Below are 70,106 nucleotides of genomic sequence, written 5' to 3'. Positions count from 1 at the left end.
GCACTTGAGTTTATGTAACAAAAGATTGCAGAAATGAGGCAGGAGTACGTTCAGTGTATTGGGCAGTAAACAAGGCTATTGGACAAGGGTTGGCAAATGACAGCCCGAGGGTCCAATCTGCTGGCCACCTATTGTTGTAAATAAAGTTTTATTGAACACAGCCACAGCCACTTGTTTGCGTGTTGCCTACGCTACAAGGGCAGAGCTGAGCATCCTTCAGCGAGATCATCAGGCCCACAGAGCCTGAAATATTTACTCCTGCTGTGCGTGGTGTAAGGAATCAGGGGCGCCGCCGAATAAAACAGAGAAGGGACTGGAGAGCCAATCAGCCGAATAAACAGGGATCAGGCTTTATTGGGTACACTCCGGGCCGGTTCACAGACTCTGGGGGTCGAGTCCTAGAAGCCTTGCTCAATGTAGGGGCTTGTGTCTTTTATGTCTGCCTGTTGCAGCTGGAATTTGTCCCTTAGGGTTTGGCCCTGCGGGGGCTATGCATGGAGCCTCTGGAATGTGAATCGATAAGAGCAAGATGGGAGTTAATCTACAAGCTCGAGGCAGGCCGGTCAGGGTGGGAGGCCAGGCTGAGCAAGCGAGACAATGGTCGAGCACTTTGCCTGGCACCAGTCCCCAGGCCATCGGACATTCCCGACTCTGTGATAATGACAAAGGGGCACAGGTATCTTTCTGGCTACTTCATGCTGGACAGGGGCGGAGTTAGGGGAGGGGGCCCATGTCAGCATGATCCAGGCCTGAGGATCTGGTGAGAGGTTGATAATGGCTTAGCATCATGATCTCGTGCACCGTCTGGCTGGTGAAGGCCTTCAGTCGGTTTTGTAGTAGGGAGGAGAACAGTCGCAGGAGACAGGGTCCGAAGGCTAGGGCTAGAAAAAGGAGAGTTAGGGGACCCATAAGCGGCAAAATCCAGTGTGCCCAGTTGGAATTGAACCAGGTGCTCCAAGATTGATCTCGCCTTTCCTGAATGCGTTGTGCTCTTTCTTTTAAGTTATTGGCAGCAGTTCGGACGAGGCCTGACTGGTTAAGATAGAAGCAGCATTGCTCTTCTAGGAAAACACATATACCTCCCTTTTTTGCAGTGAGGATATCTAGGCCCCTTCGATTTTTTTTATTTTTATCCTCACCTGAGGACATTTTTTCATTTTTTGTTCAGATAGAGTGGGAGGAAGAGAGAGAGAGAGAAACACTGATGTGAAAGGGACACATAGAGTGGCTGCCACCCACACGACCCAATCAGGGCGGGGGACAAACTGCAACCGAGGTACATGCCTTTAGCAGGAACCGAACCCGGGTCTCTCTGGACTGCAGGCCGATGCTCTAACTGCTGAGCCAAACCGGCCAGGTAGGCCCCTTCGATTTTGAAGGGTGACTGCTGCTAAGGAGTCTATTTGATCTTGGATGCTGAGAAGGGTGGAGGCTATTTCTTCTAAAGAATTTTGTAGGTCTTCAGATAGGATGTGGAAATATGATAGGTTCCTAACCCACGTGCCCTGAGTCCCAAAGCTCCTGTAATGCTTAGGGCAGTGAGGAGGGGTACCAGCTGTATAGCCCGTTTGTGTCTGCTTGTATTAATCAGGGTGATGTCGGGAACAGGCTGGGAGGCGTCCTGGGGGACTGTATTGATGTTGGGGGTGAGATATACCAAGGTGCAGGTGCCAGTCCAGTTAGTGGGGAGACACATATAGGTGGTGGACCCACACATGTGGCAGAGTAGGCTGAGGACAACAGGGATAGGCATACCCAACAGTCAGGCGCAAATGTGGAGTTGGCCTTATAGAGGAGGCGTTGGGTCAAATTCAGGCTACGGAACAGATGGGAGGATTCCAGAAGCGAAGGAGAGAAGGCGGCAAGAATGAGTGGGCAACCCGGGGCGAGGTCCAGAGTCAGAAAGATGTATAGCAGAATCATAATGACTTATCGTGGATGATCCAATTAGGGCATCTTGTATATTTTGATTTTCGTCGGCCCTAATGGAGTGCAGGTGAAGCGAGGCTCCAGGACTGGTTGCTCTTCTGGAATCGGGGCTTTCTTTATTCTAGAGAGATGGATCCAGGCAGAGATCCCCAACACCTCAACTGCAGAGGGAGTAGTCAGAACCACGGTGTACGGTCCCTCCCGGTCCCTCCCATTTAGGGTGTAGGGGTCGGGGAGAGAGGGTCTTGATTAGTTCCCGGTCTCCGGGTGAAATGGGTTGGGAGAGCTCCGATCCCAGGTCAGGTCTAGGTACAGTTAGCGTGTTCTCGGAGGAGGGAACGAAGGAGGGAGAGGTAGGGCAGGTAGGAGGCCAGAGGGGGTGGGCAGTCTATAGATGAAGTAGGAAGGAAGAAGGGTCTTCCGTATAGAAGTTCAAAAGGACTGAGGTGAGAGGGTTCCCAAGGCATGGCTCGAAGATGGGTAAGGGCCAGGGGTAGCAGGTCAGGCCAGGACTGTTGGAGTTCCAGGTTGAGTTTGGTTAGATGTTCCTTGATGAGGCCGTTGGCCCGCTCAACCTTACCCGAGGACTGGGGGTGATGGGCCGCATGTTGTTTAAAGCTGGCCCGTTGGGAGGCGGTTGGGAGGGCCTCCATCCAACCTGAAAAAGTATCAACCATGGTTAGTTGTTTGTGTTTAGGCATATGAGTGAAGTCTATCTGCCAGTCTTGTCCTGGCAGGTGACCCCGCATTTGGTGTAGGGGCCTGCGCACATGGCCAGCTCCTTGGCTGTTGGACCTGGAACAGACAGAACATGAGGCATGTGCAGCCTGGATAGCTGGCTGGAGTTTGTCAGGGTGGAGAATTGGAGATAAGAATCGGTGAAGGGCGTCGGGGCCTATGTGGAGAGACTTGTGGATCTCCAACAGTATTTGTAGTCTGGGCGTCTGGAAGAATTAGGAGGTCGTCTTGAAAGGCCCATCCATCCTTAGAGTGGACCCCGGGAGAAGACTGGAGAGACTTTAATTCTGTGGCTGAGTATTGGGGAGTATAGGAGCCTGAAAGAAAACAGATAGCAGGAACCCGCCCCAGGCGAGCGGTGGATCGGGCCATTTAATCAGGGAAAGCATTTCCCTTAGCTACAGGAGAGTTCGAAGTCTGGTGGCCCCGGCAGTGAATAACAGCTACCTGCAGGGGGAGCTGGATGGCTCGGATGAGTTTTTCAATGAGTTTTCCATTTAGGACCGGGGTGCCTTTGGTGGTGAGGAAGCCTCGTTCCTTCCAGATCATACAGTGGGAATGTGCGATCAGAAAGGAATATTTGGAATCAGTGTAGATGTTGACTATTTTATCTTTAGCCCATATGAGAGCATGGGTTAAAGCAATCAGTTCAGCCTGTTGTGAGGTGGTCCCCGTGGGGAGCTGTTGGGCTTCAATGACGTTAGAGTCAGTAACTACAGCATAGGCCGCCTGTCTGGTCCCAGAGGGGTTCAGGATGGAGCTGCCATCAATTTAGAGAGTGTGGTGGGCGTTAGGCAAGGGATGGTCAGCCAGGTCAGGCTGGGGAGACTGATGATGTTCCAGGATTTCTAAGCAGGAGTGTGTGGCGACTTGCTGGTCTGAGGCAGGCAGAAGAGTTGCTGGGTTGAGGGAGCCACAGCTTGAAAGAGATTGAAGGGTTTTCTATAAAGAGGAGATGATATAATTGAAGTCTAGAGGGCCCAAGGTGGGCCAGGGCCTGATGCGAGAGGAGGTCGGTAAGGTGGTGGGGGGAGAAAATCTGAAGAGGCTGTCGTAGGTTGATCTTCAGTGCCTCCATGGTGAGTTCTGCCGCTGCTGCAAGGGCCCGGAGGCAAGGCTGCCATCCACGAACAGTGGGGTCCAGCTGCTTTGAGAGGTAAGCAACAGGGACCAGGGTGGGGCCGAGTGGCTGAACCAGGACCCCTATGGCTAAGTGATGTTTTTCGTCTGTATAGAGGAGAAAAGGTCGTTGGGGATTGGGGAGAGCAAGAGCTGAGGCAGAGCACAAAGCCTCAAGGAGGGTCTGGAAAGCCCGGCGGACCTCCTTAGGGGAGGTCAGGGGTCCCTCGGGGGTGTCTCTGGCTGCCTGGTAGAGTGGTCTGGCTAGGAGGGCAAAATTGGGGATCCAGTGCCTGTAGAACCCCATAAGCCCAAGAAAGGACTGAATTTCCATTGCCGAGGTTGTAAGTCCCTAAGGACCTGCAACCTGTCGGAGGTGATTGCCCGGTGTGTCGGAGTGACAAGGAGCCCTAGATAGGTCACCGAGGGAGTTGCGGCCTGGGCTTTCTGTGCAGACACCCGGTAACCCTTGGTGTAAAGAAAATTGAGGAGAGCGGTGGTGGTTGAGATATCATCTCCTTCAGAGGGGGAGCAGATGAGAAGATCGTCTACATATTGGAGAAGAGTGGATGGGGACAGATCACATTCCCTCAAGTCCTGAGCAAGAGCCTGACCAAAGAGGTGCGGACTGTCTCGGAATCCTTGAGGGAGGACAGTCCATGTTAACTTTTGGGAAATATTGGAGACCGGATCTTCCCAGGTGAAAGCAAAGAGAAAATAGGAATCAGGATGTAGCGGGATGGTAAAGAAAGCATCCTTTAGGTCAAGAACCGAGAAATGAGTAGTATGGGGGGGAATATGAGAGAGGAGGGTGTAGGGGTTTGGGACTACAGGGGAGATGGGTATGACCGCTGAATTAATTATGCGAAGGTCTTGGACAAGGCGGTACTGCCCCGAGGGTTTCTTAACAGGCAGAATGGGGGAGTTACAGGGGGAGTTGGTAGGAATGAGGAGGCCCTGGCTTCTGAGTTTAGATATAATAGGGTAGAGTCCTAGTTGGTGAGCCTGAGAGATGGGAAATTGGGGGCGATTGGGGTAAGATGATGGGTTTTTTAATTTGATAAGGATAGGGGCGTGATGTGAGGCAACCGAGGGGGTGTTTGTGTCCCAGACCCCAGGGTGGACTGCCGGTAAGAGCTGGACCGCGGAAGCTGAGGCAGTAGCCTGGGTAGGGCCAGAGAGTAAAGCTATTAGATGCGGCTGCTGGGGGAGAAAAGAGATGGTAGTATGGAGTTTAGATAAGATATCTCTCCCCAAGAGTGGAACTGGGCAGGCAGGCATTACTAAAAAGGAATGGGGGAATGGGTGGCCTTCAAAGATGCAGTTAAGTAGGGCCGTTCGTTTGGGGGTTGTAGGGAGCCCATCAATTCCCATAACCGAGACCTGGGAAGGAAAAGTGAGGCCCGAGTGGGAGGGGAGGACAGAGTAGGTAGGCCCCGTGTCTATTAAGAAGGAAATAGACTTACCCGCTACCTGGAGCGTGACCCTGGGCTCGGCGAGGGTGACAGGAGTCGCAGAACCAGGGCCGCCTCAGTCGTCCATGAGCCCTAGTAGCTCCAATGCTGGGAAATCCTGCGTCTCATTTCCCCGGCATTGAGGTGCTGAGGATTGAGCCACGGTCGGGCAGTCCGACTTCCAGTGTCCCATTTGTTTGCATTGGGGGCAGGGCTTGGTAGGTGGCCTGGGCTGTGGGCAGGCTCTGGCCCAGTGGCCTTCCTTGCCGCATTTGAAACAGGCACCTGGAGGCGAGCGAGGTCCCCCTTTTGGGGCCTGGTGTGTCTTTTCGGGTTCTCTGCCGGCCGGAGGGCAGCTGCCAGAGCCTGGGTTTGGAGGCTTACCTTCTGCTGGAGCCTCGCCTGGCGGGCTGCTTCAGCAGTCTCCTCTCGGGCATTAAAAACCTTAAAGGCCATTTTTACCAGGTCTTTGATGGGAGTTTCAGGGCCCTCTTCAGCCTTCTTGAGCTTCTTTCTGATATCAGGGGTGGACTGGGAGATGAAGTGGGAGGCAAGGACAGTGGCCCCGTGGGTGTGTGGGACCGGGTGTGGGCAGTGACAGGGGAACTGAGGGGATTATCTGGGGGTGGAGCGGAGTGTACCCAACAAAGCTGAATATAAGGGACTTCAGAATCTTTTCCAGTGCCTTGTGTAGACTCTGAGAATATCCCAATTTGGAAAAATTTTTGAGGAGACACCCGAGGGGGTCTTACGGTGGAGTCTGGATTCGGAATTGCCCATGGTGACAGATTAGAGGGGCTTTGAGTGTCGGGAGAGCGGACATCCGAAAGGCGTCCCTTTTGAATGCCCGTCCCCGGACGGATGTCTGTCCTGGATGGACAGGGTGATCGTGAGGAAGCCTCAGGCGTCCCTAGAAGCAGCTTCAGACCGGGAGTTCCTGGAATCGGGCGGAGAGGCAGGGGCGTCCCGACTTGGCCAAGGTTTGGACGGGAGACCCGAGCCCCGGACAACAGATCAAAACCCCAGAAAAAAGCGAAACGGTTTTGGAGCCTGGCTCCAATGGGTTTGGAGACTGGCTCCGAAAACCCCAGAGAAAGAGTGAAATGACTTACGGTTTTGGAACCTGGCTCCGAAGTCGGTGCTGGGTCGAGGGAGATTCCGAATCCAGAAGATGGATGGCGGTGCAGGGACAGGAGGGGGACTCTCGTCCCGACCAGAAAGGCCGGGCTGGGTCACAAAACCCTCCCCCTGGGTTTCGGCACCAGATGTAAGGAATCGGGGGCACCGCCGAATAAAACAGAGAAGGGACTGGAGAGCCAATCAGCCGAATAAACAGGGATCAGGCTTTATTGGGTGCACTCCGGGCGGGTTCACAGACTCCGGGGGTCGAGTCCTAGAAGCCGCGCTCAATGTAGGGGCTTGTGTCTTTTATATCTGCCTGTTGCAGCTGGAATTTGTCCCTTAGGGTTTGGCCCTGCGGGGGCTATGCATGGAGCCTCTGGAATGTGAATCGATATGAGCAAGATGGGAGTTAATCTACAAACTCGAGGCAGGCCGTTCAGGGTGGAAGACAAGGCTGAGCAAGCGAGACAATGGTCAAGCACTTTGCCTGGCGCCAGTCCCCAGGCTATCGGATACGTGGAAGAATGGCTCTTCCAGGGGATCGCAAGAAAAGCATTTCAAGGATCCATGCGTGGGAGATTGTGGTGTGGCAAGGTTTGTTCATGATGCAAACTCAAAGGAGTTGCCCTCTGATTTCCCAATGTCCCATCTCCCTCGGACCCACTGTGGAAAGGGCCCAGCCTCTTGTTCAGCAAGGCCACGGTAAAGGCCAGTGTCCAAAGCTTCTGCTTCATGTTCCTTTGGACCAAGCTCAACAGTGTCTGACTTCCCTTGCTCTCTTCCTTCTTATTGAAACGTAGCCCGGCCTTTCACAGGAAAAGTGACCACAGTGGGTGGGGAGGGGAGCTTGCTAGAAACGCGAACTGGCCTGCCCACCCCAGTCCTACTGAACCCCAATGTGCATTTCACAAGATCCACAGGTGATCTGAGTTGCTCCACACATTTTGGGGAGCACCGGCCTAGAAAAATCATTGCATCTAGGGGGCTTGCCAGGGAGAATCTAGATATGGAATAAGGCCCCTTGAATTTAATCTCTTTGTTTTAATTCTTTTTATGAACTTGTTTTTTTTTAATCCTCACCCGAGGACATTTTTCCAATTTTTGTACAGATAGAGTGGGAGGGAGAGAGAGAGGGAGAGAGAGAGAAACATCGATGTGAAAGGGACACATCGAGTGGCTGCCACCCGCATGACCAACCAGGGCCGGGGACAAACTGCAACCGAAGTACGTGCCCTTAGCGGGAACCGAACCCAGGTCTCTTCGGACCGCAGGCCGACGCTCTAACCGCTGAGCCAAACTGGCCAGGGCATGAACTTGTTAACCTTAGAGTTTTAAGAAGGGATTTTAGTGAGAAGAAAGGCAAGCAAGGTGGAGCCAAAGATCCTGGAAAGAGGAGGCACCTTTACTTTCTTCCTTAACAATTAGGAATTAATGTTCTTAACTTCTGTGCTTCAGAGTTTTCGAGCCAGTCTTTTTATGGCCAGATCAGTTAGAAATTCTTTTCATTTTTCATTCTGGTAAGTAAATGTCAACTTCTCAGTCATTTCTTACCCCCCTCCACTGCCTGCATTTTTGGATGAAATGGTCTCTTACTGTTAGAGTCTGGCAACTTTTTTTTTTTTCATCCAAAGTTTCTAAGTATGGGAAGATGTTCTCCTCTCTTCCTTCCCCTACTTTCTGGCTCCCTGCCCTCCTTCTCCTCCTCCCCCTGTGCATGCCCTTCCAAGTTTCTGAATCTTTGTTTTTCTTATTTGTAGGATGTCAGATGTCACACCCCCCTCCCCTGGTTTTTGTTTACTTAGGAAATCCAACAGCAACTTGTCTATTTGCACAACTCAGTCATGGTGGCAAAGCTGTATACATACAGATGGAAATGGATACCGGACAAAGTATGGGGTCCTTTTCCCCACTGGGCACTGCTGGGGGTGGACTTCTTACTATCCTGAGAAAGAATTTTCTGAGACTCACATGGGAGAATGAGTGATTTTTGCATGGAATTAAATTCCTGTGTTTCCAAAGTCCCATTTCCCTTAAGCCAGTCCTGGAAGACATGCAGCTGGGGATTCAGTAGAGCTAGAAGCAAAGCCAGTGTCCAGAGTTTCCTTCCACATTGCAGCCGGGTCTAGTTTGGCATCAGGCTAGTTGTAGTCCATTAGTCCACTGCATTTGGGGTCCACATGGTCATGGGCCATGTGGGCGAATGCAGGGAAGCAGGACCAAAAGAGCCCCACAAACCCAGAATCACACAAGTCCCAAGAGAGCCAGGAGCATGAGAGCCTCAACAGCATAAGAGAGTGAGTTTCTTTGTTCAGAGAATTAAGTATCCCAAATTTTCGAGGGCTTGCAGTGGCCACACCCATTCTGGCCAATGACCTCTGTTCCCAGGTGTGACTGACAGCAAGCACCTTCCTTATGTCACCCCAACTTTACTAGGCATGCGTCTGTCTTCCCTTTGTCTAGTCCCCTTCCCCCAGTGTTTTTCAGGGAACGTGCCTATAATGTCTTGCCTTCTCTTTGCTTTTATCCTATTATTAATAACTAGCTAATTGCAATGGTATCAAAAATGACTTCATGACTCGGACATGGGGTCAGCCGAATATTCCCAAATTTATGTATGTGTAGTATGCTTACTGAAGGCTTTAAAACCATTCAGAGTATAGACAGGAAATGGCTTTAGTTTTCTTTTCTCACCTGTGTTTTGCTTTGACCTGTGTTTGTCAACTCCTCAGTTTCCCATTGGATATTGGGTCCTTCACCATCAGGACTAGATTCCAGACTCCACCGCTCGGGCATTAAAATGGTCTCAGGATTGGTGTTCAAGACCGTCCTGTTCATTTTAAAAACTGCAGTCATCAGAGCTTGGCACCCCCTCCCAGAGCTGACCAGGCTGCTTGGGGAAGAAACTGTGTTCCTGGTGGTCATCGCACAGCCCCGCCCTCTCCCTTCCCCGCAGTGGCTGCAGAAGGCAGCAGTGTCCAGGCTTTCTTGGCTCCTTGGAGATCAGCTGATGCTGGAGGCCTTGGCTGATGTGGTGTGGGTGGTGCCTATTCTTTTTTAATTTTTTAAATCCTCACCAGAGGACATTTTTGCATTTATCTTCAGATAGAGTAGGAGGGAGAGAGGGAGGGAGAGAAAGAGAGGAACAAACATCAATGCGAGAGAGACACATCGAGTGGTTGCCACCCATACGACTCCATCTGGGGCCGGGGACTGCAACCAAGGTACGTGCCCTTAGCGGAAACCAAACCCAGGACTCTCTGGTCTGTGGGCCGATGCTCTAACCACTGAGCCAAACTGGCCAGGGCGGTGGTGCCTATTATTGCTCAGTCTGGGAGGCAGCTGGGAACTTCCCTGCTCTCTGCTTGGCAGCTGCCTGGATCAATCAGAAGCACTTTCTGGAAAAATATATCCAAAGGAGAGAACCCTGGAATGGCAGGAAGGGGCATTGTGGACTCTTTCTTGCCCCTGGAGCCTCAGGTCCCAAGATGTGCTCACAAAAAAATTTGCGATTGCGTTTAAAAAAACAAACAAACCCATCAACTTCTGAAGTGGGAAGGAGACATTCTAGTGCGGTGTCACCACTAGGTGCTGCGATGTACTTCTTCAGCACTTTTCGGTTTAGTTTAATTCCCCCCTTTCCCCCTCTTCAACTTTCCTGTTCCTCATGCAGGGAGATTTCTATTTTTTTAGTGGTTTCCCTTGAAATCATTTTGTTTGTTAATTCTCACCCTAGGATGTTATTCCACCGATTTTTAGAGAGAATGGAAGGGAGGGAGGGGGAAAGAGAGAGAGAAACATCGATGTGAAAGAGACACGTTGATTGGTTGCCTCCTGCAAGACCTCGACTGGGGTTGGGGATCAAACCTGCAACCCAGGGACGTGCCCTTGACTGGGGATCAAACCCAAGGACCGTTGGTCCTCTGGCAGTCACTATAACTGCTGAGCCAAACAAGCCAGGGCTTTAAATCATTTTAAAAAGCATGTGTGCAGCCCTGGCCAGTTTGGCTCAGCAGTTAGAGCGTTGGCCTGTGGTCCAGAGAGACCCGGGTTCGGTTTTCGCTAAGGGCACGTACCTCGGTTGCAGTTTGTCCCCGGCCCTGGTTGGTCGTGCGGGTGGCAGCCACTCGATGTGTCCCTTTCACGTCGATGTTTCTCTCTTTCCCTCCCACTCTAGCTGAGTGGGAGGGTGAAAAAAAAATGCATGTGTGCAGCCCTGGCTGGTTTGGCTCAGCAACTAGAGCAGCAGTTCTTAACCTGTAGGTTGCGACCCCTTTGGGGGTCAAATGACTGTTTCACAGGGGTCGCCTAAGACCATCGGAAAACACTTATTTCCCATGGTGATTCGTAACACTAGCAAAATTATAGTTATGAAGTAGCAACAAAAATAATTTTATGGTTGGGGGTCACCACCACATGAGGAACTGTATTAAAGGGTCGCAGCATCAGGAAGGTAGAGAACCACTGAACTAGAGCATCGGCCTGCAGACCAGTGAGTCGAGGGTTCAATTCCAGTCAAGGGCACGTACCTTGGTTGCGGTTCAGTCCCTGGCCCTGATTGGGTCCTGTGGGAGGCAACCAATCCATGTGTCTAACATCGATGTTTCTCTCTCACCTCTCTCTCTCCCTCCCTCCCACTCTATCTGATGATAAATAGAAAATAATATTCTCAGGTGAGAATTAAAAGTAATAATAGTAATAAAAAAAATTAAAAGCATATGTGCTTAACTAAACACATTCTAAATGTAATCAATATCCTTGTCCCCTCTCTGAAAAATACAATGCCTTTAGAACACTACTTGTTACACAGTCTTGTCTTGAATTTTAGTTCTTTTTTTTGGTTAATCCTCATCCAAGGATATTTTTTCCAGTAATTTTTTTTTTCATCCTCACCCTAGGACATGTTTGCATTCATCCTCAGATAGAACTAGAGGGAGAGAGAGAGGAAGAGAGAGAGAAACATTGACGTGAGAAAAACACATCGACTGGCTGCCACCCACATGACCCTGACCAAGGCCGGTGACAAACTGCAACCGAGGTACACGCCCTTAGTGGGAACCGAACCTAGGTCTCTCTGGACTGCAGGCTGACGTTCTAACCACTGAGACAAACCGGCCAGGGCTCCATTGATTTTTATAAAGAGAGTGGAAGGGAGCGGGAAAGAGAGAGAAACACTGATGTGAGAGACACATCCTGGGGCCGGGGATCAAACCTGAAACCCAGGTACGTGACCTTGACTGAGAATCCAACCCATGATCCTTTGGTCCAAAAGCTGATGCTCTAATTGCTGAGCCAAACCAGCCAGAACGGGTATGTTTAATTTTTAAGAAAGCCTCCGACTGTTTTTCAAAGTGATCATACCATTTCCCTTCTCAACCAGGTCCTCCAGAACCTCACCAACACTTGGCCTGGCCGTTAACGTTAGCCGTTCCAACAGTCCTTTATAAGGGCTGCCAGAAATTCCTTCTGATGAATTTCACCTCACTTCCTGTATTTTTGCCTCTAGAATCTTCTGGACGGTGCTATCTGGAGTTTTTACTGCTAGGAGATGGAGTGTTAGGAAGAGGGGTGCTCATCAAAAGGGGTAAATAGTTAAAGATGCAGTAAATACAGAAGTAGGCAAAAGTCGGTTTACAGCGGTGAGTATGTAAAACAGCTTATTCTTGTAATTATTTATTACTGTATTATTTTCCATATGAACAACTGCAAACCTGCTTTTGCCCCGCCCGGTATTATCTGAGAGCTTTCCAAAGAGGCTGTAAGAATTTACATTTCACCAGCAGTGCATGAAAGTGTCCTTTGGCCTTCTTCCTAACCTCACCGCTAAGTTTTGCCAGTAGTCGCTATTATAACTCTCTTTAATTTTTGCACATTGTTATCTTCATTTTCACTTCCTTGACTATGTAGATCTTAAAAATAAAAGTCAGTTATGTTACCAGCAACAATGGGTTTATTTGGGAATGGCAAAGAATGGCAATTTGGGTCAAGCAAGCTATAACAATAACCATAGGCAAATCCAACAAAACATGTTTTATGCAGAAAAAGGAGGAAGTTGGGAGAGGTTGTTTTGAACGCAAGTTTACTGCAGAAAGAAATTCAGAGAGAAGGTAGTTTCTCATTGGTTGAGTTGCTTGCTTGGGTGGTTGCTTTCTTATAGGAGATGCATTGTTCATCTTTTCCTGTTGGGGATAAAATTGATGTTTCTTTCCCGTTGAAGTTTTTCTGTTGAGGTCTGTAAGGGACAGTTCTTCCTGTAATTGACAAGTGGTACAGTGTGAGAGCTCCCCCTTCTGGCCTCCCAATTCCATTTTCCCGAGATTTTCCTTGATTAATTTTCACAACGGTTGAAGCTGAGTATCTTTTCATTGATGTATTGGCTATTTATTGTTCATCTTCGAACACATGCTGCACATTTTTCTTGATTTTTGTGAGCTCTTTTATTTTATTTTTTTTAATTTTTTATCCTCACCCGAGGACATTTTTCCATTTTTTACTCAGATAGAGCGGGAAGGAGAGAGAGGAAGAGAGAGAAACTTTCTAAAAAAAAAAACAATGGGAAAGTATCCTCAGGTTAGGATTAACAAAAAATAAAAAATGAACAAACCATTATTTTCCTGCCTTTGTCATATATTAAATTCCATTATTAACTGGGATTCACTATTTGTCTCTTCTTATGTCAATTCCAGTCTGATTTGATTATATATATCAATTTTGGAAGAATTTATATTTTTATACTAGTATTTTCATACAAGAACATAGTATGTTTGTCTATTAGTTCAATCTTGTTTCATGTTTTTTCAATATGATTGAAGTTTTTAATAGTTAAGTGTATTATATATCTATGAGTATATGCACAATGTAAAGAAGATCAATATAGCAAATACCCAATTTAAGAAATGTGCCCTGGCTGGTTTTGCTCAGTGGTTAGAGCATCTGCCTTCAGATCAAAGGCTCTTGGGTTCAATTCTGGTTCAAGCCACATACCTGGGTTGCAGTTTCAATCCCTAGTCCCGGTCAGGGTCGTGCAGGAGGCAGCCAATTGATGTGTCTCTCTCATATTGATGTTTCTCTCTCTCCCTCCCTCCCTCTCTTCCACTATATCTAAAATTCAATGGAAAAATATCCTCAGGTGAGAATTAAGAACAATAACAAAAAAGATATAGAGCATTGTCCTTCAAAGTTCCCTAATCCACTCCCTTAACCTCCTTTTTTTTGTTTCAATCCTCACCCTAGGATATTTTTTCCATTGATTTTTAGAGAGAATGGAAGGGAGGGAGGGGAGGAGAGAGAGAGAGAGAGAGAGAAGGAAACATTGATATGAGAGAGACACATTGATTGGTTGCCTCCCACACATGTCCTTTACCAGGAATCGAACCTGCCGCCCTTCAGTGCCCAGGCCAACACCCTAACCACTGAACCACACCGGCCAGGGATTAACTTCCTACTTGATCATATTTCTCTTTCTCTCACTAAGGTATTGTCACTGTCCTGTCCTTTGTGACAACTAATTCCTTTTCTTTACAGTTTTACCACCCGTGACTGTTGCTCTAAATAATATTTACTTTTAGTTTTGTCCATTATTAATCTTGATAAAAGTGGAATCAGACTCTCTATTCTTCTGGGAATTGCTTTTTTCAACAGAATGTATGTGAGATTTATCCATGTCAATGTAGGTAACCATGTTTTGTTAAATTTTACTGCTGTGTATTATTCCACTATATGAGTATTCTATAATTTGTTTATCCAATCTACTGTTTTTGGCTGTTTACTGTTGTGAGCTTTCTTATAAAAATATTCTGGTGTACTAATGTAAGAGTATGTCTAGGGCAATGGTTTTCAAACTATTGCTTGTGTATTCACTAAAATAATTTTTTAAATCTAGGTACATTCTTGAACATTTTATTTATTTATTTATATATTTTTCTTTCTTTCTTTTTTAATGGTTCTCAATATGTATTTATTTATTTAATTTTTATTAATTAATTTTTGTTACAGATGTTTCTCCTTTTCCCCCCATTGATTCCCCCCTCCCCCTCCCTCACCACCCTGTCCCCAGTTTGTTGTCCATGTCCACTGTTCATGCACACATGCATATAAGTTTTGTGGTTTATCTCTCCCCCACCACCCCCCTCTTTAGGGGATTGTCAGTCTGTACCACACTTCAGCATCTCTGGGACTACCCCCTTCCTCAGACTGTTATGTTCATTATATTCCACAAATAAGTGAGATCATATGAAACTTGTCTTTCTCTGTTTGGCTTGTTTCACTTAGGATGATACTTTCCAGGTCCCTCCATGTAGTCTCAAAGGATAAGAGATCTTTCTTTCTTACAGCTGCATAGTACTCCATTGTGTATATGTACCACAGCATGTTTTATCCATTCATCTACTGATGGACACTTGGGCTATTTCCAGATCTTAGCTATTGTAAATAGTGCTGCTACAAACATGGGGGTACATATATTCTTTCGAATTGGTGTTTTAGGCTTCTTAGGGTATATTCCTAGAAGTGGGATCACTGGGTCAAATGGAAGCTCAATTTTTAATTTTTTGAGGTAACACCATATTGTTTTCCATAGTGGCTGCACCAGTCTGCATTCCCACCAGCAGTGCACTAGAGTCCCCTTTTCTCCACACCCTCGCCAACACTTGTTGTTTGATGATTTGTTGATGGCGGCCATTCTGACAGGTGTGAGGTGATACCTCATTGTTGTTTTAATTTGCATCTCTCTGATGATTAGTGATGATGAGCATTTCTTCATATGCTTCTTAGCCATTTGTATGTCCTGTTTGGAGAGGTGTCTATTCAGTTCCTCTGCCCATTTTTTAAATTGGATTCTTTGTCTTCCTTTTGTGGAATTGTATGAGCACTCTATAGGTGTTGGAAATTAACCCCTTATCTGATGTATCATTGGCAATTATGCTCTCCCATGCAGTGGGTAGCCTTTCCGTTTTGATGATTGTATCTTTCGCTGTGCAGAAGCTTTTGAATTTGATGTAGTCTCATATGTTCATTTTCTCCTTTGTTTCTATTGCCTTAGGTGATGTGTCAGTAAAAATTCTGCTGCGTATGATGTCTGAAATTTTGTTGCCTACAGTTTCTTATAGGATTTTTATGGATTCATGGGTTACATTTAAGTCTTTTATCCATTTTGAGTTTATTCTCGGGTAGGGTGTAAGTTGATGGTCTAGTTTCATTTTTCTGCAAGTAGCTGTCCAATTTTCCCAGCACCATTTATTAAAGAGGCTGTCCTCACTCCACTGTATGCTCTTGCCACCTTTGTCAAATATTAATTGAGCGTATTGCCTTGGGTCCATTTCTGGGTTCTCTGTTCCGTTCCACTGGTCTATATGCCTGTTCTTGTGCCAGTACCAGGCTGTTTTGATTACAGTGGCTTTGTAGTATAACCAGAAATCTGGTATTGTGATCCCTCCAACTTTGTTCTTCCTTTTGAAGATTGCTGTGGCTATTCGAGGCCTTTTTTGGTGCCATATGAACTTTTGAAGTAATTGTTCTAATTCTGTGAAGTATGCCGTTGGTACTTTGATGGGGGTTGCGTTGAATCTATAGATTGCTTTGGGTAATATGGACATTTTAATGATGTTAATACTCCCAGTCCATGAACAGAGTATGTGCTTCCACTTTTTTATATCTTCCTCTATTTATTTTTTCAATGACCTGTAGTTTTCTGCAAATAGGTCCTTTATTTCTTTAGTTAAGTTTATTCCTAGGTATCTTAATTTTTTTGCCGCAATGGTAAATGGGATTGTTTTCTTAGTTTCTCTTTCTGTGAGTTCATCATTGGTGTATAAGAATGCCATCGATTTCTTGATGCTAATTTTGTATCCTGCTACTTTGCCAAATTCATTTATTAAGTCTAGTAAACTTTTTTTTTTTTTTTTTTTTTATCCTCACCCGAGGACATTTTTCCAATTTTTGTACAGATAGAGTGGGAGGGAGAGAGACAGAGAGAGAAACATCGATGTGAAAGGGACACATCGAGTGGCTGCCACCCACACGACCAACCAGGGCCGGGGACAAACTGCAACCGAAGTACGTGCCCTTAGCGGGAACCGAACCCGGGTCTCTCCGGACCGCAGGCCGACGCTCTAACCGCTGAGCCAAACTGGCCAGGGCAAGTCTAGTAAACTTTTGATGGAGTCTTTGGGGTTTTCTATGTATAGTATCATGTCATCTGCAAATAATGACAATTTCACTTCCTCCTTTCCAATTTGAATCCCTTTTATTTTTTCTTCCTGTCTGATTGCCGTGGCTAAGACTTCCAGTACTATGTTAAATAGGAGCAGTGAAAGTGGGCATCCTTTCCTTGTTCCTGTTCTTAAGGGAAATGCTTTTAGTTTCTGTCCATTGAGTATGATGTTGGCTGTAGGTCTTTCATATATGGCCTTTATTATGTCTAGATATGATCCCTTTATTCCCCCACTGCTGAGTGTTTTTATCAGAAATGGATGCTGGATTTTGTCGAAGGCTTTTTCAGCATCTATTGATGTTATCATGTGGTTTTTTTTTTTTTTATCCTCACCCAAGGATATTTTTCCTTTTTTTTTTTTTGTACAGATAGAGTGGGAGGGAGAGAGAGGAAGGGAGAGAGAGTGAGAAACATCGACGTGAAGGGACACATTGAGTGGCTGCCACCCGCATGACCAACCAGGGCCGGGGACAAACTGCAAACGAAGTACGAGCCCTTAGCGGGAACCGAACCCGGGTCTCTCCAGACCGCAGGCCGACGCTCTAACTGCTGAGCCAAACTGGCCAGGGCTACCATGTGGTTTTTATTCTTCATTTTATTTATGTGGTGTATCACATTTATGGATTTGCGAATATTGTACCAGTCTTGCATCCTTGGGATGAATCCCACTTGGTCATGGTGGATAATTTTTTTGGTGTATTGCTGGATCCGATTTGCTAGTATTTTGTTCAGGATTTTGGCATCTATGTTCATCAGGGATATTGGCCTGTAGTTTTCTTTCTTTGTTGTGTCTTTTTCTGGTTTTGGAATTAGAATTATGTTGGCTTCATAAAACGAGTTTGGAAGTCTTCCTTCTTCTTGAATTTTTAAAAATAGTTTGAGGGGAATGGGTATTAGTTCTTATTTGAATGTTTGGTAAAACTCCCCTGTGAAGCCATCCGGGCCTAGGCTTTTGTTTGCTGGAAGATTCTTGATTACATCTTCAATTTCTTCTGTTATTGGTCTGTTCGTTTTCTACCTCTTCCTGATCCAGTTTTGGGAGACTATGTGTTTCTAGAAATTTGTCCATTTTGCTTAGATTGTCAAATTTGTTGCCATATAATTGTTCATAGTAGTTGTTAACGATCTTTTGTATTTCTGTGGTGTCAGTTGTTATCTATTCTCTTTCATTTCTGATTTTGTGTATTTGGGTTCTCTCAGTTTCTTGGTGAGTCTAGCTAAGGGTCCATCAATCTTGTTTATCTTTTCAAAAAACTAGCTCTTTGTTTTATTGATCCTTAGAATTGTTTTTTTGGACTCTATGTCATTTATTGCTGCTCTGATCTTTACTATTTCCTTCCTTCTACTTGGTCTGGGGTTTTCTTTTCGTTTGGTCTCTAGTTCTTTAAGTTGTGAGGTTAGATAGTCTATTACAGATTTTTCTTGTTTTTTTTTGAGTTAGGCCTGTAGTGCTATGAACTTCCCTCTCAGAACTGCTTTTGCTGCATCCCATAGATTTTGTGTTGTGTCTTCATTTTCATTGGTTTCCAGGAACTTTTTGATTTCTTCCTTGATCTCCTCGGTGACCCGTTCATTGTTTAATAACATGCTATTTAGCTTCCATGTGTTCAGATGTCTTTGTATGTTCTTCTCGCAATTGATTTCTAGTTTCATGCCATTGTGATCTGAGAAGATGCTTGATATGATTTCAATCTTCTTGAACTTGTAGAGACTTAGTTTGTGCCCTAACATGTGGTCTATCTTTGAGAATGTCCCATGTGCACTTGAGAAGAATGTGAATTCTGTAGTTTTGGGGTGTAGTTCTCTGTAGATATCTATTAAATCCATTTGGTCTAGTGCTTCATTTAGAGTCTCTGTTTCCTTGCTAATTTTTTGTCTAGAGGATCTATCCAGTGGTGTCAACGTGGTGTTGAAGTCCCCTGCTATGATTGTACCACTATCGATTTCTCCTTTGAAGTCCTCCAGAAGTTTTAAAATATATTTTGGTGCTCCTATATTGGGTGCATATATATTTATCAAGGTTATATCTTCCTGTTGGATAGATCCTTTCAGTATTATGTAGTGGCCTTCTTTGTCTCTAATTATGGCCTTCATTCTGAAATCTATTTAATCAGGTATGAGTATTGCTACCCCAGCTTTTTTTTTCTTTTCCGTTTGCTTGGAAGATTTTTCGCATCCCTTCACTTTCAACCTATGTGAGTCCTTTGTTGTGAGGTGGGTCTCTTGTAAACAACATATAGATGGGTCATGTTTCTTATCCAATCAGCTACTCTGTGTCTTTTTATGGGAGCATTCAGTCCATTTACATTTAAGGCGATTTTTGATATGTACTTATTTATTGCTATTTTTGTTTAGTGTGGTTCTATTTTTCTTCCCATTTCTCCTGGTAATTACAGCAGTCCTTTTAACATTTCTTGCATAGCTGGTTTGGTGCTAATGTATTTCCTTAGCCTTTTTTTTTTTTTTTTTTGTCTGGGAAGCTCTTTATTTGACCTTCTATTTTGAATGATAGCCTTGCTGGGTAGAGTAGTCTTGGATTCAGATCCTTGTTTTTCATGACCTTGATTACTTCATGCCATTCCCTTCTGGCCTGTAGTGTTTCTTGTGAGAAGTCAGCTGAGAGCCTTATGGGGTTTCCTTTGTAGGTAACCTGTTGCTTATCTCTTGCTGCTTTTAGGATTCTCTCTTTGTCTTTAATTTTTGGCAGTTTGATTACTATGTGTCTTGGTGTGGGCCTGTTTGGGTTCTTCTTACTTGGGACTCTCTGTGCTTCTTGAACTTGAATGCCTTCTTCCTTCACCAAATTAGGGAAGTTTTCTGTCACTATTTCTTTGAATGTATTTTCTAACCCCTGCTCATTTTCTTCTTCTTCAGGGACTCCTATGATGTGAATATTATTCCGTTTCCAGTTGTTCCACAGTTCTCTTAAGCTGTCTTCCTGTTTTTTTAATAGTTTTTTCCTTTTGGTTTTCTGATTGGTTGATTTTTTTCTACCCTGTCTTCTAATTCACTGATCCAGTCCTCAGCTTCCCCTCTCTGCTTTTTAGACCTTCCAAATGTGTTTTTCATTTGTGATATGTCATTCTTCATTTCTTCCTGTTGGTTTTTAATTTCCAACTGGTTGATTTTCAACATTTCTATGTCTTTACTCATGGTGCTCCTATCCTTACACATGCTGTTGAGCTTCCTCAACATCATGGCTCTAAATTCCAGTTCTGTTAACTTGCTTAACTGCACCTCATTCATTTCATCTTCCGTAGAGGTCTCTTGTTCTTTCATTTGGCTTTGTTTGTGTTTTTCACCATTTTGGCTATCATAGTGGGCCTTGGAGTCTGCCAAATTTTCCCAGTGGGTGTTGGTGTTCTTCTGTTTGTGGCTCCCTCTCCTGGATTTGAATGAGCCAGGGAGGACCCACTTTAAACACCACCGTCAAGTCTTAGCTTTTCTGGTTAGTGTTGCATGCCCAGTGAATGGTAGTTATCCTTTAGCTTTTTTTTGCCTGGAGGCTATTAATAGAGGTCACCTGAAGACCCTCGGTTTCTGAGTTGCCTGAAAAACTCCCTCAGGTGCTCAGTGTAAGAGGTTTTCCCGAGGGTGGGGCAGCTGCTGGTTGTTAATGGGCCTCAATTAGCAGTTCAATGGCCACCAGGTGGGGTTGAATCTCTGAGGGAGGGGCCTCCGCCTCTCCCCAGGGCCCTGGGAAGGAGTGAAATGACCTCAGTCCTGCGTGGCTGCACTCAGCGAAAGCTCTTAGCACCCTCTAAAACCTGAGTGTCCCTACACAGTTCCAGTCCAGTCTGCCTTCCCTCTGCCGGAGCCCAAGGTGAGTGCCTGCTGCCAATTTAGCCTCTGTCTGGACTCTGCGTCATGTAGCTGCTTGGGACTTTTAACCCGAGGGTGCTGCTTCCAGCCAAGGGCAGCCTCGGCTGTGGCACCAGCCGGGGGCATTGCACTCAGCAGAAACCCCAGGATTAGCCGTGGTAGCGGGACACTGCCGAGGTGGCAGCAGCTTCCAGCAGAGTCCTCTGGTCCCCGCGAGTCAGTGCGGCACCAGCTGAGGGCTTAGCACGCAGAGTTTGCGGGACTCAGCCTTGGTAGCAGCGTCCTGCCAAGTCCCCTGGTCCCAGCCAGTCTGTGCCAGTCCGTGTGGCCCCAGCCGAGGGCGTAGCAGGCAGCAGAGTTCGCAGGACTCACGCGGGGTCACAGCCGAAGCGGCAGCAACTTCCCACCGAGTCCCCTGTTCCCTGCCCAGGCCGCTGAGGACCATGGGCTCCCGGCCCCCTCTCGCGTCCTCGCAAGCCTACCAGGATTGAGTCGATGTCCCTGGTTATGTGGTCCTCCAAGGTGTCTTTCGGTTGCCTCTTCCTGAAGATTTGCCTTTATTTTTGTTGTAAATCCAGTTTGGTCCTGGGAGATGGTCTATGTAGCTCCATTCACTCCACTGCCATTTCTCCTCCCCTCTCTTTCTTTTTTTAAAAAGTCTTTATTGTTGAATGTATTATAGATGTTCCTCATTTCCCCCACAATGGCCCCCTCCTCCCCCCTCCCACCCCCCTCCCACCTCCCTCCCACCTTTTCCCACACTATTGTCTGTGTCCATTGGTTATGCATATAAATTCTTTGGTTTATTTCTTCCCACCCCCCCAACCCCTTTCCCTTTGAGGTTTGTCAGTCTAGCAATGAATTTGTACTTCTTAATCCCTTCACCTTTTTCTCCCATTCCCCCAAGCCCCCTCCCATCTGGCAACCAACAAAATGTTCCCTGTATCTATGAGAATGTTTCTGTTCTGCCTGTTCATTTTGTTTGTAGATTCCATTGTCAATAGATATGTATTCATTGCCATTTTGTTTGTTCATATATTTTATCTTTTTCTTCAAAAAGACCCTTCATCATTTCATATAATAACGGTTTGGTGGTAATGAACTCCTTTAACTTTTTCTTGTCTGGGAAACTCTTTATATGGCCATCGATTCTAAATGACAGCTTCTCAGGATAGAGTAATCTTGGTTGTAGGTTCTTGGTTTTCATCACTCTGAATATCTCTTGCCACTCCATTCTGGCCTGCAAAGTTTCTTTTGAGAAATCAGCTGACAGCCTTATGGGGACTCCCTTGTCGGTAACTAACTGCTTTACTCTTGCTGCTTTTAAGCATTCTCTCTTTGTCTTGAACCTTGTACATTTTTTTTTTTGAACCTTGTGCATTTTGTTGATGATGTGTCTTGGTGTGTGCCTCTTGGGGTTCATCTTGTTTGGGACTCTCTGTGCTTCCTGGACTTGTATGTCTGTTTCCTTCACCAGGTTAGGAAAGTTTTCTGCCATTATTGTTTCAAACAGGTTTTCAATTTCTTGTTCTCTCTCTTCTCCTTCTGGCAACCCCAAGATGTGAATGTTGGCACGCTTGAAGTTGTCCGAGAGGCTCCTTACACTATCCTCATTGTTTTGAATTCTTTTTTCTTTTTGCTGTTCTGATTGGGCATTTTTGCTTCCTTATATTCCAAATCAATGGTTTGCTTTTTGGATTTACGTACTCTACTATTGAATCTGTGTAAATTATTCTTTATTCCAGTTAATGCCTCCTTCATTTCTGACTGTGCATCCATCATTTCTGACTGGTCCCTTTTTATGCTCCTGAGGCCCTCACTAAGTTCATTGAGCATCCTTATAAGCAGTATTTTGAACTCAGCATCTGTTGGGTTGCTTATCTCCATTTCAGTTAGTTCTTTTCTTGGGGTTTTGTTCTGTTCTTTCATTTGGGACCTGTTTCTTTGTCTCCTCATTTTGGCTGCCTCTCTGTGTTTGTTTCTGTGTATTACTTAACGAGAGGTATGGGGCTATGTGAGAGAAGATGCTGCTTGTTTGAAAGAATTTAGGAAAACCTGAAGCAGGATCCAAGACAAGCCAATTCTATGGTTAAGCAACTGGCAACAGCTTGGGTACACCTGAGAGTTGGGTGGGGCAGGGCCTCAGGGAATCACCAGGGCAGGGCTACCAGTGTGAGCCACGTTGCTGGAGTCCCAGATATGGTGGCTGTCTGCCGCCCCCGGGAAGGGCTCACCAAAGGAACAAAGGCCTCTGACAGCAAGTTTGTCCTCTCCAGCCCACACTCCAATGCCAAACATCTCAGTTCTTCCCTGTGTGTCTCTGGTGCCCCTCGAGCTGCCTCCCCTCCCTGCTTAGAGGGAGTGAGTTCGATAAATTTGTGCACAGGCCCTTTAAGGAGCTACCTGGGGCTCCAGCCATGTCAGCCTCCCTGAGCCTCAGTTCCCACTGGTTTTCCAGCCAGAAGTTGTAGGGACTTATCTTCCTGGCACTGGAACCTTGAGCAGGGTGCCTGGTTTGGGACAGGGACTCCTCAGTCCTCAGGGTGGACTTTCCCAGCTGAGGTGTCCTGATTTTTATCTGCCATACGTGGGTGTGGGACCAGCCCGTCCACCTCTGCCCTCCTACCAGTCTGGATGTGGCTGCTGCTTTAATTCCGTAGTTGTATGACTTTCATTCAGCTTGATTTCAGGTGGCTTTGAATGATGGTTCTTCTGTAGTTTAATTGTAACTTTGATGTAGTTGTGGGAGGACACGATACCGCTTTTACCTACCTGTGTCTTGACCAGAAGTTCTTGAACATTTTATATTGAACTTCTAAATCTTTTTCATCATGAATGTTTTCAAAGAATGAAATTTCTAGCCCTGGCTGGTTTGGCTCAACGTTTAGAACATTGGCCCATGGACCAGAGGAGTTCAGTTCCCACTCGGGGCACGTACCTCAGTTGCAGTTTATCCCCGGCCCCAGTTGGGGTTGTGTGGGTGGCAACCATTCAATATGTCTCTCTCGCATTGATGTTTCTCTCTCTCTCTTCTCCCCTTTCTCCCTCCTGCTCTATCTGAAGATAAATGTAAAAAAAAAAAAAAAAAAAAGAAAGAAATTTCTAGCACATTGTAGATATTAACATTTAAAAATAAAATTACTACTTCTTTTTAAAAAATGGAAATAACAGAGAAATTGGATACCCACCATTATTTATGGATACCCACCAAAATTTAAAATATACCAACAGACTCTTTTTGAATAGAAATTTTACAGTGTTCCCTTTCCTCCCTGACTGTCCATTTACACCCCCCACAGAATTGTATCATATTGTAATGGATTTTCATGTGGAAAATCTTGATCACCCTAGCTTACATTTCTGCCACAAAAATATATATGAAAATTGGAAAAAGCAGTTCTTGACCATAAAACTTGAAGTGTGAAACATCTCTGTATTTAGTTATCATTATTAAAGGATTATTGGCACATGGTTGATCCACACAAACATGTCACAACATTTGTAAAATGATTATTTAACAGTCACTCTTTTACTTTGGAAATGTGTCTCTCAGTGGGACAGATGAGCCTTTTCCCCATTTATTTGACATATACATATGTGACTATGCTTCTTTGCTAGAATGAGACAATGCTCTGATAAATGTTATTCCTGTTTTAGCTTTAACCAGTACAGGCACTGAGAAACCTTGTTAACATAAAAAAAAAAAAAGGAACCAAAGAGTTTTGTTATAGCAATGTCACTCAGTTCTTTGAACTCCTTCCAAGGGAAATGCCAAAAACCCACATAGCAATCTATCACTACTTTTTGATTATTAATTAATGGATATATCTGCCTTTAAAAAATTATTTTTCTTTATTGATTTTAGGGAGAGGGAGAGAGATATAAAAACATCGATGAGAGAGAACATTGATTGGCTGCCTTCTGCATGCCCCCCCCCCCACTGGGGATTTGGCCCACAACCTGGGCATGTGCCCTGACTGGGAATTGAACTGGCAACCTCTTGGTGCATGGGTTGATGCTAACCACTGAGAAACCTACCTGGCTGGGCTGCCTTTTTTTTTTTTTCCCCTTTATTGATTTTAGAGACAGAAGAAGTGAGAGGGAGAGACATAGAAACATTGATGAGAGAGAACATTGATTGGCCACCTCCTACATGCCCCTCACTGGGAATTGAACCAATGACCTCTCGGTGCATGGGTTGACACTCAACCACTGAGCCACACTGGCCCGACTGGGCTGCCTTCATTTTTGTTGAAAACTAAGTAGTGTGAACTGCTTGACTTACAAAAGGACTTATTAGTCAGCTATTGGGGACATTAGATTTCACAATATTTGGGAAATAATACCAAAAAGTTTCTACCAAGACTTATCAAATGACTATCCTAAATCTCTTACTCTTTCACTAGAGAGGCTGAGAGTTGTCTTGTTTAACCCAATATATCAGAAACTTTTGGAAAAATTTGGAATATTGTGTACTTTGATAAACCTTTGTCTGTAGGTTTGAAAGCTTTTTTAGTGGAACATTCTACAGAGAGAGAAGTTGAAAGAGTGATGTAGTGAACTCAATGTGTCACCATTAGCTGTCATGATCATACGCGGGCAGTCCTGTCTCATCCACCTCCATCCCCTCCTGTCCTGATTATTTGAAAGCTAGCCCAGATACCCTATCATTTCATCTCTAAACTTTTCAGCACATAACTCAAAAGTGGAAGGACTCTCCCTTTTATTCATATCACATCTAAAAAAAATAAATACATAATACGAAATATCCAGAAATCCAGACAAGGTTCACAGGACACCCCTCTCCTCCCCCCCTTAAGTGCTTGTCACTTTGCCTAAATCGCAGTGTAGGTGGGCAGATGTCTCCCTGTTTTCTGTGGTAAGTGCACCCCCTGAGGGAACCTCCCAAACCTGTTTCCCCTCAGGTCACAGCCTGAGTAACACGAGAGCAGGGGATCTGACAGTAGGAAGAGGGAGGCTGGGACCACAGAAAGACTCCAACACTGTGCCTGCCTGGAGTTCAGCCTTTGCCCGCATCTAGAATTACCCATAAGAAAGGATATTGATGCCCGAGAGGCACGCAGTGGGTGGGGAGGTGCAGTTGCTCCAGTCTGGGCCAGGGGCTGGCTTTGGCTGAGCCCAGCCCTGTGATGGAGACAGAGGGTATAATGCCCTTTCTTCTGGGTCTTATCCTTTTTTGTTATCCTCCACCTCCTCCTCCTCAAAAGGTGTTTATTACTCTTTGAGTTGTCTCAGGCAGCTACAAAAAAAAATACCATAGACTGTGGGGTAAACAACAAGCATTTACTTCTCACTAGTCTGGAAGATGGAAGGTCTAAGATCAAGGTGCCGGCAGCTTGGGTGTCTGAGGAGAGCCTGCTTCCTGGTCGCTGTATGTTCACCTGGTGGAGAGAGCTCTAGTCTCTTCTTCTCTTCTAGGGCACTTAATCCCATCACGGGCTCCAACTTCTTGTGCTCATCTAACCCTAATCACCTCCTAAAGGCCCCAGTTCCAGATGCCATCATACTGGGGACTAGGACTTCAGCTTGTGAGTTTTGAGGACACTGACATTCAGTCCACGGCAATTATCTTGTTAGTACTCTGGCGGGTGGGGGAGAAAAGAGCTTAACTCCAGGATAGTCCTCCCTGAGGCTCGTCCTGGTGGGCACATCCGGCTGCGGGAAAAGTGCCACCGGGAACAGCATCCTCTGCCAGCCCGTGTTTGAGTCCAAGCTGGGGGCCCAGGCTGTGACCAAGAGGTGCCAGGCAGCCAGGGGCACATGGAATGGTAGGAGCATCCTGGTGGTGGACACGCCCCCATCTTTGAGGCAAAGGCCCAGGGCCAAGAGATGTACGAAGACATCGGGGACTGCTACCTGCTCTCCGCCCCGGGGCCCCACGTGCTGCTGCTGGTGACGCAGCTGGGCCGGTTCACTGCCCGGGACACGGAGGCAGTGAGGAGGGTGAAGGAGGTCTTTGGGGCAGGAGCCATGAGACACGTGGTGGTCGTCTTCACCCACAAGGAGGACTTAGGGGGCGAGTCCTTGGATGAGTATGTAGATGCCACGGACAACTGCAGCCTGCGAAGCCTGATCCAGGAGTGCGGAGGTACTGCGGCTTCAACAACGGGGCCACCGGGGAGGAGCAGAGGGGGCAGCTGGAGGCCCTGATGGCGGTGGTCGAGAGGCTGGAGAGGGAGAACCAGGGCGCCTTCTGCAGAAACGACCTCTACCTGGAAGCCCAGATGCTGCAGGGGCGCGAGCACGGCGCCAGAGGGGAGGAGCACAGGCGCTACCTGGCCAAGGTGCGAGCACACGTGGAGGGGCAGAAGCGAGACCTGAAGGAGACCGAGTGTCACTGGGTGTCCAGGGAGCTCCTCAGAGTCAAAAAGTGGAATTCTTTTGCATTATTAGCTTTGTGTTTGTCTACTTGGGTGCAGCTTACTTCTTACTATTTTACTGATGGTTTGGTATCATCTTTAACTCTGTGTGTGGTCTGCCCCTCATTTTTTTTTTTTTTTTTTCTATCCTCATCCGAGGACATTTTTCCTTTTTTTTATTTTTATTTTTATTATTATTATTTTTTAATCCTCACCCGTGGACATTTTCTCATTTTTTGTTGTTGTTCAGGTAGAGTGGGAGGGAGAGAGAGGAACAGAGAGAGAGAGAGAGAAACATCGATGTGAAAGGGACACATCGAGTGGCTGCCACCCGCACAACCGACCAGGGCCGGGGACAAACTGCAACTGAGGTACGCGCCCTTAGCGGGAACCGAACTGGGTCTCTCAGGACCGCAGGTTGACGCTCTAACCACTGAGCCAAACCGGCCAGGGCATTTTTCCATTTTTTGTTCAGATAGAATGAGAGGGAGAGAGAGGAAGAGAGAGAGAGAGAGAAACATCGACGTGAAAGGGACACATCGAGTGGCTGCCACCCGCACGACCAACCTGGGCTGGGGACAAACTGCAACCGAGGTACGTGCCCTTAGCGGGAACCGAACCCGGGTCTTTCCGGACCGCAGGCCGATGCTCTAACTGCTGAGCCAAAGTGGCTGGGGCTCTGTGTGTGGTCTGTATCTGAGCGTTTCTTAAGTGTCACCTCATGGAGTCATTGTTCTGCATGTCTCAATTCAGAAACTAATTCTCAAGGCTTGTAAGGACATGGTTCAGTGTCTATGAGCTCTGATGCCTTCTATTTATAGACTTCTGGTTTGGTTCAGGCCTTCACCTGTCCCCACGGAGCCATGGGCCTCAGGACTGCAACAACAGCTGAGCTGCAGGGACACCTGGCTGGTGTGACTGCACCCCCAACTTTTCTGCCAGTGACTAGTTCAGGAGTGGGCCCAAGACCTAGTTTAGGACAAAGAGAAGTGAGTACCAGTCTGCAGAGGCAGGGCAGGGATTTTCTCCTTTCCCAGGGGACCCACAGAGAGACACAGTCCCCCTTCTGCTGTGAGCATAGATGGGTCTGACTGTGATGCTTGGAACTCCAGCCACTGTCTGGCCACCAGTCTGAGCTTGTCGGCAACACTTCACAGTGGAGCAGATTTGGAACAAACCTGAGCCCCTGACTCTGAAAGGTCTGAGCTGCCGGGAGGTCACATCCACAACACAAGGCCAAGGTAGAGCAAAATGGCTCTACTGCATGCGCCTGGGTGCAGGTGGGCTGAGCGAGAAGGGGTCAGCCTCGAAGCAGGGTTGGGGTGTCAGTTATATACTCTACTTTTAGCTTCCGGCAGTTCCTGCTGATGTACTTCGTCTGGCCCATGGTCCACTTTGCAGGTGGACTGGTCTGGTATTTCGTCTGGCATCTGCTGGGTTATCCACTGCCTTGTGGACAATCCAGATAATCCTTATCCGTACTCAACAGAAGGCTGAGCAAAGGTCATGCAAGCGACACAATTTCCAGTTTCCACCCTTTGCAAACTTTTACCCTTACCCTTTAAAACATTACTAACCCTCTCATTCCCATCTTATAATAACTACTTCCTGTAGGTGTGGGGTTGTCGTGGACTCCTAGAAAGAATGTGTTAGATAACTTCTTGGGGAAAGGGGTAATGGGGTCCTTTTACCTGTGCTAGAACAAATTGTCCGACTGTCTGGTTGACTAATATTTGCAGTCAATTTTCTACAAACCTAGTAATCAGGTGCAAGAAGCAGGGCCCAAAAAGCAATAATAAGAAGGCTGATACTAAGGGCCCGATAAAGGAGAGTAGCCAGTTTAGGCAAGACTATACTTGTCCAGATAGATTGGGCTGGGAGATCCTGACTGAATTCCTTTAGCCACTGGACATTGTCTAGACTTCACTGTGTCCTCTCCTCAACCTGGTCAGTTGAGTTAGCATAGAAGCAATAAGATGGATTTGCTATCATGCATAGACCTCCTTCTTTGACCAGTAAATAGTCTAGTGCAGTGCAGTTATCTAGTACCATGTAGGCAAGACAGTCAAGGGACTTTGAGAGAAGCTTTAAATTTCCACCTGCATTTCTACCTGTATTTGCCTTGGTGGTGGTGATGTTTTTGCTGTTCCAGCATCATAAGTGATCCCTCCCACAAGGCCGCAGTGGTAATTGCAGCTATGAATCCTGCTATGAGGAGTCCAACTCCCCTTTTTGCCCTGTGATGGCCTCTGGGCTCAGGGCCTGATGAAGTTGAATTAGGGATGAAGGAATGGATTAGGGTATTGGACGGAGTGACATATCCTGCTGCCCATAAGCCCCCTGTTTTGCTGGGTTTAGACATTGAACAGCAATCCCTCTCCTGGGGGCAGACATGTTTAGTGCACCTAAAAACATCATTCCCACTGGTAAGCAAAGCAGCCCAGTCATATTTGGGCCTAGGGAGGTGTTTGATAGACCCACAGTAAGGCTTGAATGATGAAATTATGATAGAGGGAGGGGAGGGCTAGTGCCACCGGCAGAACTGCACCCTGGATAGCGACTAATTTTCCTGGTATGATTTTTGTGGTATTGCATCAAGTCCCTCTGAGCTTGCACATGCAAACTCCCACTGCAGGGGTCAGACACATCATGAGCAGTTAGATTACAGGTGCCCCTTGTAAGGTTATAGTGAGAGATAGTATACGTGGTGCCTGCTTTCACGGTCTGTAGGTCTGGATTCCTACTGAGAATCAAGATCGAGGGAGCTTTTGCCCTTCTGCTCCAGGGAGGTTTCTGTCCTCCCTGAGCTCATCTTAGGACACCTGCATTATTGATTGACAGGTGTACTGTCTCAGTTAAACCCCCCACCTGGCATTGTCCCCAGAGCAGGTGGCGCAGCAGAGCACTTGGTGCCAGAAGTGAGAGCCCCTTGGGGCTCACCCCTCTTCCCCCACCTCACTGGGTCAGTGAAAAACGATGAGTAGTGGTACATCACCGGTGGCCAACAAGGCTGGCAGACCCCGTTCTGCCCACTCGAGGGGAAGGAGGGGCACCGGGGATTTATGTTTGGAGAGGAAGCAGATTCTTGGAGTAGACAAAGTAAAGAAGAGGGGTTGGTGGGAGGGTAGGAGCAAAGGTTAAAGTGGCATGGAGTTTAGATAGAATGTCCCACCCTCACAAGGGGGTGGGGCAGGCTGGTAACACTAAAAAAGAATGCAGGAAGATATAAGGACCTAAAGAACAAGTGAGTGTCTGGGTTGCCCTGGGTTGTGATATTTGGCCATCAGTTCCCACAACTGAAACTCCAGAGGGTCAAAGAGGTCCCCTGAACTTGGGGAGGGCAGAGTAGGTCGCCCTGACATCAATTAAAGATGAAATTGGCCTACCTGCTACCATTAGAGTTCCCCGAGGTTCAGAGTTTGAGATGATGGTTGGGGCATCCTTACCTGGACACCTTCAGTCTTCAGCCTCCAGGTCAATCAGATCAAGGCCCAGATTACCTGTTCCACCAGCCCGAGGAAGCTCTGCGCAGTCTGTCTGCAGTCCGACTTCCAGTGAGGTCCTCCACATTGAGGACATGACTTAGGCAGTTGTCAGGGATTGGGGCATTGCCTCACCCAATGGCTAGTCTGATTACACCTAAAGCAGGGACCCAGGGGTCTTCTCTGCTGATCCTGATGGGGGCCCTTCTTCTGTCCCCTGAAGGGGGTTTGCTGACCCCTTTGATTAGTGGGGCATGTGATAGCAGAAGCTAGCATTTGGAATTCTGTTGTTCTTTGCTGTTTAGCCTGTTCATTGTGATTATTAGAAGACTTAAAGGCTAGATTTATTATTTATTTATTTATTTATTTTTAATCCTCACCCGAGGATATTTTTCCATTTTTTGTACAGATAGAGTGGGAGGGAGAGAGAGGAAGGGAGAGAGAGACAGAAACATCGACATGAAGGGACACATCGAGTGGCTGCCACTTGCACGACCAACCAGGGCCGGGGACAAACTGCAACCGAAGTACGTGCCCTTAGCGGGAACCGAACCCGGGTCTCTCCGGACCGCAGGCCGACGCTCTAACCGCTGAGCCAAACTGGCCAGGGCTAAAGGCTAGATTTAGAAGTTCCTGTTGAGGGGTTAGAGGGCCATCTTCAACTTTTTGTAACTTTCTCCTAATGTCTGGGGCCAACTGAGAGACACATCTCAGGTTTAAATGACAGTCCCTTCTGGGCTGGTGGGATCTCAGTTAGTGCATCTTCTCATGGCCTGTGTAAGGAGGATAGAATGGCTGCAGGGTTTTCATCCCTCTCCTGGATTATGTCAGACAGTTTTTCATAGTTAACCACCTTGTGTAAGTCTTATCTAAGTCCCACAATGAGACATATGGTCCCTGGCTTTCCTACCTGCCCCATTGTCCTGATAATTCACCTGGGGACCTGTCGGCTCAGATTATCGGCATGGCCCTGGGCTTTAACCCAGACTCGATTTTTACCTTCCAGATTAAGGGTGGAAGAGAGAATAACATGACTCATTTCAAGTTAGATCACAGGACTGGGTAAGGTACTCGAATTCCTGCGTATAATTGGCGGGATCCTCAGTAAAGAATCCTAGTCTTTTATTTATTTGGGACAAATCTGAGAGAGAGAAGGGGGCATGAACTCTGACAATCCCTTCAGCTCCTGCTGCTTCCCTCAGGGGCATTCTAAAATGAGGGCTGAGGTAGGGGATGGATAGGGACCAGAGATGGTTCCGATCCTGTGTGTGAGAGAGTCGTTTGTGGCTGTAGAAGAGTCAGAGCTGGAGGAGGAGGTTCAGGGTAGGGTGGGGCCCACAGAAGGGGCTAGAGGAGGAGGCCCTGCTGGAGGGGCTGAGGGAGGAGATGATGGGGCGAGGTTGGCTGTGTCAAAGGAGGAAACAGGAGCAGTTAGTGCGCTGTCTTCAGAGGGAGTTTGGGAGGATTAGAGCGCAGCAGGAAGATTTGGGAGGGGGAGCAAGAGTCGCATAAAGAGGGGTGTGGTCTGGGTGCAAAGGGGCCTGGATGTAAGGAACCTCAGACCATTTTCCTTGCCTTTGACAGAAATTGTCTAGGTCAGTGAGAATGTGGAAAGTGCTGTCCTCAGGCCATTGTGCCCCACTGTCTAATTTGTACTGAGGCCACGCAGTGTTGTAGTAAAAAATGAATTGCTTGGGATGTAAGTCCTGAGCGATCCTTGGGTCTGGAGATTTTTAGGAGACATCCTAGGGGTGTTGCATGAGATACGGACAACTGAGCATTTCCCACGTTGCGGTGTGAGATGTTGTGGCCTAGCGGTCTGACAGACACACTAGAGGAAGAAGAAGGCATCTCCGCTTCTCCCCTAGAGTAGAGAGATGTGCACCTCACCTATACCAGGTGTCCCTAGATACATGGTGAGCTGAGGTAACTTGGTTCCCGAGGAGCGTGTCCCGACCAGCACTGGATTTCAGAGGGACGATCACACAGACGTGACTGAGAGACCTGGCTCTCATGTCCCAGATGGGGGATAACAGGACAGCCCAAAGAATCAGACTGGTAGGCAAAAACACTCACCAGCGAATCCGTGTCCAGTGTTGATGCTGGATCAGCAGGAAAGGTTGGAGATCCAGTATCCGGCTGAGGGTGTGATTGATCCAGGTCCGACAGGAGGCCCGAAAGACTCTGGGGGCCCATGGTTGCCCCCTATGCGGGATCCTCACAGACTTCCCGGGTTTCAGCACCAAATAAAAGGTCTGAGCTGGTGGGAGATCACATCCATAACGTAAGACCAATGTAGAGCAAAATGCCTTTATTGCATGCACCTGGGTGCAGGTGGGCTGAGCCAAGAAGGGTTCAGCCTTGAATCAGGGTTGGGGTGTCAAGTTATATTACTCTACTTTTAGCTTCTGGCAGTTCCTGCTGATGTACTTTGTCTGGCCCATGGTCCACTTTGCAGGTGGACTGCTCTGGTATCTCGTCTGGCATCTGCTGGGTTATCCATTGCCTTGTGGACAATCCAGATAATCCTTATCCATACTCAACAGAAGGCTGAGCAAAGGTCATGCAAGCAACACAATTTCCAGTTTCCACCCTTTGCAAACTTTTATCTTTACCCTTTAAAACATCACTAACCCTTTCAGACTCCACCAGCCCTGAAGCTTACCCCATCCCTTGACTTCAGCCAGTAAATCTGCTCACTGTTTAAGTGACTTGAGTTGGAGGTCTCTTTGCACTGCATTTGAAAACATTTGAACTGGCATGGCCCAAATGTCCATCAGTAGACAAATGAATAAAAAAGCTGTGGTACATATACACAGTGGAGTACTATGCAGCTGTAAGAAGGAAAGATCTCTTATCCTTTGAGATGACATGAAGGGACCTGGAAAGTATTATCCTAAGCAAAACAAGCCAAACAGAAAAAGACAAATACTACATGATCTCACTTATTTGTGCAATATAATAAGCATAACAGTCTGAGGAACAGGGTAGACCCAGAGACGTGGAAGTAGGGTACAGACTGACAACCCTCAGAAGAGGAGGTGGTGGGGGGAGAAAAGAGATAAGCCACAGAACTTATATGCATGTACGCATAATCAATGGACATGGACAACAAAGCCAGGGATGGGGTGGGGGGGATGGGGAGGAGGGTGTCAATGGGGAAAAAAAGGAGAAACATCTGTAACAACAAAAAAAAAAATTAAAAAAAAAAAAAAAGGTCCTTAACTCATTCAGAACTTCCCTGAGGACGTGGCAGCGAGAATAAATGATTTTTGTCTTCCCATTCGGAGAATTAGGAAGGACCGTCCTCCCCCTGCTACACACTGGACAGTCACTGACTCCTGAAGACAGCGGAGGGTGGAGGAAGGTGACCACCTCCAGGCGGGTGTCTGTGCCCCCTTTACGCTCGGCCTGAGCTCACGTTTGAACACTTTCCAAGGAATTACTTGGGCGAACATTCACGTGAGAGTAAAGGGTTAAGAACACTTTTTCTCCATCTCTACTGTGAAACAGGACGGGTAACTCTCTGGCTTGACTCCCCCTGGAAATCCACGAAGGTGGAATGTCATCTGGCTGAGCGGGTGACACTGTTCATGGTGAAAGACATGCCTCGTTGGTGCACTGAACCAGGCTGGGAGGCCGGGCCCTTCTGCACCCCTGGGTGGAGCTAGCCTCCTGCAGCCCTGCTTGCTAGCCTTTCTTGAGCCAAGTTTATGCGGTCCTATGCCTTCCCTGGAGGGAGGGTAAGCTCACCCCTGTTCCCTGGAGGACAGGATGATGTTCCAGAGGGCGTACATTCCAACCCAGAGTCCTTACCCGCCTCTGCTCACCTGCTGCACCCCTGAGGGCCCAGGGTGTGAAGGGAGCAAATGTTAGGGGTGGCCCAAGATAGAAACTGGTCCCCTTCCCAGTATTGCCATCAGTGACCATGTTTTATTGATTCCACCTCCTCGGCATCTCCCATTTGTGTCCTCATTCATTTGGTTAGGGCTCAGTCCCTGATCCCTGAGATGGATTCTTTCCTTCTGAATGTCCTGCTGTCCCCGAGGTTTACACGCACGCGGTTCAGCCACCACACTGCTGCCCCGTGCTCTTCCTAAAACCGCGCATCAGCTCTGACCTACTCATGACATCCAGTGACTTTCTGTTCTCTTGGAGACAGTCCTCAGACTGGCCCAGCCCCTGTCTCAAAGCGGCCCCTGTCCCTGGCCTCCCTCGGCCTGAAGAGACTTGGAGAGGCCAGCGGGTGCCCAGCAGCACCAGCACCGCCGGCCTGGGGGCCTCCTGAGCCCAGCACTCTCCGGTTGGCTGACGCCGCAACCTCCAAATCATTCCTCTCGCATCCCATTTCCGATGCCTCCGCCCGCCGCTCATACAGTCACTTTGGGGAGCAGGGACCTTGCATTATTTCTCTTATATTCCTGGTGCTGAGCAGAGGAGCCGGCGCTCAGTATCCGTGTAATAAATGTCTGGGCAGCTGGACTGAACTAAGTCTGGGAAGGGGGAGACCTGGGTAGGTGGGACACTTGGGGCAGTGCGTTGCAGAGGACTCGGTTCCTTTGGGGGAGCAGGGTCTGAGGGGCTTGTACATGACTCTCCCTGCGGGTGTTTGGAGTCGGCGGCCTGCTGCGACTGCTCAGATCGGGGTGGCACCTCTGTTACCAATGGAGGTTGGCGGAAGGGTACCTGAAAGGCACAATGAGTTCCTCAGACTCATCTCAGAATCAATCACTTACCCATCTGCTCACAGGCTGCCCTGGAAAACTGCAGGTCTCCCGTACAGGGTACAAATGGGCGGAGAAAACAGCTGCCAAAAGAGGGGGGAGGCCTCCCCTCCCTGCCCCCGGAATTCCCATTCCACTGACTTCATGACCTCTGCTTGGGAGGTCACCCCAGAGTCTGGCCTCTTCCCTCTGCTACCGTGGACGTGTGGAATACCACTCCTGCGCGAGTTCCCAGCCATCAGGCAGTGTTGTGCTGATTTTGAGGCTAAAGAGGTGGCCTTACCCCTGGGCTCCACCAACAAGGGGACATTCACGGCACACGGGGTGGGACCACATCTGGCCTGCCGCCACTTTGTACAGCCTGCGGGCTCAGAAGGGAGAGCTTTCACCGTTCTAGAAGGTTGAAGAAATCAAACGAGGAATGTTTCATCGCCACATACGACAGTTACAGGAAATTCAGATTTCAGTGTCCGCCAAGTTTTATGGGAATGCAGCCTCGGACATCACGTCGGTCTCGTCCGGGAACTCTCTCCTCTGCAAGTGACTGAGCTCCTGCAGGCTGCTGAGCTAAAGTATTCCCTCTCTGGCCCTGCTCTATGAAACCCCAGGTCCTTTATTTCCCAGCCACTGACGGAGGTTTCCCCAAGATGGCACCCCATCTCACCTCTGTGCCCGGATCCCCCCCAAGTCCATGTTCCCTCCCACCTTCCTCCCCAGCCCCATCATGCCTCCAGAATACCCCCCCAACATCCTCATCAACCTCTGTAGGGTGAGGATGGGGGTGGGTATTGTCTTTTACAACCCACCATAAAATCACAGTTCCTCTCTGAATAAAATAAGGAATTCTCCTACCAGCGTTTAATATAACATGTTTCTCCCCTCAATGGGTAATATCACAGTCCACTCACCTTCCTTCCTGCAAACACTGGTCCCCCCAAAGATTTCAGGATGGAATACAGTTAGGTTATCATTTACCTCCATGATTTTTAAACAACAACAACAAAAGAAATATTCTTTCTTTGGATTTTATTTATCTGGAAGCAGGTGGAGAACAGAAATGGCATGTCTGATGCGAGGAAGAGAAATGAAAACCAGATCTAAGTAAAACGCAATTAAGTCTCTTAGAAACATACACAGAGAGGGTGAGTCTGGAAAAAAGAAGCCGATTATGGATGTCAGCTGAAAATGCTCAGTATCCCTGAGTAATAAACAAGTTAATTAAAACAGCAAGAAAAATCAAAATGCATATCACAAGAAAAATGGATAGCCCAGTGTTAGAAATCATCCACTTTTTGACTCTGAGGAGCGCCCTGGACACCCAGTGACACTCGGTCTCCTTCAGGTCTCGCTTCTGCCCCTCCACGTGCGCTCGCACCTTGGCCAGGTAGCGCCTGTGCTCCTCCCCGCGGAGCTCGCGCCCCTGCAGCATCTGGGCTTCGAAGTAGAGGTCGTTTCTCCAGAAGGCGCCCTCGTGCTCCCTCTCCAGCCTCTCGACCACCGCCATCAGGGCCTCCAGCTGCTCCCTCTGCTCCTCCCCGGTGGCCCGGTTGTTGAAGCCGCAGTACCTCCGCCCACACTCCCGGATCAGGCTCTGCAGGCTGCAGTTGTCTGTGCTGCGCACGTACTCATCCAAGGACTCGTCCCCTAAGTCCTCCTTGTGGGTGAAGACGACCACCACGTGTCTCATGGCTCCTGCCCCAAAGACCTCCTTCACCCTCCTCACTGCCTCCGTGTCCCGGGCAGTGAACCGGCCCAGCTGCGTCACCAGCAGCAGCACGTGGGGCCCCGGGGTGGAGAGCAGGTAGCAGTCCCCGATGTCCTCGTACATCTCTTGGCCCTGGGCCTTTGCCGCAAAGATGGGGGGCGTGTCCACCACCAGGATGCTCCTCCCATTCCACGTGCTTGTGGCTGTCTGGCACTTCCTGGTCACAGCCTGGGCCGCCAGCTTGGACTCAAACACGGGCTGGCAGAGGATGCTGTTCCCGGTGGCACTTTTCCCGCAGCCGGATGTGCCCACCAGGACGAGCCTCAGGGAGGAAGATGGTGCAAACCGGTTATCTTCTGCCATGTCTGTAAGATAAATGTTTCTTATTAAGTCAGTGAGGCTTCAGATTTCTCGGTCCTGGACCCTCATGGTATCTCATGAAAGCCACGGACTTTCCTCCCAACAGTCCTATCTAATACATACAAAGTTCACCGACAACTTAGGAGGTCTTGGGTCATAGGAAGTCCACAGGAAGCCCACTCTGGACCCATAGTCCACTGTAGGAACTGCCCCACTGAGGAGGATGTTCCAGGCCCTTCCTGGACACCAGGGAAGACATAGTTTTTCTGAAAGAAAAGCGGCTCCTTTGTGTTTCCAGGGATGGTGCCTGGGCCAGTTTTATGCTGAATAAATGTGTCATTAGAAGGAGGCAGAGGATGAGACGTCACAAATTAAAAAATCTTACCCCCTTTATCACCCACAAATTACCAGGCACACTTGTACAGAGGTGCCCAACAGCTTCTTTTAAACCTTGGGAGGAGAGGGAGTCTCAGCTGGGACCTCTCACCAAGGACCAGCTGAGGGTCCCTGGGTCTGATCTTTGGGTGGGGAGTTGGATGCTTGAAATCGAGAAGACAGAAAGGTCACAGTTAATGTCAAGAGCAAAGTCCCAGAGATTAGCTGGAGAGGTGGCTGAAGAGGACTGGAGTGTCAGACCAATGAAAGTGCAGGTGGTGGAAAGATCACCCACTTGTCCGATTGACTTACAGGAAGGTAACAACTGTGGTGATGGGGAGGGCGACCCTGAGCCAAGAGCTAAGACCTTCGAGGGATGAAGGAAGGAGAGAGCCGAGGAGTTCTGGAGTTCTCGTTGCCCAAATGGATTCCAAGTTCATTGCCGGCTCCTAAAATCTATTACTTCATTTCTCTACTCTGTGTTGGTTCTCCCTTTTCTGCAATGTCCGGGAATATTCCATAGCAAACATGATTACTAAATCTCTCTGGGGAACTTTTCCACATTTCAGCTGAGAGCGAACAAGGAAAGAGAAAATTTATTCCTAATTCAGTTCAAACTCCTCCCACTTCGGACTTGGTTTCATTTGCACATCTCCCACACCGTGTGCATGGACAGCATCGTGCTGTGGGGTCTGGTGAGGCTGAGATGATGTCGGGGCAGGGAACGAACAAGTGAGCACTGTCTTCTCTTCTTCAGTTTAAAGCCACTGCTTCTGTCCCTGTGTGAGGGGAGGGGCCGGTGCCTCTAGAGGACTTGGAGGCTGTCTTACCTTCAGCCATAGACCCATATCTGGTCTTTGGAAGTCCTTCCATTCTCTTCTGGAAGAGAAACAGGAAAAGAATAAGAAGCCAGTGTCCACTGGGAGTTGGTAAGGCCTGAGGGCACCTCCAGTTCAGAGGCCGAATAAGCCCCCACTCTCCACGGAGGAGCCATTTTCACTGCTAATGTGCGCACTCACGTGATACTTGCAAAGGCCAATAAATAGCTTGAGGCAAACCAGGCTGTGCTAACACAGTGCACGGTTACTTTATTTTTCTCACCTTACAGGAAAGCAAGAAATGTTTAAAAAAATATTTTTTCTTTATAGATTTTAGAGAGAGGGGAAAGGAGAGGGAGAGATAGAAACATCGATGAGAGAGAACATCGACTGGCTGCCTCCTGCATGCCCCACACTGGGGATTGGGACCACAAGCTGGGCATGTGTCCTGACTGGAAATCGAACCAGCGATCTCTTGGTGCATGGGTCGATGCTCAACCACTGAGCTACACAGGCATGGCATAGAGATATTTTAAAACAAATCATTTGTTTATGTCCCTCCAACTGGAAAAGGTATAAAATGAAGAAAGCATCCTTTTATGGAATGAGGAGTGGAACATTTTAATTTTGGAATCAAGTACAACAACTTGCTGGAAAAAGTGCTTCTCAGGTCAGTCCTTGAAGAATACATGTCCCGGATCCCACCCTCCTCTGGCCACTGGGATGTCCATGGGACACAAAGACTCTTGGGGACTGGAGAGGCTCAGTACTTCAAACAGCCAATGCCACTTACAGCAAGGGACTTTTTCACTCTGCTCTACTAAGTTTGTTGCTGGCCCCCCGAGCAGTTGGTGGAGAGAAGGAGGCGCCCTGGCCAAAGAGAAAGAATCAACACTCAGGACAAATTCAAGAGAAAGTCACTTCCTGCTCCGTGTTGACTCAAATGTTTCTTCTGGCTGGCTCTAGGTCCGTCTCCCAGTAATCACCCATCCCAGCCGACTGAAACAGAAATCGGCCCTCCTCAGGAAAACCATCCACTTTCACATGATCAGAATATACTGAGACCTTCCTTCCTTCTTTTCCTCCTTTCTTCTTCCTTCCCTCCCTCCCAGCCCTCCCTCCCTTCCTTTGCTCTCCGCCCTCCCCCACAGCTGCCCTTGACTGTGGGGGGTTATACTCTGGCCCTTGGTAAACACGCTCTAATTCTCTGATAACTTTTCTTCTTTAGATGAGTTTTCCTGAGGTTTGGAAATCTCAGAAAATATGCTGGAATTAATCTTCTGATGTGGCAAAGACAAGGAAGTTGATGGTGAACTTCATTGGTGTAAAAATCCTCTGTGTGGCCACTTATAACTTTCTAAGTCCTGTCATCTCCATCGTCTTAATTGTTCTCATAAATTAAGACATGTCTTAAAATGTTGATTAAAACATTAGGAAACTGAGCAGCAAATGACCCGCCCACAGTCACACAAGTGCTATGGTGCTAGGACCAAAAAGGGGCTCCTTTCCCTGCGTGTCGTCCTTGATGCCACAGGAGGAAAGGAGATTATTCCAAATAAGTCCACAGCCTCTTGGGCCCACACACAGTGTGGACATCCCATGGTCAGGACATAGGCTGAGGCTGACAGGCAGGAAGCCTGCCCTGAAACCAACCCAGGCAAAATCTGGGAGCCTGTTACTCCAAGAACAGATTATTCCAGGAGAGACCGGCAGGGGGCAGCAGATGCTCGACCAGAGCCCTTCAGTGTGACTCCATCTGGTGTTTCACTGGCCAGGTGATCAGTGGGACCCGCATGGAGAGTGCTGTCACAGAAAGCCCACCCAACCTGGTTACATGAGGGCACATGCAGTGCAGTGGTTCTCCTGGACCGTCTTCTGAATGTCAGGCGGCGGAGGTGACCTGTGTCCCACAGAGAATGGTCTTTTAGGCAGATATTAACAAATAAAAGTGTCCTGGAGAGTCAGAAAGGGTACTGATGGAGACGCTGAAATGAGTCACAGACAAGCACGAAGAGACTGAAGGAAGCCAGGAAAAGACGGGCAGCATCGCAGACCCGCAGGGACGCGGGGCACCTCGGTCTGGGAGCAGCCACAGTGCAGGGTCCGGAGGGAGGCCGGGTCCTTCTCTGAAAGGAAACTTCTAGTAACCTCCTCCAACGTGGGGCCAGGTCCCAGGAGAGGGGCAGGCAGTGTGCAAGCAGCGGTTACAGCAGCGTCGCCGGCACAGTAGGAGGGGCCGGTTCAGGCAGGGACTGAGGACATGAACGGAATGGACCTTTGGATTTGAAATGACAGGAGCCTGATTGTCCTGTGACCACACCTTGTGTGAACAAACCACAGAAAGCAGCTCCCTCACGCTCAGCAGTGTCTCCTTCCCTCCTCTGCACGGTCCCCATGTTTCCTGTACCCTGTCCCGTGTGTAGTTTAGTTCTTGTCATTTCAAACAGTCTCTCACATAAGGTTTAGCCGACAGAGGGGTTGTTGTCCTGCCCTGAACATGCGTCTGTTTGCCATACAGCTGCGTCTACATGTGTCAGGGGAAAGGTGTGGGGTGTTTGGGGGATTAAGGGGTGTTTTCCAGAAGGTCCGGCCAGGAGACAACGTGGACTCCGGGTCTCCTGTGGAAGGGGTGGCTCACTGTGGGTGGGGGTAAGACTTAAGAGGGTAAACGGAGAACCATGCCCGCACCTAGCCGGGCACCTGGGGGGTCCGTTTTCCCATCTGTCCAGCGGGATGAGCAAACTCCTCCAGCTTCCTGAAGCCCTGTGAGTGCCCATGAGGACCCAGGGGCTAAGCTGTAGGCAGCCAGCAGGAAAGCCCGGAGCTCTGCGCTGAGGGCTCAGGGCGACTGTCATGCAGTCCTGTTCCCCACTACCGACCGCTGTGGCCCCTACGCCACTCACATAGTCCCGTCTCCCCGACGGACGAGCTTAGAAGTAGGGTAACCTGTGTGATCACACCAGCAATCCGTGGGGTGACTAGGCTGCGGATCGCAGCCTCCCAGGGCGCCCAGACCCTGCCCGGTGTCCCCTTACCTGGCGCGGCGCTGGGCGGCTCGGGAAGGTCTGGGCGGTCCCGGGAAGGTGCTGGGCGGCCCCGGGAAGGTGCTGGGCGCCCCCGGGAAGGTGCTGGGCGGCTCGGGAAGGTGCTGGGCGGACCGGGAAGGTCTGGGCGGCCCCGGGAAGGTGCGCGCAGTGGGCGCGGAGGAAGCCGGGCAGAGGCAGTTACACGGCACCCCCTGGAGGCCGACGGTTCCTAGACGGCTCCTGGGCATGAAGAAGAAAGGGGAGTTCCGCGCCCCGCGCCCCACACTCTGGGCACAGGAACAGGTCCTGGGCTGGAAGGAAACTGCTGCAAACGACCCAGGACCCGCGAGGGCAGGGTGTGCTGTGTCCCCGCAAGGGCTTCCTGTCTGAGCCTCTGGCTGCCGGCCCCGCCCACTTCCTTTCTCTGATTTGTCAAAAGAAGCAATATTTTGAGGAAGAGGCCATGCAGGCGGTGACAGGTCACCCCCCACCCCCCCAGGTTCAGAAACAGCCCCTGTGACACAGGAAAGTTCCTATGGGGCACACACCCTGCCCCCAGCACTCATGGAAGGTGCACCTGCCCAGCCCTACTCCCCAGGGCCCTTCTCAAGGCTCTGCTTCTAGAATGTTCCTGCTTACTGGGGACAGACAGGCACTGCTGGTCCACAGAGGGCCTGGAAGACCAACTCCAAGGCCCTGACTTTGATGGGCTCCCCAAACCACTATGCTGGCTGCCCCTGCTCTGCATTGGACAGAGCAGCCCTGTGGGACTCAGGGGGCCTGGAGTGCTGTGTGGGTGGATCTGGTGGCAGATGGAGCAGAGCTATAGTGCCCTACTGTCACCTGCTCACACGTGGAAGTCTGGAGCAGTGAACACAGAACAGGGACGTTGCAAAGCGAGATGGAGAACACAATATGGGTAGGCTCCCCCTGTGTGGGTCAATTCTCATAGTTTTGTTTGGTATATTGCAAATCAAGGAAGTTCTTTTTTTAAAAAAAATTTATTTTTGTTACAGATGTTTCTCCTTTTTTACCCCATTGACACCCTCCTCCCCCATCACCCCGCCCCATCCCTGGCTTTGTTGTCCATGTCCATTGTTCATACATACATGCATATAAGTTCTGTGGTTTATCTCTCCCCCCAACCCCTCTTTTGGGTATTGTCAGTCTGTACCCTACTTCCACGTCTCTGGGACTACCCAGTTCCTCAGACTGTTATGTTCATTATATTCCACAAATAAGTGAGATCATGTGGTATTTGTCTTTTTCTGCTTGGCTTGTTTCTCTTAGGATAATACTTTTCAGGTCCCTTCATGTCGTCTCAAAGGATAAGAGATCTTTCTTACAGCTGCATAGTACTCCATTGTGTATGTGTACCACAGCCTTTTTTTTTTTTTCAAATCTTTATTGTTGGATGTAAAATGTATTACAGATGTTCCACATTTTTCCCCCATTGACCCCCTCCTCCCCACACCCGCCCCCTCCCACCTTTTCCCACACTATTGTCTGTGTCCATTGGTTATGCATATAAGTTCTTCTGTTTATTTCTTCCCACCATCCAACCCCTTTCCCTTTGAGGTTTGTCAGTCTAGCAATGAATTTGTACTTCTTAATCCCTTCACCTTTTTCACCCATTCCCCAACCCTCCTCCCATCTGGCAACCAACAAAATGTTCTCTATCTATGAGAATGTTTCTGTTCTGCCTGTTCATTTTGTTCATAGATTCCATTGTCGATAGATATGTATTCATTGCCATTTTGTTTGTTCATACATTTTATCTTTTTCTTCAAAAAGACCCTTCATCATTTCATATAATAAAGGTTTGGTGGTGATAAACTCCTTTAACTTTTTCTTGTCTGGAAAAGTCTTTATATGCCATCGATTCAAAATGTCAGCTTTGCAGGATAGAGTAATCTTGGTTGTAGGATCTTGGTTTTCATCACTCTGAATATTTCTTGCCACTCCCTTCTGGCCTGCAAAGTTTCTTTTGAGAAATCATCTGACAGTCTTATGGGAACTCCCTTGTAGGTAACTGGCTGCCTTTCTCTTGCTGCTTTTAAGATTCTCTCTTTGTCTTGAACCTTTTGCATTTTGATGATGATGTGTCTTGGTGTGGGCCTCTTGGGGTTCATCTTGTTTGGGACTCTCTGTGCTTCCTGGACTTGTATGTCTATTTCCTTCACCAGGTTAGGAAAGTTTTCTGCCATTATTGTTTCAAACAGGTTTTCGATTTCTTGTTCTCTCTCTTCTCTTCTCCTTCTGGCAACCCCACGATGCAAATGTTGGCATGCTTGAAGTTGTCCCAGAGGCTCCTTATGCTATCCTCATTTGTTTGGACTCTTTTTTCTTTTTGCTGTTCTAATTGGGTGTTTTTTGCTTCCTTGTATTCCAAATCAATGGTTTACTTTTTGGCGTTACCTACTCTACTATTGAATCTGTGTAATCTAGTCTTTATTTCAATTAGTGCCTCCTTCATTTCTGACTGTGCATCCTTCATTTCTGACTGGTCCTTTTTTATGCTCTTGAGGCCCTCACTAAGTTCATTGAGCATCCTTATAAGCAGTATTTTAAACTCAGCATCTGTTAGGTTGCTTATCTCCATTTCACTTAGTTTTTCTCTTGGGGGTTTGTTCTTTTCTTTCATTTGGGACCTGTTTCTTTGTCTCCTCATTTTGGCTGCCTCTCTGTGTTTGTTTCTGTGTATTACTTAATGAGAGGTATGGGGCTATGTGAAAGCAGATGTTGCTTGTTTGAAAGAATTTAGGAAAACCTGAAGCAGGATCCAAGACAAGCCAATTCTATGGTTAAGCAACTGGCAACAGCTTGGGTGGGCCTGAGAGTTGGGTGGGGCGGGGCCTCAGGGAATCACCAGGGCAGGGCTACCAGTGTGAGCCACATTGCTGGAGTCCCAGATATGGTGTCTGTCTGCTGCCCCAGGGAAGGGCTCACCAAAGGAACAAAGGCCTCTGACAGCAAGTTTGTCCTCTCCAGCCCTCACTCCAATGCCAAACAGCTCAGTTCTTCCCTGTATGTCTCTGGTGCCCCTCGAGCTGCCTCCCCTCCACGCTTAGAGGGAGTGAGTTCGATAAATTTGTGCACAGGCCCATTAAGGAGCTGCCTGGGGCTCCAGCCATGTCAGCTTCCCTGAGCCTCAGTTCCCACTGGTTTTTCCAGTCAGAAGTTATGGAGACTTCTCTTCCTGGCACTGGAACGCTGAGCTGGGCATCTGGTGTTGAACAGGGACCCCTCAGTCCTCAGTTAGGACCTTCCCAGCTGATGTATCCTCCTGATTTTTATTTGCCACACACGGGTGTGGGACCAGCCTGTCTGTCTCTGCCCCTCCTACCAGTGTCAATGTGGCTGCTGCTTTAATTTTGTAGTTGTAGGACTTCCATTCAGCTTGATTTCAGGTGGCTTTGAATGATGGTTGTTCTGTAGTTTAGTTGTAACTTTGATGTGGTTGTGGGAGGACACGATACTGCGTTTACCTACGCCTCCATCTTGATCGGAAGTTTAAGTCTCTCTGGGTCGTGTTTTCTTATCCAGTCAGCTACCCTATGTCTTTTGATTGGATCATTTAAGTCATTTACATTTAAAGTCATTATTGATAGACAGTTGTTAGTTGCCATTTTTATTTTATGCCTGTGTTCCTCTTTCTCTCTGTTTCTTCTTCTTCTCCTTCTTCTCCTCCTCCTTCTCCTCCTCCTCCTCCTCCTCCTCCTCCTCCTCCTCCTCCTCCTCCTCCTCCTTCTTCTTCTTCCAACAGCAGTTCCTTCAGCATTTCTTACAGTGCTGGTTTGGTGGTGGTACATTCCTTTAGTTTTTTTTTTTTTTTTTTAATATCTGTGAAGCTCTTTATTTCTTCTTCAATTTTGAATGGTAACCTTGCTGGATAAAGTAGTCTTGGATTCAGACCCTTGCCTTGCATTACTTTGTACACTTCATGCAACTCCCTTCTGACCTGCAGTGTTTCTATTGAGAAATCAGCTGTCAGTCTAATGGAAGCCCTCTTGTAGGTAACTTTCTATTTCTCTCTTGCTTCCTTTAAGATTCTTTCTTTGTCTTTAATGTCTGCCATTTTTATTATGATGTGTCTAGCTGTGGGTCTTTTGGAGTTCATCTTGCTTGGAACTCTCTGTGTTTCCTGGACTTGTGTGACTTTTTCCCTCACCAGTTTAAGAAAGTTTTCTTCCATTATTTCTTCAAACAGTTTCTCTACTCCTTTCTCTAATACTTCTCTTTCCAGTACACCTATAATGTGCATGTTGTTACATTTTGTATTATGCCACAGCTCCCTTAAACTCTCCTCCTGCTTTTCAATTTTTTTTCCCCATTTGCAGCTTATTTGGGTATTTTTTTTTCTACCTTGTCTTCTAAGTCACTTATTTGGTATTCAGCTTTTAAAATCTACTATTGAACCCTTCTAAGGTATTTTTCATAATAGCTATGTTATTCTTTATTTCCTCTTGATTTTTATGTATAGCTTCTACCTCTTTTTTAATGCTGAAGTAGATCCCAGTGAGCTCTTCATAATTTTTATTAAGTTGCTTGTAGTTCTCACCAAATTGTTTGAGCATCCTTATAATCATTGTTTTGAATTCTTTATCTGACAAGTTGCTTTCTTCTAGTTTCTGTAGTTCCTTTTCTGTTGATTCCTCTTCTTTTTTCATTTTGGTGTTGTTTCTTTGTCTCACCATTTTAGCAGTCTGTTAGTTCTAAGCACTGTGAGGGATATTGGAATGTGTAGGCAAGTCAGTGTGTATCAACTAAGGCTGCTGTGCCTCCCAGCCTGTTTTGGTGTATGGCTCCTCTTGCCTGCTGTGGGTCCTGGAGGGTTGACACCTGGTGACTGGAATTGGTTTGTCATGCAGGTCTGGGCTTCTCAAGACTCATTGCTGCTTTGGCTGGGGCACCGCTCATGATCAGCTTCTGCTGAAGCTGCTGGAGATGGGTCGTAGCTACCAAAATGTGCTGCTGCTGCCTGGGGTGTGCAGGTTTGCCTGGTGCCCTGCTGTGGTGTGTGGGTCCTGCTGGTATGTTGCTGGGGTGTGTGGAGTTCAACTAGTAAACTGCTGGGGTGTGTGGGTTCCACTGGCATGCTGCTGGGGTTCGTGGGTCCCTCTGGTATGCTGCTGAGGTGCGTGGGTCTGGCTGGTTCTTCTGGGATTCGTGGGTTTTGTTGCTGTGCTGCTGGTGTTCATGGGTTCCACTGGTGTGCTTCTGGGTTCGTGGGTCCCTCTGGTACACACCTGGGGTGTGTGAGTCCCACTCATGTGTTGTTGAAGAACCTTGCTGCCTGGTGGCACTCAGCTGCTAATCAGTCACTACTGGGGGTGAGTGTCAGCTTCTGGTTTGCACTGCTATTGCCACTGCTGCATCCTGCTGCCAGGAGGTGCTCTCAGGTTCCAATCCTTTACTGTTGTTGGAGGGCTGAGGATGCTCCACACCTGAGACTTTGCTGCTGCTGGGGGGGAGGGGCTTCACTCCAACTCCCCTGCTGCCTGGAGCCTGGGTAGGTCTGGAGCCTGGGCTGGCAGCCACGTTGCTACTGCTACAGGCACCTACTGTGTGCTGACCATTCCAACACAGATGAGTCCACTGGACAGATGCTACAGGACGCTCTAGTGGACTCAGGTCACTTGGCCCTAGCTGCTCCCCATTTCTTCCTCCCAGGGAAGACCCAGGATCCTCCAAAATGGCAGGGCCTCCTGGCCACCGGGCAGGGAAAAGTTCTCTGATGTGTTGCTTACTACAGAAGCCGGCTGCTTCCATCCACAGCACAGGAACCTTCTGCCCCGTGTCTCTGTACTGCTCAAGGTTGGTCATCCACATTCACACTCACTCACCCACACTCAGGTCCTGCCCATCGCCATTTTTCTCTGTTTATCTTTTAAAAAAACAGCTCTTAGTTTTGTTAATCTTTTCAATTTTTTTCCAATCTCTAGTTCTTTGCTCTCCTAACTTTGTGCTTATTTTGTTCTTTTTTTTTTTTATTCTTCACTGCAAAGCTAAGTAGTTTATTTCAAGTCTTTTTTTGTTCTCAATGTAGTATCTGTGGTTTTAACCTCCCTCTTAGAATTTCTCCTGCTGCATCCATATGTGTTTGTATGTTGTGTTTCCATTTTTGTTTGTTTCAGATTTTTTAAATTTCCCTTTGACTTCTTCCCTGTCCCATTGGTTGCTCAGGAATGCATTGTTTAATTTCATTGTGTTTGTGAGTTTTCCAGTTTTCCTTCTGTTGGTAACTTCTCTAGTTTCATACTACTGTGGTCCTAAAAAACACTTGGTATTTTTTGAATATTTTTATATTTTAAGACTTGTTTGTGTTTATTCTGTTTGCAGGCTTTGGACAACAGGCTGCTCAGGACTGATGCAGGGATGGTCAGGTGTGCAGACAGTGAAGCTGGGTGACAACTGGCACCTCCACTAAGGAACGAGCGGTCAAACATAGTAAAGAGGAGCAGAAATAGAAAACATTTTTGTTAATTATTTAAAAATGTCTTCAAAAGGCAATGGACTTGTGAAAGCAAAAGAATAACAATATGCAGCTGAACTGATAGTTTAGGAAATGTACACTCTAGAACAACAGTGATGCGGAGGGTGGGCGGAGGAAGTGATGATACCATGCTACAGTCTTACCATCCTCGTGATGTGATAGAACATCCCCTGCAGGTGGGCAGGATGAGTTAAAGGTGCACATTGTGAATTGTGGAGTGACCACTGAGAAAATAAAAGGAGGTACAGCTAATAAAGCAACAGTTGAAATAAAATGGAATTTGAACAATTCACACACACACACACACACACACAACAGAGAAAAGGAGGAAAGAGGGAACAAATAGAAACAAGCAGCAAGAGGATAAATTTAAACACAACCATCTCAATACTCATATTAGATGTAAATTGTCTTAATTCTCCAATTATACAACAGTTAGATTGTGTTAAAAAGCAAGACCCAATTGTATGCTCTCTACAGAAAATCCCATTTTATTTTTATTTATTTATTTTTTTAAACATTTATTATTATTATTTATTATTATTATTTTTATCCTCACCCAAGGACATTTTTCCATTTTCTGTACAGACAGAGTGGGAGGGAGATAGAGGAAGAGAGAGAGAAGGAAACATCGATGTGAAAGGGACACATTGAGTGGCTGCCACCTGCACGACCAACCAGGGCCGGGGACAAACTGCAACCGAGGCACATGCCCTTAGCGGGAACCGAACCCGGGTCTCTCCGGACCACAGGCAGACGCTCTAACTGCTGAGCCAAACTGGCCAGGGCGGAAATCCCATTTTAAATACAAGGACACAGCCCTGGCTGGTTTGACTCAACAGTGAGAACATTGGCCTGTGGACACAAGGGTCTTGGGTTTGATTCCTGGTCCGAGGTACGTACCTGGGTTTCAGGTTCAATCCTTGACCCAGTCAGGGTGTGTGTAGGAGGCAACCAAACAATGTTTTTCTCTTTCTCTCTCCCTTTCTTCTTTCCACTCTCTTTAAAATCAATGCAAAAATAACCAGATGAATTTTTTTTTTTTTAAAAAGAAAGATACACCATGCACAGATTGGACACATGAAACCTGCAGTCGCTGTATTAACGTCAAAGTGGCTCAGAGTGCTACCATCATTACATCTGGATAAAGAAGGGCCCTTCAGAACAATACATAGGTTAATTCATCAACAAGACAAGGACACTGAATGTGCCTCATAAGTGACTGAGCTTCAGAAACACAAGAGAACCTCAAAATTCAAAAAGTGGCTGCAGCACAGTCAGATGGAGACACGAACCATCCACATTCCCAGTTGGAGGTTTCAGCTCTTTTCTCAGTTCTGGAAGTTATTTTCTCCTTTTCCTAAACTGAGCACAGAACCAGGAAGAGAAGCCGGGTTTCCTAATTCACATTTCTGCCCCAACTCTGACTTGTGGTTTCATTTCCACATTTCCCACAGTCTTACCTGAAGAGGTCCCTGCAGGGACAGAGGGAGTCTAGACTGTTTTGGTTCCTGATCTTGGGCAGTGTGTGGCTTGGTGTGTACCCTGTAAGCTTTCTAGGCCTCTGTTTCTTCTTTGTCAGAAACACAGTGTTCCCTCTCCTGTTTCAAAGAGAGTGGGTTTCCCGAAATCACTCTGAGTGGACTGAGCACGAGGCTGTTGACAGCCTTGCGGGGATGTGACCCGGGGTGTTGCCAGGGTTCTAGGAGGCTGATTCTCAGCTCGGCCTGGACAATGTCTGGCCCTGACCAGGACACTGCTATTGGAACTTTCAGGAAGAGGCTGAATTACACCAGGTGTAGCAGATCATGCCCACAGGGTTAGCATGTCATTCCTGGGGGGTGGGCGCTGGCCATGGATGAACAGAGACTGGAGTTGTCCCTTCTTGAGCAGGGTCATCTGTCCTCTGAGTGGAGAGGAGGGAGTGAGTGTGGGGACCAGGGGACAGACATGGGGTGGGGACCATTATCCACTCTTCCCTTCAACAGAGGAGATTAGCTTCCTCAATGGGTAGAGAAAAGGGGGCAATGGCCATTTACTCCTTACTTCTCCATCCTTCAGTGACAGTGCATGGGTGTCTTCCAAACCCAGAAAAGGCCCTTTTCAGATGTAGAATCCAGCCTTGGAGGGCCATCAAGAAGGCCTTATCCCAGATTCCCTGACCTTAAGGGGTGGTGACACTGCTGAGGGGGCAGGGCAGAAGGTGTTTCTGTTTCTGTTCTCTCTCTGTTAGAGAGTTCTGGCTCGATTCCATGTGGTCCCTGAGCACATCCCACGTGACTTCACTTCTCTGAAACATCTAACATTTGTTTCATGGCTCAGCATCTGGCCTATCTTGGTATGTTCCATGTGCACCTGAAAAAGTGTGTCTTCTACAAATATTAACTTCTACAATATTAATTAGCTCTGTTGATTGAGAATGTTAAGGGAATTCTTCTAGGTCCCGGCTCATTTTCTATGGAGCTGTTCTGTCCATTGTTGGGGGGTGATGTCTCTAACTACCATTGTGGGTTTGTCTGTTGCTCTTTTCAGTTGTCAGTTTCTGCTTCATATGGGTGGCATCCCTGCTGCTGGGAAGACACCTTTAGGATACCTCTGTCCTCTTGGTGGAGTGGCCTCTATATCACTATACAGTGTTCCTCTCTGCGTCTGGTAATTTTCCTTGTTCTGAAGTCTAATTCATTTGCTGCCCATACAGCCATGCCTTCTTCCTTTTGCATGAGTAAGATTTCCACCATTTATCTTTTCCATCCTTTCATTTCCAGCCTGTTTCTACCAAAATATGTTAAAGGACTTTTCTGTAAGCCGGGAATGGTTGGCTCATGTGCTTTAATCTCCTCTGCCAATCTCCGTCTGTCACTTGGTGTGTAGGCAGCAAACCCAGTCCCTTCCCTAATGTGTCCTGGATTGCAGCCCCCGTGGGGTGTGCCTGTCCCCTGGGAAGCCTGGGTGCTCTTCCTACCTTTCCACCAGCTCTGTTGCTGTCCCCTGGGGACTCTCTAGGCTCCTTTCCTCCCCATCAAAGAGCAATAAGCAAATATTTTATGCTCACATCAGATATGGTGCTATTCATGTTTCTCATTTTATTTCACTAGTGATCATACCATTTCTCAGCAAAGGGACTTGGTAGACTCTTCCTGTGTGTTCCTTGCAAAAGTATATTGACCAGTGGACAAGACCAAAGTCAAGATTCCCTATCAGTGCCTCTTCTAAAATCTGTGCACAACCCTTGAACCACAGTGACCCTGGCAGCAGAGGCAAGGGCAAGTCTCTGCTTTTGCAGTGTTGTTCCCCTTCATGTTCACGATGGTTTCCAGGCCATCTGTGGACCTCTTGCTCCAATATGTGCTCAACTCTTGCCGATTATTGTCCCCTGTCATCTGTCTTTAGAAATCTGAGGGCAGCAGTGACTTGGGAGTACTGTAGGGAAGAGACATAGAATTAGCCAGCTCATGGGAGGTGAGCGTGAGTGTGTGTGAGGGTGGAGACGCTGGGGCTGAGCAGGTGTGTGTGGAGACATGATCCTGGCTCACCTGGCTCCTTTCCCTGGACCAGAGAGCTGACTCCGCTAGATTGCATGGGACAGAGGGGAGGCTCTGCCATGATTGTCACCAGTTCTCAGCCCACAAAGACCTGTTTACCCTTAACTTTGAGACTGAGATAAAAATTTCCAAACCTCCTCTTTAAAAAATTTTTTTTAATTTACCTGAATTGAAAAGCATATCCTCACACTATGAGTTGTCCGGCAGTGGGAAAATTCTCTGGAAGTAGACATTCTGTGAGTCTCGTTGTCTCCTAGGAACTTGAGTTTCTAGTTCAAGTGTCCTTGGACTTGTCGAAGCCTCTGCACTCAAGCGGCTAATGGATGTGAATGGGGACATAGGGGAGATGTCCCCTAATGGGACAGATGGACAGGTCTTAGTGTCTTGTCTCCTTATGGGCTCACCCCACCACTGCTTGTGTGCCTGTGTGTCTGTCTGCACGTGGGTTGTGGTTTTTGCAGGTGGGCTTAGGAATGACAGGGCAGTGTCTTTGTTCAGTGGGCATATAAGGCGGATGGACAACATCTACAAACATTGTTTTCCGTGAACACCATGTGGACATTTAGGGCATTTATTTATTGAATTCAGATTCAACTGAAAAATGGGTCTGGACTGAGGCTGCCTATAGGCACTGGCCCTTTGTCCCCTGGGGAGACAAGGAAGGATTCAATGACGGGACAGCAGCCTGAGGTCAGAGGAAAACAGGCAAAAGCAACAGCAGTTGTTTGGCATCAGACAGAGAAGAGCTCAGGGAGGCCCAGGTCACATGGGCAGGATTGGTGGGGGAGATGGGACCCAGAAGGATTTTGTCCTTGGTAGATGACTGCTGGTGAGGGACAAGGAAAGCCTGCGGGACCTGGAGGCCAGGACACCAGGGAAGGATGTGATTGTCAGTTGGTGGGTCAGAGTCCTGTTTCCAGTCTTTCACTCAGGAGGGACCTCAAGAGTGGCCTTGGACCAGTGACTGGAGAGCAGCCAGTAAGCCAGGAGCAGGCCACCCAGCAAGGCCACACACAGCTTCCTTGTCGCCATGCACTTGGGCAGCCAACCTAGCAGCCAGTGTCGCCGCCACCCCTGCTTGCGGCTGGCCAGTGCCTCTTGCACCCTTCGCAGCCGCTCCTCCGGGGTGCTGAACTTCAGCTCCTGCAGCAGGCGGTACACGTCATTGGAGTAGGGGACACCCCTATGGTCCTGCACCAGGCGCTCCACCAGCGACAGCAGCTCCAGCATCTGGGCCTCCTGCTCCCCGCCCGCAGCCTGGTTGTTAAAGGCGTAAATGCGGCCCCCGCACTGGGCAACCAGCAACCTCAGTGCTCGGTTGTCCGTGTAGCGCACAAATTCCTGCAGGGACTCCCCGGCCAGGTCCTCCTTATGTGTGAACAGGAGGATAGTGCGCCTAAGCACCTCGTCCCCGAACAGGTCCTTGAGCGCGCTCACAGCCTGCTGGTCCTGCGCAGTGAAGCGGCCCAGCTGAGTCACCAGGAGCAGGGCATGGGGCCCGGGAGCCGACAGCACATAGCAGCGGGCCCGCTCCTCATACCTCATGTCTGTCTTGGAGACTTGGGAGCTGAAAAGGTCCGGGGTGTCCATCACTTCCACGTGCCACCTGTCCCATGGGCAGCTCCCCACCTCGCAGGTTCTGGTCACCGTGGTGGCTCCCAGCTTGGAGAGGAAGCGCCTCTGGCGCAGGATGCTGTTCCCGGTGGCGCTCTTCCCAGCCCCTGTCTTCCCCACCAGGATGAGCCGCAGCCGGGGCTCCTGCGTGGGCTCTTCCCAACCTGGAGGACAGTGATCTGTGAGCTTCCAAACCTGAAAGCACCTGATCCTGGTTACAGGGACACCCAGAGCCCTTTGAACAAGGAGAGCAACAGCGCCTCCCTCTGCTCATCCAGCCAGACCCTTACTGAGGCCATTGCTCAGAGCACGCTGAACTCCGGGGTCTCCTCCAGCCCTTCCTGTCATCTGGCTTCCCCACGGGCACCTGCAGATGCTCCCCACCTGGTGGGCCTTTCTCTAGGGGACGCTCTTCACAACTCCAGGCCGACCTCAGCTGCATTATCCCTGGTCATCCACACCGTGTGGAGCTGTCCCTATCTGAGACTTCAGTGGCCTGTGCCATAGTTGCCTCAGATTGCAGCCCACAGAAGACGGGCAGGAGGGAGCAGTAGACCTGGGGGTGAAGGTCTGTCTGGACTCCCAGACACTCTGGACTTGACTCACACCCTGCCACCAGCCAGCTGTGCCCCCTTGGAAGTAGCTTAATCTAAGTGTTAAACCTTTGTGCAGAAATGGGAATATTACATAGAGTTGTTTCTCCTGGGGTTGTTGAGAGGATTAGATGAGATCACCTTCTTCCTTCTTCCTTCTGTCTTTCTCTCCTCCTCTGTCCGCTCTTAGGCCTGCTGCCTACTAATAAGACACCTGTTCAACCCCCATCCTGGTTCACTACCACTCCACCTGGTGAATCACGCTCTGCATCCTCTTCTGTGGGGACCAGCGTAGGTTTGATCTCATTTTACAGTCTGGGAAGGGAGGCACAGTAGTCAAAGAAGTCACATCTCCCAGCTGGGCTGGGGCAGAGACCCAGCTGAAAGCACATCTCAGGACTCTTGCTGTCTCACCCCAGACACCTCAGAGACCCCTTTGGGGCTGTCTGTTCAGTCCTGAGTTCACCCATTCCCCTCATACCCAAGGCTCACACCTGGGGCAGGTGTGCAGTGTGCATGTCCTTACCATAGGAGCTTTCTTCATCTCGTACCATCTTCCTTCCTCCCATGACTACCTGGAAGAGTCCCAAACACAGCTTGTTCATTCATCATCCATCCATCCATCCATCCATTTATCCATCCATCCATCCATCCAATTGGTATAAATTCCTACAATGTGTGAGGCCAAATCCAAAGAGCTGGTGACACCACAGTGACACAGTCGTGGTTCCTGCTTCCTCTGAACCTCAGAGCAGAGGGAAGAACATGGCAAGGACCTGGGCTGGGGTAGGAATGACACCGTGAGAGGGTTGGGGAGCTTGGTTTGTGTTTCAGGGACATGAAATGCAAGGGCAGCTGGGGGATTGCCACACCCACTCCTGTCAGTGAGAGACCTTTACACAGTAATTTCCCAGGCAATTCTATGTCGGTGACCAAAGCTGTGGACATCAGGGTTTCCCAGGAAAGCTCTCGACCAGGGGAGACATTGGGAAACCCTGAGAACTAGAAAGGTGGCTCAGTGACTTAGAGAAGCACCTAGAGGGGCTGGCCTGGGGGGCAGACAGGAGGTGAAGTGGAATTTTGGTTGGAATCTGGAAAAGAAACGTATGTCCCAGGTGATCCATAGCTGGTGACTCTGCTCTCGGGAAGTCAAATCATCATCTGTTCTCAGTGTGCCTAAATGTGCTCGGTGTCCTGCAGAGACTGGGACAGTCCCCTCTAACTCCTGATGTCCTGCCCTAAGCTGAGGCTCCTCAGTGTAAGAGGTTCCAGCCAGTGAGTCATCATTTAATACAGTGAAACATCTGTGCTCACAGAGTCCTGAGCACAGTGCAGTCTGCCCTCAGTCTACCTCTCCAGCTCAGGACAACGACCCCCTCACTCAGATGCCCCCAGAGAACAGATGTCGGGCCTTTGCCAGCTGCCATGTGCTCTCAGGCCTGTGCCCGGTACCCTCCCCCACACCCTGAGTCCTGCATGTGCTTCTCAGTCTTTTTCCAATTCCACCTCCTCACGTGGTCCACCTGGTTACTGCAGGTGACTGTGTTCTTTCTGCACAAGGAGCAGCCAAGGAAGAGGTGGGCAGGATACCTTGTCTCTGCCAAAGGACTTAGATGACCAGCTGGCCTGGTCCTGTATGCAGAGGCGGTCCTGGTTCTCTAGGGACCCCCTCCACAGCAAAGCCTTCAGTCCTGTTCACCCCTATTCAAATGACACACTCCCAGGACTGACAGGGACCAGAAATGGAGGAAGGGCCATGGCTGCAGAGCGGAGCCCAGGGACTGAGCTAAGGGGAGGCTCCCGGGCAAAGGTGGAGGTGAGAAGGCTCAGGGTGACCTTAGCCCAGTCCTGAAAGAAGCTTTGTGGGCCCTCGGAGGAGAGGGGAGTGTTTAGGCGGTTCAGCCGGTACACACAGGATTTTCACTCTGTAACATGTTCTGAGGCTAGACTCGCTTCTGTGTCCTCAGACATTTCCTGGCCTGTGCCCAGCATGCTCATGGGGATTGTCTGCTGCCACTAAAGCCCTGTGCCCTCAGGGGGCAAGCAGACTTCTCCTTCCTGGTCAGGGGAGGAGGGGAGGAGAGGGCTGTCCCTGAGCAGGAGCCTGGGCACCCAGGCTGGAGGAGATGCTCATGCTGCTCCGGACCTCCTGTGTGAACCCCGCAGCCCTACACAGGGGTGTGGAGCTACTCCCAGGCCCCGCTGCCCTTCCTGGTTCCACTAGAACAGAGGCTCCCTCAGCCGGCTTCTTCCAGGTGCTCACAGCTCCTACTCCCTGGGGGCTCCCTTCCCCCACTCAGGCTCACCTTTCCTGCAGAGTTGGTGACAGGCTCTGACGCTGGCCCTGAAGTCCCTGAACTACCGCTGTCCTCAGACTGTGAGCACCGCAGGCTGCTCCTCCCAGTACAAAGGGAAGTGTCCCGCCTCTCAAACCTCAGAGGGCAGGAAGCCCAGGGAGGGGGGGCCCAGGGGTGACAACTTAAAGAGACAGGATCACTCACCTCTGAGGCAGGGGGGATGGGAAGTTTCCTCTGTGCAGCCCTGCCATGGTCTATCCTGATGTTCTCAGAAGGTCCCTCGATGCCAACAGCTTGTCCCCACAGGGGCTGTAACCTCAGAGGAGAAGAGCCTTAGGTTTCTGAGGCCTGTTTTCACTTCTTGCCTTGATCACTAATCTTGTTTTTGGTATTTTCTCATAAAATGGCCCCTCAAGAGTCCCCTTCCCTGAGATTGTACCACCAAGGGTTCCTAACGACAGGTCATCACATGAAAGGTCTCATCTCAAAGGAAGGAAGGTTTTCCAACTGTGAACAATGGGGCATCAGGGAGAGGTGAGCCCTTTCCTGCAGAGCTTCCTCTGCTATCTCTGCAGGTGTCTCCCAGCAGAGGGTCATGAGCAAGTGAGGAAAGAGCCAGTGACGGTGCGGGGGAGGGTGGCCAAAGAGGATTATGGTGATGGGGGCCTGACCTGGTCAGGTCAGTAACAAGGATGTGACCTTGCCTACCTCACTCACACTCTAGGATTGGACCTTGCCCCCAGAGAGGGAGGGTTTAACTTCATCTGAAGCCAATCGGCTGGGGTCTGATTTCCCCCATCCTTGCCAGCTCGTTTTGTCTAATTAAGAACCCAGCTCCCACTGACCTCCACCCAGTCCCCATCAGCTCAGTGAGATCTAGCTGGCATGTAACATTGTGTAATTTAAAGTATACCATGTGTTGATTTGACACATTTACATATTTGAGAGAATGATCAACACTGTAACTAATGCCTATATCATGTCCTATAATTATTTTTTCTTTTCTGTGGTAAGAACATTTAATATCTCTCTTAGCAATGTTCGAGTACAAAATACATAGGATTATTAACTGTAAGCACTTTGTTTGCTTTCGATCCCCAGAACTTATTCATCTCTAACTGGAAGTTTGTACTGTTTGACCAATGTCTCCCCAATTCCCCCATCCACCAGCCCCTGTAACCACCATTCTACCCTCCATTTGTGTGAGTTTGGATGTTTAAACTTTTACATGAAAAAGTGACATTATATAGTATTCACTATCCTCCGTTTGACTAATTTCACTTAGCAAATGCCCTCAAGGTCCATCTGCAAATGGAAAGAGGTCCTTCTAATTCTCATGGAAAAATACACGCGCGCGCATGTGCATGCACACACACACACACACACACACACACACACACGTGGGCAAAAGTAGGTTTATAGTTGTGAATATTCGAAGTAGTTAATTCTTGGATTATTATTTATTAATTATTTACTGTTTTATTTATTTTGTGTACTCACAACTGTAAGCCTACTTCTGCTCATGCCTGTACATCTGTCTCACATCACCTTTGTCTATTCATCCACACACAGAGCCTCAGGTGTTTCCACATCTTGGCTCTTGTGAGTAATGCTGCATTGAACATGGGAGTGCAAATGTCTCTTTGAGATCTTGTTCTCATTTTCTTTGGGTAGATTTCCAGATGTTTCCTATGGTGGTGCTACTTTTGATTACTGAACACTCTTCATACCGTTTTCCATAGTGGCTGCCCCAGTGTACATTCCCACCAACAGTGCACAAGAGTTCCCTTTTCTCCACATCCTCACCAACACTTACTGTATCTTGCCTTTTTGATAGTCGCTGTTCTAACCGGTGTGAGGTGATAGCCCTTTGAGATTCTGATTTGCATTTCCCTGATAAATAGTAATGCTGGGCACCTTTTCTTGGTGGCCGTTTATATGTCTTCTTTAGAAAAATGTCTGTTCAGTTCCTGTTTTCATTTGTTTAAATCCTCACCTGAGTACATATTTGCATTTATCTTCAAATAGAGTGGGAGGAAAAGAGGGAGGAAGAGAGAAGCATCATTGTGAGAGAGACACATTGAGTGGTTGCCATCCACACAACCCCAACTGGGGCCAGGGACTCTCTGGTCCATAGGCTGATGCTCTAACTGCTGAGCTAAACCAGCAAGGGCTCCTCTGTCCATTTTTAAAAATTGGATTGCTTGTTTTTTGCTACTGAGTTATATGAGTTCCCTATGTATTTTGCATACTAACTCATCAGACATGTGACTTGTACCTGTTGTTTCTCATTGTATGGATTAACTTTCCTTTTTATTTTATTATTATTATTTTTAAAATTTTATTTTATACCTCATTGACACCCTCCTCTCCATTCCCCCCACCTCGTCCCTGGCTTTGTTGTCCATGTCCTTTGGTTATGCGTACATGCATGGAAGTTTTGTGGTTTATCTCTTCCCTCCCCCACCACTCCTTCTTCTGAGGGTTGTCAGTCTGTACCCTACTTTCACGTCTCTGGGTCTACCCTATTCCTTAGACTGTTATGTTCATTATATTCTACAAATAAGTGAGATCATGTGGTATTTGTATGTATGTACATACAATGAATATATGTACCCCCATGTTCATAGCAGCACTATTTACAATAGCTAAGATCTGGAAATAGCCCAAGTGTCCATCAGTAGATGAATGAATAAAAAATCTGTGGTACATTTACACAATGGAGTACTATGCAGGTATAAGAAAGGAAGATCTCTTATCCTTTGAGGTGACATGAAGGGACCTGGAAAGTATTATCTGAAGCGAAACAAGCCAAGCAGAAAAAGACGAAAAAAGATTGACTTTTCATTTTGTTGATAGTTTCCTTTGCTGTGTGGAAGCTTTTTTATTTGACATAGTTTCATTTATTTATGCTCTGTTTCCTTGCTTTTGGTGTCAAAACCAAATAGTCATTGCCAAGACTGATGTCGAGGAGCTTACCCCCTTAGTGTTCTTCTAGAAATTTTATGGTTTCAGGTCATATGTTCAAGTCTTTTCCATTTGCAGTTGATTTTTGTGGATAGTGTTAGATTACAGTCCAATTTTATTCTTTTGTAGGTGGCTGTCCAGTTTTTCCAGCACCATTTATTGAAGAGACGATCCTTTCCCATTGAATATTCTTGACTCACTTGTCAATTAACTGATCATCTAGTTTTGGTTAATTACTTGACCATCTATTTCTGTTTTGTTCCATTAATTAATGTGTCTGGCTTCTTTTTTTTTTCAATGCCGATACCATTTTGTTTTGATTTGTATAGCTTTGCAGTAGAGTTTGAAATCAAGATGTGCGATGCTTCCAGATTTGTTATTCTTTCTGACAACTTCTTTGAATATTCAGGAACTTTTGTGTTTCTATATAAATTTTAGCATTGTTTTTTCTATTTCTGTGGAAAATGCCATTGGAATTTTGATAGGAATAGCACTGACTTTGTAGATCTCTTTGAGTACTATGGATATTTAAAAAATATTATTTCTTCCAACGCATGAACACAAAATATCTTTTCATGTATTTGTGTCTTCTTCAATATTTTTCACCAGTATCTTATAGTTTTCAATATATAGGTCTTTGACTCATTGGTTAAATTGATTCCTAGGTATTTTACTCTTTATGATGTTATTGTAAATGGGATTATTTTCTCAATTTCTCTTTCTGATAAATTATTATTAGCATATAAAACTTAAACAGAGTTTTCATATTGGTTTTGTGTCCTGAAAATTTACAGAATTTGCCTTTCATTTCTCCCAGATATTTTGTGTGTGTGTGTGTGTGTGTGTGTGTGTGTGTGTGTAGTCTTTAGTATTTTCTCTATATAAGGTCATGTCATTTCAAAATAGAGACGATTTTACTTTTTCCTTTCTCATTTGGATTCCCCCTTTTTTTCAGACCTAATTGCTCAGCTAGGGCTTCCAGTACTGTCTTGAATAAAAGGGGTCAGAGTGGGCATCCTTGTATTTTTCCTGATCTTAGAGGAAAAGCTTTCAGCATTTTACTGTTGGGTATTATCTTAGTGGTGGGCTTGTCAAATATGGGCTTTATTATGCTGAGATACATTTCCTTTTTACCCAGTTTGTTGAGTTTTTATCATGAAAGAATATGGGATTTTGTCCAATGCTTTTTCTTTATCTAGTGAGATAATCAAATAATTTTTATCTTTTATATTGTTAATGAGGTGTATCACATAGACTGCCTATGGATGCTGACCTATTCTTTTGTCTATTGATTCGGTTAATGACACTAGTTGATTTATGAATATTAAACCAGTATTGCATTCCTGGGATAAATTCCTCTTTGTCATGGTGTGTACACTGTTTTTCATATTCCTGGATTCTTTTTGTTAGTATTTTGTTGAGGATTTTTGCATTCATATTCATAGGAGATACTGATCTGTAGTTTTCTTTTATTGTGTTGTCTTCCAGTTCAGTACATTATAGGAGTTGGAATGTGTTCTTTCCCTTCTAATTTTTGGAAGACTTTGTAAAGAATTGATATTAATTCTTCTTAAATGTTTAGTAGAATTCACCAGTGAAGCCATCTTGGCCTGGGTTTTACTTTGTAGGTGATGATTTTATTAGTAATTTAATCACTTTATATATTATAGGTCTATTTAAATATTGTAGGTTTCCCTGAGTCTGGGTAGTTAATAATTTTTCTTTCCATGTATGCTATCTAATTTGGGAAGCATAAAATTGTTCATAATATTTGCATATACTTGTTTTAGTTCCATATACTCAGTAATAGTGTCCCTTTTATTCCTGATTTTAGTAATTCTCTGTATGTTTTTGGTCAAGCTAGGTAAAGATTTGTCAACTTGTTGATATTTTCAAAGAACCAAGGTTTGTTTTGTTGGTTTTCTGTATTGTTTCTTTATTCTCTAGTTCATTAATTTGCACTCTACTATTTATTATATTCTTCTTGTGATTGTTTTAGGTTTTATTTGTTGCCTTAATCACTACCTTAATGTGGAATATTAGGATATCAGTTTGAGACCTTTCTTCTTTGTTCTTACAGCTACTTGTACATTTCCAGCTATACATTTTTTTCTAAGCATTGCTTTAGCTGTATCCCATAAGTTTTACTATGTATTTTTTTTCTTTTATTTATTTATTTATTTTTTTGTTAGCTTTTTTTTCTTTTTTAAGAATTTTTATTTATTTTTTTGTTACAGATATTTTACCTTTTTACCCCATTGGCACCCCCCACCCCACCTCCCCTCCACCCTGTCCCCGGCTTAGTTGTCCATGTCCATTGGTCATGCATACATGCATATAAGTTCTGTGGTTTATCTCTTCCCACCCCCCCACCCCCCATCCCCTCTTCTGAGGGATGTGAGTCTGTGCCCTACTTCCATTTGTCTGGGTCTACTGTATTCCTCAGACTGTTATGTTCATTATATTCCGTATATAAGTGAGATCATGTGGTATTTTTCTTTTTCTGCTTGGCTTCTTTCGCTTAAAATAATACTTTCCAGGTCCCTCCATGTCGTCTCAAAGGATAAGAGATCTTTCTTTCTTACCGCTGCATAGTACTCCATTGTGTATATGTACCACAGCTTTTTTATCCATTCGTCTACTGGTGGACACTTGGGCTGTTTCCAGATCTTAGCTATTGTAAATAGTGCTGCTATGAACGTGGGGGTACATATCTTCTTCCTGATTGGTGTTTCAGGCTTCTTAGGGTATATTCCCAGCAGTGGGATCACTGGGTCAAATGGAAGTTCAATTTTTAATTTTTTGAGGTAGCACCATATTGTTTTCCATAGCGGTTGCACCAGTCTGCATTCCCACCAGCAGTGTATTAGAGTCCCCTTTTCTCCACACCCTCGCCAACACTTGTTGTTTGATGATTTGTTGATGGCAGCCATTCTGACAGGTGTGAGGTGATACCTCATTGTTGTTTTAATTTGCATCTCTCTGATGATTAGTGATGTTGAGCATTTCTTCATATGTCTTTTGGCCATTTGTATGTCCTGTTTGGAGAGGTGTCTATTCAGCTCCTCTGCCCATTTTTTAATTGGGTTCTTTGTCTTCCTTTTGTGGAGTTGGATGAGCACTCTATATATATTGGAAATTAACCCCTTATCTGATACATCATTGGCAATGATGTTCTCCCATACAGTGGGTTGCCTTTCCATTTTGATGATTGTTTCTTTTGCTGTGCAGAAGCTTTTGAGTTTGATGTAGTTCCATGTGTTCATTTTCTCCTTTATTTCTGTTGCCTTAGGTGATGTATCAGTGAAAATTCTGTTCCGTATGATGTCCGAAATTTTGTTGCCTACATTTTCTTCTAGAATTTTTATGGATTCATGGGTCACATTTAAGTCTTTTATCCATTTTGAGTTTATTTTTGTGTATGGTGTAAGTTGATGGTCTAGTTTCATTTTTTTGCATCTAGTTGTCCAATTTTCCCAACACCATTTATTAAAGAGTCTGTCTTTACTCCACTGTATGCTCTTGCCACCTTTGTCAAATATTAATTGAGCATATTGCCTTGGGTCCATTTCTGGGTTTTCAGTTCTGTTCCACTGGTCTATATGCCTGTTCTTGTGCCAGTACCAGGCTGTTTTGGTTACAGTCGCTTTGTAGTATAACCTAATATCTGGTATTGTGATCCCACCTACTTTGTTCTTCTTTTTCAAGATTGCTGTGGCTATTCGGGGTCTTTTTTGGTTCCATATGAACTTTTGAAGTATTTGTTCTAGTTCTATGAAATATGTCGTTGGTATTTTGATGGGGATTGCATTGAATCTATAGATTGCTTTGGGTAGTATGGACATTTTAATTATGTTAATTCTTCCAATCCATGAACAGGGTATGTGCTTCCACTTTTTTATATCTTCTTCTATTTCTTTTTTCAATGACCTGTAGTTTTCTGCAAATAGGTCCTTTACTTCTTTGGTTAAGTTTATTCCGAGGTATCGTAATTTTTTTCGAGCGATGGTAAATGGGATTGTTTTTTCAGTTTCTCTTTCTGTGAGTTTATCATTGATGTACAAGAATGCCGTCAATTTCTTGACGTTAATTTTGTATCCTGCTACTTTGCCAAATTCATTTATTAAGTCTAATAGATTTTTGATGGAGTCTTTAGGGTTTTCTATGTACAATATCATGTCATCTGCAAATAATGACAGTTTTACTTCCTCCTTTCCAATTTGGATCCCTTTTATTTTTTCTTCATGTCTGATTGCTGTGGCTAAGACTTCCAGTACAATGTTAAATAAGAGTGGCGAAAGTGGACATCCCTGTCTTGTTCCTGTTCTTAATGGAAATGTTTTTAGTTTCTGTCCATTGAGTATGATGTTGGCTGTAGGTCTTTCATATATGGCCTTTATTATGTCGAGAAATGATCCCTCTATTCCTACATTGCTGAGCGTTTTTATCAGAAATGGATGCTGGATTTTGTCGAATGCTTTTTCAGCATCTATTGATATGATCATGTGGTTTTTATTCTTCATTTTGTTTATGTGGTGTATCACGTTTATTGATTTGCGAATACTATACCAGCCTTGCATCCCTGGAATGAATCCCACTTGGTCATGGTGAATAATTTTTTTGATGTATTTCTGGATCCGATTTGCTAATATTTTGTTCAGGATTTTGGCGTCTATGTTCATCAGGGATATTGGCCTGTAGTTTTCTTTCTTCGTAGTGTCTTTTTCTGGTTTTGGAATTAGAATTATGCTGGCCTCATAGAACGTGTTTGGAAGTCTTCCTTCTTCTTGAATTTTTTGAAATAGTTTGAGGAGAATGGGTGTTAGTTCTTTTTTGAATGTTCGGTAAAACTCCCCTGTGAAACCATCTGGGCCTGGGCTTTTGTTTGCTGGGAGAGTCTTGATTACCTCTTCAATTTCCTTAGTTGTTATTGGTCTGTTCAAGTTTTCTATCTCTTCCGGGAATAGTTTTGGGAGACTGTGTGTTTCTAGAAATTTGTCCATTTCGCTTAGATTGTCGAATTTGTTGCCATATAGTTGTTCATAGTAGTTGTTAACGATCTTTTGTATTTCCGTGGTGTTGGTTGTTACTTCTCCTCTTTCATTTCTGATTTTGTGTATTTGGGTTCTCTCTCTTTGTTTTTTGGTGAATCTAGCTAAGGGTCCATCAATCTTGTTTATCTTTTCAAAAAACCAGCTCTTTGTTTCATTGATCCTTTGAATTGTTTTTTTTGGTCTCTATGTCATTTATTTCTGCTCTGATCTTTACTATTTCCTTTCTTCTACTTGCTCTGGGGTTTTCTTTTTGTTTGCTTTCTAATTCTTTAAGTTGTGAGGTTAGACAGTCAATTAGAAATTTTTCTTGTTTTTTGAGGTAGGCCTGTAGTGCTATGAACTTCCCTCTCAGAACTGGTTTCGCTGCATCCCATAGATTTTGTTTTGTTGTGTGTTCATTTTCATTGGTTTCCAGGAAGTTTTTGATTTCTTCCTTGATCTCCTCGGTGACCCATTCATTGTTTAATAACATGCTATTTAGCCTCCATGTGTTGAAATGTCTTTGCATGTTCTTGTTGCAATTGATTTCTAGTTTCATGCCATTGTGATCTGAGAAGATGCTTGATATGATTTCAATCTTCTTGAACTTGTAGAGATTTAGTTTGTGTCCTATCATGTGGTCTATCTTTGAGAATGTCCCATGTGCACTTGAGGAGAATGTGTATTCTGTAGTTTTGGGGTGTAATTCTCTATAGATATCTATTACATCCATTTGGTCTAGTGCTTCATTTAGAGTCTCTGTTTCCTTGCTAATTTTTTGCCTAGAGGATCCATCAAGTGCTGTCAACGGGGTGTTGAAGTACCCTGCTATGATTGTATTGTTGTCGATTTCTCCTTGGAAGTCCTCCAGAAGATTTTTAATATATTTTGGTGCTCCTATATTGGGTGCATATATGTTTATCAAGGTTATATCTTCCTGTTGGATAGATCCTTTCAATATTATGTAGTGGCCGTCTTTGTCTGTAGTTATGGTCTTCATTTTGAAATCTATTTTATCAGATATGAGAATTGCTACCCCATCTTTTTTTTGCTTTCCATTTGCTTGGAAAATTTTTTTCCATCCCTTCACTTTCAACTGATGTGAGTCTTTTGTTGAGAGGCGGGTCTCTTGTAAACAACATATAGATGAGTCATGCTTTCTTATCCAATCAGCTACTCTGTGTCTCTTTATGGGAGCATTCAATCCATTTACGTTTAAAGTGATTATTGATATGTTCTTATTTATTGCCATTTTTGTTTAGTGTGGTTCTATTTTTCTTCCCATTTCTACTGCTAATTACAGCAGTTTTTTTTTAACATTTCTTGCAGTGCTGGTTTGGTGCTAATGTATTCCCTTAGCTTTTTTTTTGTCTGGGAAGCTCTTTATTTGATCTTCTATTTTGAATGATAGCCTTGCTGGGTAGAGTAGTCTTGGATTCAGATTATTGTTTTTCATGACTTTGATTACTTCATGCCATTCTCTTCTGGCCTGTAGTGTTTCTTGTGAGAAGTCAGCTGAGAGCCTTATGGGGTTCCCTTTGTAGGTAACCTGTTGCTTCTCTCTTGCTGCTTTTAGGATTCTCTCTTTGTCTTTAATTTGTGGCATTTTAATTACTATGTGTCTTGGTGTGGGCCTGTTTGGGTTCTTCTTACTTGGGACTCTCTGTGCTTCTTGAACTTGAATGCCTTCTTCCTTCACCAAATTAGGGAAGTTTTCTCTCACTATTTTTTTGAATATATTCTCTATCCCTTGCTCCTTTTCTTCTTCTTCGGGGACTCCTATGATGCGAATATTATTATGTTTCCAGTTGTCCCATAGTTCTCTTAAGCTGTCTTCCTGTTTTTTAATAGTTTTTTCCTTTTGTTTTTGTGATTGGTTGATTTTTTCTACCCTGTCTTCTAATTCACTGATCCGGTCCTCAGCTTCCCCTACTCTGCTTTTTAAACCTTCCAATGTGTTTTTCATTTCGGATATGTCATTTTTTATCTCTTCTTGTTGGTTTTTAATTTCCAATTGGCTTGTTTTCAGTGTCTCTATGTCCTTACTCATGCTGTTCAGCTTCCTCAAGATCATGGCTCTGAATTCTAGCTCTGTTAACATGCCTAATTGCTCCACATTAATCTCATCTTCGGTGGAGGTGTCTTGCTCTTTCATTTGGCTTCTGTTTCTGTGTTTCACCATTTTGGCTATCACTGTGGGCTTTGGAGCCTGTCAAGTTCTCCCTGTGGGTGCTGGTGTTCTGCTGTTTGTGGCTCCCTCTCCTGTGTTTAGATGAGTGAGGGAGGACCCACATTGAACACCACTGTCAAGTCTTACTTTCCTGTTTAAAGTTGCCAGCCCAGGAAACGTACTGTTATCCTCTAGCTTTTTGCCTGGAGGCTAGCAGTCTAGGTTAGTTGATGAGTTTTGGGTTGTCAGTTGATTGAAAAACTCCCTCTGGTGCTCAGCCAAGGGGCTTTCACGAGGGTGGGGCTGATGCTGGTTGTTAGTGAGCCTCAATTAGCACTTCAGTGGCCCACAGGGTGGGGTTGAATCTCCGAGGGAGGGGCTGCTGCCTCTCCTCAGAGCCCTGGGAAGGAGCAATGTGGCCACCATCCTGAGTGGCTGCACTCAGCCAAAGCTCTGAGCGCCCTCCAAACCCCAAGTGTCCCGACACAGTTCCAGTCCAGTCCGCCCTCCCTCTGCCGGAGCCCAAGGTGAGTGGCTGTGGCTGTTTCAGCCTCTGTCCCGGCTTCACTGTGGGGCCGCCTGGGAGTGTAACCCGAGGCCGCTGCTTTCAGCTGAGGCCGCTGCCGAGCTGCCGACCATGGGCTCCCAGCCACGTCTCACACCTTCGCAAGCCTACCGGGATGGAGTCAGTGTCCCTCATTGTATGGTCCTCCAAGCTGATTTTTTGTTGGTTTTTCCCGTCCATTTGTCTGTGTTATAGTTGTAATTCCAGTTTGGTTCTGGGAGATGGTCTGTGTAGCTCCATTCACTCCGCCGCCATTTTTTGGTCTCCTATGTATTTTTTTTCATTTCTATTCAGCTCAAAGTATTTATAATTTCCCTTTTGATATCTTCTTTGATTCATCAGTTCTTTAAAATTGTATTGTTTAATATTGAATTTAGCCCTTTTTTCTCTGTTATTGATAGCTAAAATTACTTCATTTTGGCTGGAGAACATATACTGCATGATTCCAAGCCTCTTAAATTTATTGAGGTTGATTTTATGGCCTCACACATGGTCTGTTTAGGAGAATGTTTTTTGTGTAATTGAAAAGAATGTGTGTTCTGGTGTTGGTTGCAGTGTTCTAGTGTTGGACCCATTTGGTCACATCTCATATTTGTGAACTCTCTAATGTATGCGTTATTGAAAGTGGGATGTAGAAACATACAACTATTGTTGTTAAATTGTCTAGTTCTCCTTGACTTCTGTTATTTTTCTGCCATTTGTTGATTCTTTCTTTTGCTGGTTAAAACCTACTATTGAATGCCTCTAGAAAAATTTTCATTTTAGTTATACTTTTTGTAAGAACAGAAAACAGGCCTTTTTTTGGTTCTGATTTTTCCACAATTTATGAGAAGCATCTTGTAATTAAATATGAAGATGGCTGGTATCTCTAAATTCAAACCACTTTTCTACTTTAACAGTAAATAGATAAGGGCTTGGCTCCCCACCCCCATCTACCTCCCTGATACTTTAGCAAGTCCAGGATGGTTCATATCAAGGAGCCTGTGATGAATAGAAAGTTCCCGTCCCCCACCCTTTGAAACAGGTCTCCCTTCTCAGAACTCTTTTTAACCCCTTTAGACAAGACTTTACCCTTTACACTATGAGTAAATTTTACTCCCTAAAGTCCCCCCAAAAGAACAACTCTCTGTTTTTTCCCTGCCCTTGTGTTGCCAGTCAGTGCATGAGTCCTTCCCCTGATTGTGGGGAAAATAAACAAGCATCCTCCTTTTCCTCCCTCTTCTCTCTGCTGTGGATTCTTTCACAAGCCTGGGTCACCGACCAAACCCTAACACTCTTCAACTTGAAAATTTCTAGTGTGTTCTAAAAGGTAACTTCTTTCTTTATTGACTATCTGTATTGGATGAGCTACTGTCATCATAACTTCTTTAATTTTTTAGAATTGTGATTTTTATCAGTTCCTGAAACATATTTATAACTGCTGCTTTGAAGCCCTGTCTTCATTTTCAATATCTTGGCTTTGTCTCAGGTAGTTACAGAAAATTGAATGTTTTTAAGTATATGGGTCACATTTTCCTGTTTCATTCTATGTCTTGCAGTTTTCATATAAAACTGGGTATTTAAAATAATGTAGTGCAGCAACTCTGGATAGTGCTTTACCTTTTGCTTTTATAGGGCTCGATTTGCTGTCATGTGCATGTTTGTTAGTGACTTGGCTGGACTCTCCTGGTGAAGGCTATTTACCCTGCAGTGTGAAACCTCTGAGGTTGCTCCTCAGAAGTTGTAGCCTTGGAATGTCAACTGGGATAAAAATAGTTTTTGCAGAGCTCTCCTTGACTGTCTCTTTTGTTAAGCTTTCTGTTAATCTGTGTGTCTCTCTTGGTATTACACCCAGCTATTAGGCCTACTAATTGCCAGCTGATTGCTCCCTTGTTATTGACAATGCCTTTGGGCATGAATGCTCCGCGGTCTGATATAATTAAATTTGTTTTCCTTTGCAGGGATGGATTTTGTGGCCAGTCTTTCAAGTTAGAAGGATACTTTGTACCTGTCTTATTCCTGGTTTTCTCTGGTAAACCTCCTGGCCTATGGTTTCTCTTGTAGCTCCTATAGGATTACCAGTCTGCTCTAAATTGCTTACCATTGAAATCTCCACTATTTCAAGAGTATCCTTGAACTTTTCACACTCTACTTCAATTAGAGTCATTTCCTTTGAGAGAGCTTTGGAGTTCTCTGTAACTTTGGACTTCTTTTCCTTCTGAACAAAATCTCTGAGTCTTAGCTCTGGGCTTTGAGCAGGGGATGGTTGCCTCTGGTCTTCTCAACCTGTGCCTTGGAGCATGGAACCTCCATCATCTGAGGGAGCTGGAGTGTGGGCAGCTGGGGTCCCAGTATTCTTAGCCTGTTGTGCCTGGAACTGAGTTTCTGTGCTATGAATAGGAATGCAGCAGGGTGCTGCTGGCTGCTCTCAGCAGTTTAGTCCTGCAACTCGGAGTGAAAGGGCATGAGAAATGCTGCCAGCCTGCCTCACTGGTAATGTAGCAGACTCCTGATGGGAAACCGAGGGGATCCGGAGCCTCATCCCTTTGCCCACATCTGCACAGAATGGAGGTTCCTTCAAGCTGAGCTGAAGGCGAGTTGGGGAAGGAGGAAGGAAGTCAAGGCCCATATACCATACAGAGGCTCACTCTTCCTACTAAGAAGTAGTGGTTTTTAGGAAAATGAACAATTCTGCATTGCTGTCAGTAGTTTTAGATTGAACGTTGGCTACAGTGCCCGCTCCCCTCATCAACCTTCCTGCTGAGAACATGGATGTTGTTTAGGTGAGCTTTCCCTTTTATTGTTCTTTATTGATGTTGAATGAAATGTTGCACACTAGGGGCCTTGGTGACAGCTGCCATTACCTTCTGGATTGCTATCTTTATCTGGAGTCCTTGGCTTTCCACTCAATGCAGACATGTTATAACCGCAGAAGGCAGGAGAAATGCAGGTGTCTCCTCATCTACAATAGTCATTCAGAAACAATTGCTTTAATTCTAATTTTCCAGTGCTCATTTTCATGTCAACAATATTACACATCAATGAGTCCACCCAACTGTTAATCCACCAGTTCAGCTTTCCGATGGTCATTGCTGGAATTTGAAAGACTGCAACATCTGTGAGCGACGGTTCCAACGTAGAGCAGAGTTTGTTTCATTTGGCTCAGGTCCCAGTCGAAGTGCTCAGTGCTGTGCTTGCTCTGAAGAAGGAACTGGTGAGGGTTGGGAGACTCTCATAAAACCCCTCAGACCACACCAGCTTAGGAGAGCTCCAATCAGATCCTAGGCACAGTCTGGGTTTCTTCTTGGCCCAGATATCTCTTCTCACCCCCTGGCTATTTCAGAAGGTACAAACAAGCAGATGTGGGCCCTGTAACCTAGCCTTTCTGGCCCGGCTGTGACCACAACTTTAAGTGAAGAGTAAACAGAATCAGGAGGGTGTGAGCAGGAGAGGGCCATGAGGTGCAGGCAGGATGCTTGATTTCCTGTAACAAGTGAATTTACAATAGACCTTCCTGTAGCTCATTTCTTGGAAATGGAGGAGATTATAAGAAACAAATAAATCTATTGTGCAATGATATGCTGGGATA

The 70,106-nt window shown here is 46.5% G+C and overlaps 2 protein-coding genes and 1 pseudogene across 6 annotated transcripts; 1 reads left to right on the top strand and 2 right to left on the bottom strand.

The window, feature by feature from the left end:
• Window positions 1-25,907: 25,907 nt before the first annotated feature.
• On the top strand, window positions 25,908-27,663 carry LOC118619738 (annotated as a pseudogene).
• Window positions 27,664-35,978: 8,315 nt separating this feature from the next.
• LOC118619807 (GTPase IMAP family member 5-like) lies at window positions 35,979-41,383 on the bottom strand. Of its 5 annotated transcripts, none has more exons than XM_036246563.1 (3): window positions 41,271-41,307; window positions 38,248-38,293; window positions 35,980-37,047 (listed from the first exon to the last, which is right to left on the bottom strand). In XM_036246563.1, exons 2-3 carry the CDS (start codon window positions 38,288-38,290, stop codon window positions 36,167-36,169), a joined length of 924 nt encoding a protein of 307 aa, XP_036102456.1. In that variant the 5' UTR covers window positions 38,291-38,293; window positions 41,271-41,307; the 3' UTR covers window positions 35,980-36,166. The 5 variants fall into 5 exon arrangements, with proteins under 5 accessions (XP_036102458.1, XP_036102456.1, XP_036102455.1 ...); XM_036246562.1 differs by having other exon boundaries at window positions 35,981-37,047; window positions 38,248-38,296; window positions 41,271-41,350; XM_036246561.1 differs by lacking the exon at window positions 41,271-41,307 and adding an exon at window positions 40,384-41,176 and having other exon boundaries at window positions 35,981-37,047; window positions 38,248-38,296.
• Window positions 41,384-51,684: 10,301 nt separating this feature from the next.
• On the bottom strand, window positions 51,685-55,916 carry LOC118619809 (GTPase IMAP family member 1-like). Its single transcript, XM_036246568.1, has 3 exons — window positions 55,813-55,916; window positions 54,033-54,081; window positions 51,685-53,077 (listed from the first exon to the last, which is right to left on the bottom strand). Exons 2-3 carry the CDS (start codon window positions 54,073-54,075, stop codon window positions 52,224-52,226), a joined length of 897 nt encoding a protein of 298 aa, XP_036102461.1. The 5' UTR covers window positions 54,076-54,081; window positions 55,813-55,916; the 3' UTR covers window positions 51,685-52,223.
• Between the last annotated feature and the right edge of the window lie 14,190 nt (window positions 55,917-70,106).

Source organism: Molossus molossus, unplaced genomic scaffold (genome assembly GCF_014108415.1).
Source record: "Molossus molossus isolate mMolMol1 unplaced genomic scaffold, mMolMol1.p scaffold_m16_p_7, whole genome shotgun sequence".
NCBI classification, from domain to species: domain Eukaryota; kingdom Metazoa; phylum Chordata; class Mammalia; order Chiroptera; family Molossidae; genus Molossus; species Molossus molossus.
Note: the sequence above shows the minus strand (reverse complement) of the source record. Positions and strands in the feature narration are given on the sequence as shown.

Coding starts and splice junctions, on each gene's coding strand:
- LOC118619809 (XM_036246568.1), bottom strand. CDS start 54,075: ATGGGAGGAAGGAAGATGGTACGAGATGAAGAAAGCTCCTATG. Junction 53,078..54,032: donor AGATGAAGAAAGCTCCTATG/GTAAGGACATGC, acceptor ACTGTCCTCCAG/GTTGGGAAGAGCCCACGCAG.
- LOC118619807 (XM_036246562.1), bottom strand. CDS start 38,290: ATGGAAGGACTTCCAAAGACCAGATATGGGTCTATGGCTGAAG. Junction 37,048..38,247: donor ATATGGGTCTATGGCTGAAG/GTAAGACAGCCT, acceptor TTTATCTTACAG/ACATGGCAGAAGATAACCGG.